The 72,089-nt window shown below is 36.3% G+C and overlaps 2 non-coding genes across 2 annotated transcripts; both read right to left on the bottom strand.

Moving 5' to 3' along the window:
• Positions 1 to 47,635: 47,635 nt before the first annotated feature.
• Positions 47,636 to 47,738, bottom strand: LOC132419065 (U6 spliceosomal RNA). Its single transcript, XR_009518081.1, has one exon. It is a non-coding gene; the product is annotated as a U6 spliceosomal RNA (small nuclear RNA).
• A 9,891-nt stretch (positions 47,739 to 57,629) lies between these two features.
• LOC132419046 (U6 spliceosomal RNA) lies at positions 57,630 to 57,736 on the bottom strand. The gene has a single exon (XR_009518070.1). It is a non-coding gene; the product is annotated as a U6 spliceosomal RNA (small nuclear RNA).
• Between the last annotated feature and the right edge of the window lie 14,353 nt (positions 57,737 to 72,089).

Here is a 72,089-nt window from a genome sequence, read left to right as displayed (position 1 = left end):
CTTGCTGCTTTTGAGATTCTCTCTTTATCTTTAAAGTTTTGACATTTTAATTATAATGTGTCTTGGTGTGGACCTCTTTGGGTTCATCTTATTTGAGATCTCTGTGCTTCCTGCACCTGGATGTCTGTTTCCTTTTCCAGGTTAAAGAACTTTTCAACTATTATTTCTTCAAATAATTTATTTGCCTTTTTCTCTCTCTCTCTCTCCTCCTTCTGGGCCTTCTATAATGAGAATGTTAGTATGCTTGATGTTGTCTCAGAGGTCCCTTAAGTTATCCTCATTTTTCTTAATTCTTTTTTTTTCTGTTCCACTTCAGTGATTTCCACTACTCTGTCTTCCAGATTACTGATCCATTTTTCTGTATCATCTAGTCTACCATTGATTCCCTCTGGTGTATTTTTCATTTCAGTTATTTTGTACTTCAGCTCTGATTTTTTTTTCCATATTTTCAGACTCTTTATTGAAGTTCTTACTGTGTTTATCTATTCTTCTCCCAACTTCTGTGAGCATCATTATGGTCATTACCTTGAACTCTTTATCAGGTAGATTGCTTATCTCCATTTAATTTAGTTATTTTTTGGAGGTTTTGTCTTGGTTTTTAATTTGGACAATATTCCTCTGTTTCCTCATTTTTTTCTAATTCTCTGTATCTATTTCTTTGTATTTTGTAGGTTCATTACATCTCCCAGTCTTGGAGAAGTGTCCTTATGTAAGTGATGTCCTATTGTGCTCAGTAGCATGCTACTCTCTGGCCACCAGAGCCAGATATTTCAGGGGTGTTCCCTTGTGGACCGCATGCACTTTTCTGTTCTGGCAGGGCTGACTATTTTGGGTGCACTGGTATGGGGGGCTGGTTCCTGGTCCAGCTTGCTCTGAGTCTTAGCCTCATGGGGTTACTGTGGGTGTGCTGTTGTGCATGGCAGGTCTCCAGTGTGGCTGGCTGTAACTCCCAGTGGCATGCCACTGCCACAAGCATGCTGTTGGGTGGGGTAGGCCTCCAGCATGGCTGGCTGTAAGACCTGGTGGTGTGCAACTACTGGGCACATGCTGGTGGGTGGGGCAGGCCCCCATTACTAATAGGTAGAGGGAGGTTTCCAAAAAGGTGCCTTCCAGTTCTGGTGTCAGCAAGGTAAAATGAGATCACAAAAATAGCTGCTGCCAGCATCTCAGTTCCCAGAGGGAGTCCCAGCTGCCTACTCCCTCTTTGGGAGGCTTTCTAAGATCAGTAAGCGGGTCTGACCCTAGTACCTCTGCACTGGGACTCAGATCAAGTGAATTTTTATGCACACCCTTTAAGAGCAGAGTCTTGGTTTCCTATAGCTCTCCAGCTCTCCTGAATGTGAACCCCACGGTTTTTCAAAACCAGACATTTTGGGAGCTCGTCTTCCTGGTGCAGGAACCCCTGCAATTTTCCTTCTTCTGTGGGTTGCTATGCCGGGCCTGTAGGTCCTGACTTGACTGCGTCTCTGCCCCTCCCCCCTGTTCTGTTGTGACTCCTTCTTTATGTCATTATTGGTGGAAAATCTTTTCTGCTATTTTTCAGGTTGCTCTCAGAGATAGTTTCTCTATAAGTAGTTGTAATTTTGGTGTGCCTGTGGGAAGAAGTGAGCTTTGGATCTTCCTACTTTGCCATCTTGATCCAGACTAAGCTTTTCCTATTTTAAAACATATTTTTAATTTGTTGATACTCTAAGCAAGATTAATGTGTATACATTTATCTGTATAAAGCTATGTAGAGCTCTATTTTGGAGATTTGTCTTGAAGAAATTGTCAGAAGCAGAATTACAGGGTAAAATTTCATGCCCATTTTTAATTGAGACAGATGTCAAAAAGAATTCCTGTAACTTCTACTAATTTACACTCTGTCAAAGGTATAGGAATGAGCCTATTTCCTTCCACTCTCACAAACCTTAGATGTTATCATTAAGATATATATTTTCTAATTTTCTATATGGTTGCTATTGTAACAATTATATAATACAAAGAGATTGAATTTATAATCATGGCTATTATAATAAGCATTTTTATAATCCTAGCTATGGTTGAATATTCTTACATATTTGTTGATAATTTTTGTTTCTTCTTTAGTAATTTGCCTGTTCATGACCTTTCCTATTTTTTTAGAAAATGGATAACTATAATTTTAATAATATATAAGAGCCTTTTATTTATTGAGTATATTTACCTTTTTGTCTATTACACACAATTCATCCTGACCTATTATTTGTGTTTTAACTCTTACTGTGTTAATTTTTAGATTTTTTAAAATTCTAATATATATGCATGTACATATAACTTATGGGTTCTTTCTTTACTTTTTTATAGGGGACTTTCCCATTATGAGATTAGATTCAAATATCAAATTATGTTTCCATTTAGTTATTTTTTGTTTAATACTTTATATACTTACATTGTCATTCCATTTGTATACTATTCCTGTCTCTACCTTCAGGAAATCTCTATGTTCAAACAATCCAAAATAGAGTAAAGCACTCCAGGAAGTATTTTATATCTTTTCTTTCCAATATCTGATGCAGATATTTCCTGATACACCTACCCTCTCTTTGTAATATAATAATAATATAATATAATATAACCTAATATTGTAATATCCAGAAACACATAACATTCACACACAACCCAATCAATTTCTGGCCAATGCAGCTACACTAAATGTAAAAAAGTATTTAAAGAACTGATAAAAACTGATTTAATAGTATCCATTTTTATAGCACTTTAAGACTCACAAAACATTTATCACGATCATCTCAGTTTATTGTGAAATAAGGCAAGCATTATCATCCTTGTGTTAGAGATGATAAATCTGGGTTCAGAGAGTTTAAGTGACTTCCCCAAGATCCCACAGGAAATTGGTGGTTGAACTAAAATTGGAGCCAATGTCCATTTCATTTTTAATCCTAGGCTGCTCCTTCTTTTTTTTTTTTTTTTTAATAAAACCACATAATTTATTAATCACTACTTTTTATTTATTTCAAAATATTTGCAATTCAATTTCATGATGATTTTAGGGCCTAGGTTTTTTGGCCTTTATGCCTGAAATTTACAGTTCATCCTTTCACCTTTGTGAGGCTGTTTAGAATCTTACTTCTACTTTACATTTAACTTTACTTCTTATAGTGAAGTGATTTCACAATTTAAGGGGAACTTAAATATCAGTTGGACTAGTCTCTTATTTTGGGGCTAAGATGACACAAGCTCATGGAGAGTAGTACTTGCCCAAGATCATATAGCTTGGTAGTATGATATGAATAAGACTTAATTTTCATTCATGTATTCTCTACTCTACCCACCGTTAAAATACTTAAATTTTAAGGCAGTTTTAAGTTTACAGAAAATTTGGAAAGCACAGACCCCACTCTCATTTCCCATATTATTTATATCTTGTATTAGTGTTCTAAATTGTTACCAATTTTATATCATTATTGATGCAACGAGTAATGATACATTATTATTAACAAAAATCCATAGTTTGCCTTCAGTTCACCCTTTTGTGTTGCACAATCTTTGTGTTTGACTAATGTATAATAACATGTGTTCCCCTTAACTGCCATATGGAATAGTTTCACTGCCCTAAAAAGCCCCGGTGCTCCACCTATTCACCCCTCCCTCCTCCTGAACCTCTGGCAAACGCTGATCTTTTTACTGTTTCCATAGCTTTGCCTTTTCCAAAATGTCATATAGTTGGAATCATATAGTATGTAGTCTTTTCAGATTGGCTTCTTTCACCTAGTGATATGCTTTGACTGTTCTTCCATGTCTTTTTGTGGTTTGATAGCTCATTTATTTTTTACCATTGAGTAATATTTCATTGTATGGATCTACCAGTGTTATTTACCCATTCACCTACTGATGGACATCTTGGTTGTTTCCAAGTTTTGGCAATTATGAATAAAGCTGCTAAAACACCCTTGTACAGGTTTTTCTCTGGATATAAATTTTCAACTCATTTGGGGAAATATCAAGGAGTGAGACTACTGGATTTTATGGTAAGAGTATGTTTAGTTTTGTAAGAAACTGCCAAATTGTCTTTTGCCTTCCAATTTTTCCTTCCCATCAGCAATAAATGTGTGTTCCTGTCCTTCTACATCCTCACCATCATTTGTCAGGGGTTTGGATTTTAGCTACTCTAGTAGGTAGTGGTACCACATTGTTTTCATTTTCAAGTCTCTAATGTTACATGATGTGGAGCATCTTTTCATGTGCTTGTTTGCCACCTGTATATCTTCTTTGATGAAGTGTTCAGAATTTTTTTTCATTCTTTATTGGTACTTTTATTTCCTTATTGTTGAATTTTAAAGTTTTCTTTATATTTTGATATAAGTTCAGTGAGGTTTTGATATGCATTTCCTTAATGACTAAATTAGGTTTTGAATTTTTGCCACTTACCCTTCCTTTTTGTGTCCCCACCCTCCATACATTCTCAAAAAGGAAAACTGGGAGTCAATTGCCAAAGCAATACAAACATCACCATCCTTGAAAATCAACATCAATAAAACAACCATTTTATTAGTCATAAGTCAGGTGCTGTAGTAAAGGTTCTTATTCTTCCTCCAGTATTTAATCTAGCCTTGACTATTTAAAGCTTTTCATATGTGAGATGTCTTTATTAATAAATTCCAATTAGAAAAGCTTGAAGTAAAGGTCATAATGTCAGATGTTTATGATGTTTTTACTGGTGAAAATCACTGAAATTGGATCATGTAGTCTTGTATTTTAAAGACTATAACTGAAACCTCAAGGATGCTACCATGAAATAATTATAACAAGATTTCGACCACAAAGTAGCATTTAGGAACTAGTTACATTATTGTGGCTTTGGAATGATGCACCTTTAAAAAAAATACTAAAAATGTTTTGAGTTAGAAAACACAAAATCACTGACATTCGGGAACCTGCTATTTCATGCTCTTTATTCTTCACAAAATAAAGATGAGTAATATGTGTTTATCCCCATAGCAGCTCTAACATTAATAACAATGGACATATCAAGGACATCACAGCGATTGCATCATCTCTGAAGACAAAAGCACCAGTTTTCTATGGTAGAGTGTTACACTGGTATTCAGAAAAAAACAAATTCAAAGCAACAAAAGAACGTTTCTCCATGAATAGCATTATTTTGAACTGGCCTCTGATGGAACCTCTTTATTTTTCTATACTCAAATGGGGCACAGAACTACTCTAGATCATACCAGTAGAACTGGCTTGCATGACCGTAGAAAAAGACTCCAAAAAGCATGAGCAACTCCAGAAGAGGATAACAGAAGACATGATTTAGAACACATATTTTTTTTTTTTTGCTGGATATCTTTTAAAGTTGTTTTGTTTGATTCTTTAAATTAGATGTTATTGAGCTAAAGTAAGCTCACATTTATATATTCAGTGTTGGCCAGAGAAAGACATTATATTAATAAACATTAAATTTCAAGAATACACACACACACACACACACACACACACACACACACACACACACACACACTGGAGTGACTTTATTTAAGATTTGAGTCTCAGGACTATTATTCACCATTTGGTTTAAACTTACTTTCCTTTACTGAAGAAATTATAGAATTATCCTTCAAGTCTATCACACATAATGAAGAAGACTGCATTAAAAAGGCAGTTCAGGACGTATTTTCATTATGCTTCTTAAAAACAAAAACTGTAAATCCATTAACTATCTTAAGATACTACTTTATTATAAGATGAGAAAAACAAAGAAAGCAGGCATTTGTGGCAAACTTTGAAGAAGTATGTATAAATAAAATAAATACACACATTTTAGGAATAATGATTTTAAAATACCTCTGTAAGTCAAACTATTTTTCTTCTTCTGTCTTCCCTTTCCTGACTTTGATGATCCTATTCTGTACATATGAATATTTTATAATATTATTTCAGTACTGGGTATCATATTACAATTTCCACTGTGCTATAATATCTTTTATTCTTGCCTGTCATAGTATTTTGAGGGAGCACATTTCAAACTCTTTTTTTCAGTAATGTGTGCCCTGCTAAGTTTAGAAAAGTTTAGAGGGTGCCAATGCTATCTTTATTTTACCATCTGATGTATTGCTAAGAAGAATTTCGCATTTCAATGCCTGGTTCATAATAAGTGATCATAGTTTTTTTTTTATCATAGCTTTTTTTGGAATGCATAAATAAATGAGTAACTGAATGCATGCATGAATAAATCACTGCAGGTAAGGTCATAAGAGAGACTGATGTGCTATTTTCAGAAATGATTCTTCAGGAAACCATTTAAATGTATGACATAGTCTTGATGTGAGGCAAAGGTAATATTTATATTTCAATATAACTATGAAGTATACCAGTACAAAGTTAACGTTTGCATGAGTAACACAGATATAAGAAAAAATTCTCCATTATGTTTGAGTGAAACAGCTACTTGACTAATGCTGTTTATTTCTCTCACATCTTCTGAATGTTTGTGTCCTTCTTTCTTTCCTTTAAGTGAACTCGACCACTGGTTAAAGTGCACAAGACTTAGAGACAAAGAAGCCTGATTTCAAATCCCAACTTTTACTAGTTGTGTGGTTTTGTTACAGAACCTTTATGAACCTCTGTTTCTCTATTTTTAAATTAAAGATAAAATTAGCAATCTCATAGGATTGTTATAAGGAATAAAATGAGATGATGAATACAAACATGATAAACAATACAATAGTAGCTAATATTATTTTTGTAGTATTTATTTATTGTCCTATAATTTCGTCCTGTTTCCTCCTTACCCACAGCACCACTCTATCCAACATTCCAGTCTGTCTCTTCGTATTTGATTATTTCTTTTGCGTTGCTACTTAGGCCTTGGACCCTTTCTCATCTGATGATCAAGTCCTAAGTCTTTAACACATTTTCCCATCTAATTCCATGGAACTTTTTGAGAAATGATCTGTTTGGGTATCTCTAATTTACAGCTTCTTGTTTTGGGTTACTTCCTGGGCTGGAGTGGAAGCAGCATAGATGCAGATATGAACATTGCTTATGTAATTATGATATTAAAATGCAATTTCAGCTGTTCTCAAATAGTGGTGCTGAGAGGGCTGCATCAAGATCAACTGAAGCTTGTTATACATTCCTGGCTCCACCCTCAGATATTTTAATTCAGTAGGTCTATAGTGGGGTGAGGGAATCCTGTTTTAAAAGAAGGAATGAAAAAGAAAAATACCACTCTAGGTGATTTTGATGCATAGCAAGGTTTGGGAACCAACTGTCTATTCTATTCATTCAGCCCAGATAAATCATCCAATAAGTATCCTACTATACAGGTACTCCCTGCACCTCATAACACTTCCAAGCAATTGGATTCGTGTTTTTGCTTCTATTACAGTTTTGTATATTGAAAGGCAGCATGGTAGAGTGAAAAACATGCATGGGTTTTGGTGTCAGACAGACCTGGATTCAAATCCCAGCATGCAATGAATATGATATTTTCTACCTTGTAGGATACTTGCATGAGTTGAATTAAACCATTTGTGTAATGTACTCAATATATGTTAGTTCAGAACTGGTAGCTATTATGTATTATCCTTTGTTTTTAAATCACCTTACGACTTGCCAGATATGAGATGCTGTGGTAGGTTGAATTGTTGGGTCCAGTTCTTCACCTGGCCCCTTCCTCTACATTTTGGCCATCATTTTATTGTGGATGCAATGTGTTTTCCTGCCCCTTGACTTTAGGTTTGGCCTCGTGACTTGCTTTGATGTTAGAATGTATGACGCAAGCAAGAGTTTGCAATGTGTTTGCATGATTCAATCAGTATATACTCATGTATTTCTTCAACACCATGAAGATAATATGCCCACCTAACCTACTGATCCAAGGAAGATGAGGGACACTTGGGTCAGAGTTGCACAATGGACCTGGTGAACTGCAGCTTAAAGAAGAGCCACCTTGATGAACCTGGCCAATCCCAACCTAGATCATCTAATTCCCCACACATATGGAGAGCTCAGCTGAGATCAGCAAAGCTGTCTTAGCCATTACAGCCTGAAGCAAAAGCCACCTAGGATGCCTTGCATCCATGGGAATAAATTTTGTTTTTAAATATTGACTTTGGGGATAGTTTTTTCAGCAGCCCAATTGTGGCAGCCTCTCTGCAGCTGATTTTGCCCCTTTTCAATGATAATTTATCAACATGCCAAACACACACAAAAACAAGTAAGCAAAAAAGAGTCCTTTTCAGCAAGGGTGTCTGCCATTTCTCTTGATTTAGCAGGAGTGTTAGTTATGTATTAGTACAGAGTTATGCTGTTGTAAAGCACTCCTAGAACATTGCATAAGCATATTTCTGTGCCTATGACTGAGTGCCTTTTTCAATTTGAAATGTAACAATCTTGCAGGACATACTAGGGTTATGTGTCAGCCTAATTTCTATTGAAGATTTTCATACAAGACATGGATAGACAGGTGAGAGGATGCTCATGAAAGCAGTATATAGGAAGAAGAGAGTCAAGGTCAAAAGGATATTACTCAGGATTGTTTGTGAGAAATGAGCAGCAAAAATTATTATTATTATTATTTTTTGCGGCACGCGGGCCTCTCACTGCTGTGGCCTCTCCCGTTGCGGAGCACAGGCTCCGGATGCGCAGGCTCAGCGGCCATGGCTCACAGGCCCAGCCGCTCCGAGGCATGTGGGATCCTCCCGGACCGGGGCACGAACCCGTGTCCCCTGCATTGGCAGGCGGACTCTCAACCACTGCGCCACCAGGGAAGCCCCAGCAAAAATTATTTTAACAATTAATTGTGATTTAATAATTTAGTTGTTGCTAACTTTGTTATTACAAACACTGCTGTGATGAACATCCTCACTGATGCCTCTCTCTAGGTACCTTTACATGAGTTTCTCTTGAAGATATATGCAGGAATGTTATGTGCAAACTTAATTTCCCTAAACGCTTACAGATTGCTCACCTCTCAAAAAATAACTATGTTAGTTTATATGCCCACCATCAGTGCATGAAGATTCCTATCTTCCACATTTTCACCAACACTTGACAGTACCTGAATTTCTTATTGTTGTTATATGATGACTATAGAGTACTCTCATTGTTTTTAGTTGCATTTCTTTGATTATTTGTGAAGTTATGCAAGTCCTCTTCTTTATTAGCCGTTTGGGTTTATCCTCTTGGGAACTGCCTGTTCATATTGTTTGTGCATTTTTATTGGAATTCTGGTCCCGTTCTTGCTGATTTGTTCCTTATATATTCTACAGATTATGTTTTTGTTTATTAAATATTTGAATAACATATTTTCCCAGTTTTTTCACCTGCCTATTAACTTTGTTTTATGGTGTTTTGCATTGAAAAAAATATTTAATTTTGATAAGGTTAAATCAACCAAATATCCCCATAAAGGTCTGTGCTCTTTTCATCTCATTTAAGAAATTATTTTCCATGCCAATGTTAAAAAATACTTACATATTTTCTACTAATAATTTCATAGTTTTGTCTTTCACAGTGTAGCCTTTTCTCCATCTGGGGTTGATTTTATATGTGATAAAAGGTATGGATCTCAATCTGTTTTTCTCTGTTGTAAGACAATTATACTAGCACTATTTATAAATTAATTTCCGCACTGATTTGAACCAATATCCCAATTTTTTATTTACTATGAAGGTATGTTATGGTACTCCCAAATCAGTACCCTTGGTCTATTTGTCAATTTCTGTGTCAGTACCACAATCTTTTAAATATTATTGTAATACCAAAGCTTGTTTCTAAACTAGAAGCAATGCTTTTCAGTATAGAGTATGCTAATAATATCCTTTGAGTGTTGGCAACTGTTATTTTATATTTTAGTTTAAAAAATCAAATAAAGCTGCTAATGAGTGAACATTCACAGTGCTTATGGCATAAAAAAGTTGCTTTATGTTTTATATCATGGATATGAAATGTGGGAAATTGTGTATATATTTTTCAGGTTGTTAATAGAGCTGTAATGAGTCACCTGAAACTTAATACTCAAACTACTTACTGCATTTATCAGGATTTAAACTACCAAGAAAGTATTCATTCAGCTCTATTTATGTAGAACATCCAGATGTTGGTTATCTAAATCATAGTCATATATTCTCTTTAGAGATTTTAGGTCTTGTATTCCACTATATCATACAGCAGGTGGTAATCAGAATGCAGATCAGACATCATCTGCTCAAAAATTTCTATTTATCAGTTCCAATTTTGATCCCTTTTGTTGTCACCAGCCTAATATTCTTGCATAGTTAAGGTAGTACCAACAGTATGATGAGTGCAAAGCCTTGAAATCTTGTTCTCTTTATGATAACTTTGAAAGTTCAAATACAAATAATTCAGTGGTTTGAAGTATAGTCAGTGACTCTGTAAGTGTCAAGGCAAACTGCATATTTCCCACCCCTCTCTCCTATGAAAGCTTATGACAAACTGCTAAATTTGGGGAAAATATATATAATACTGCTTCTAATGAATTGGATGAAGTGCTGCTGTCGTATCCCCTCTCGTGTATATGCACATGTAAATAGACAAACACATTTTTATTCCCATGAGAATGCAAACACCTTAAGAACATAAAAATTTAATAAAGATCCTTAATGACCAGCAGTCATTCACTTTATTGGATAACAAAATAAAATTTATACAATTAATTAATCAACCATTAATTAATCATTACCATATTTATGTGCCATAAAGTACATTCACTTTAAAATTTCTGCAATCTGGATGTAACCTAAAAGTTGTGTGTGTATTAACACAGTGCTTTATCTCCATTTGTGCCCACTCCAAAAAAAAAAAACAAAAGGTAATATTTAATCAATGTGGAGCATTTCAAAATCAATGACATGGTAGAATTCAGGAAATACAGTATAAGTAGTGGGTCTCCTGTACTCAAGGCACTGAGAAATGTAAGCACAAAAAAGTATTAAACGGGGGCTTCCCTGGTGGCACAGTGGTTGAGAGTCCGCCTGCCGATGCAGGGGACACGGGTTCGTGCCCCCGTCCGGGAAGATCCCACATGCCGCGGAGCGACTGGGCCCGTGAGCCATGGCCGCTGGGCCTGCGCGTCCGGAGCCTGTGCTCCGTAACGGGAGAGGCCACAGCAGTGAGAGGCCCGCATACCGCAAAAAAAAAAAAAAAAAAAAAAGTATTAAACGTGGTTTTGTCTTAAAATCTAGATAAGGAATAAGTAATCAACACAAGAAAAATTAAATGGCAGAAGTTTGTCATAAATTACTAAAAATTAATTACCATGAAAATGATAGGAAAAATATTTTGTTTATGTATTTATTTATGTATTTATGTATGTATTTATCTATAATCAATACCTTTTCTGCTACTAAAAACTAGTAAACAGCTTGCAGTATCCTAACTTATTTCTTCAAAAACTATTTTGGAGTACATACTATGTGCTAGGTACTATTGTAGGCAATCAAGTCATAGCAGTGAATATAACAGATATAATCCCTTTCTTCATTGAACTTATTTCTGGAGGAGAGCAAACAATAAGCAAATATATAGCATAATGTCAGCAACAAGTGCTATGAAGGTATATGAAGTAAGGTAGGGTGAAAGAGATGGACAGGAGTATTCTACATAGAATGGTCTGGCAAGTCCTCTCTGAGAAGGCAGTATTTGAGCAGAGACCTAAATGAGTTAAGGGAGCTAGCCAAGGGTCTCTCGGGGTAGAGTTTGCCAAACATAGAAAAGAACAAGTACAAAGACCCTGAAGGAGGATCTTGCTTGCATGTTCCAGGAACAACAAAGAAAGCAAGTACACCTGAGTGAGTGAGCAGTGGGGAAGAGTGGAGAGAAGTGAGGTCAGAGAAGTAGGTATCCAGGGACTTGTAGGGCATGACAAGGACCTGGGGTGTCACTTTATATGTGACAATAAATCTTTGGATGTTTTAAAGCAAGAAGTGACATGATATAACTGAGGTTCTAGCTTCTGTGGCTACTCTAGGTACTGTGAAGAAAACAAATCATAGGGAAAAAGAGTAGAAACAAATATTGCCTAAATATAGGCAAGAGCCGACAGTGATTGAGACCAGGGTAGTAATAGTGAAGATGGTGAGAAGTGATCAGATTCAGGATGTAGTTTAAGGGTAAAGCTAGCAGGAAGTGCTGATAAGTATGGGGTGAGAGAGAAATAAATCAAGGAAAACTTTTAAGGGTTTAGACCTGAGCAAGTGAGTGAATGGTGGTGTTATTTACTAAGATAGGAAAGATTGGAAGAGTAGCAGGTTTCGGCTGGAGGAGCAGAGGGAAGAAATTAAAAGTTTAACTTTGGAGATTATGTTTCAAAAGACTATTAGAGATCCAAGTGACAATATTGACTAAGCAGTTGGTTATACAAGTCTGGAGTTCGGTCTGGGCTGCAAATCTACATCTGCGAGTGATCAGCATACACATGGTATTTAGAGCAACAGATTTAGATGAGGTAACCTGGGAAGGAGTGCAGTTAGAGAAGAGAGGAGGCCCAGGGATGAGCCTTGAGATACTTCATTATTTTTAGTTTGGGAAGAAGAGAAACCATCAATGTTGCCTGAGTAGTAGTGGCTAGGGCAACAGTGGCTAGTGAGGTAAAATAGTGTCCTGAAAGCCAAGTGAAGAAAATGTTCCAAGAAAGAAGAAATGATGAATGGGGAAAGCTGCTGAGAGGTCCATTAGGATAGGACTGACAGCTGACAATTGCGTTTAATGGTGTAGCGTAGTGCTTTGACTTTTTACTTATTTATTCATATTTATATTTTACCATTATTTTATTCTATGACTTGACCAAGTGAGCTACTTCAAGTCCTTACTAGAATGAAAGAAAGCATAAATAAATACACTTTGATGATCAAAGTATTTGCTTTTGAAAACTGGAATTTCATTCAACAGTCATTTGATGAGTTATGTGCCATACATTGTGTAGAGATTACAAAACACTAATATACTTCACATAAAACTGATTAAAGGCATGTAGCTACATACCAGTCATACTCTGGATCTCTGTATGACCTATGGAAATAATTTCATATGATCTTGACTGAAAACCTACCATATTGCTTTCCTTTGTTTTGGGGAATTATTGTTCCTGAGCACAGGAAATAAAACATCCACTAACCCTTTGACCTGTATTCTCCACAAGAGCTTGCCTTATTCCCCTGAGGGAGTGTACTGGCCTAAAGGAAAGAAACATGTTTTCCCAAATTTCAAAGTAATTACCAGGGAGAATTCAAAAATTATATTGTACCTAAGATGGAAATGTGGCTTAAGCAGACTAGTCAGTTGTTTAAAGAAACCAACCTTCAACCAACCAACCAATCATTTTGACCTTTGTGCCCAGTAGACCAAGGGGGTAAATCCCAAATGGAGTTATATAAGCTGAAAAAAATCGTGAAATGGTGTTGGCTTGAATTTTAAAGCATGTCATAAGGCAATTATAGTTTTCCTGGGTTTAATCAGAAAAAATATATATATAAACAGCTTTACTGAGATAATTTACATATACAATTCACTCATTTAAAGTGTACAATTCAATGACTTTTCATTTATTCACTGAATTGTACTGCCATGACCACAATCAATTTTAGAAAATTTTCATCACCTCAAAAAGAAGGTGAGGACCCTTTAGCCATCATGTCTCTAACTCCTTATCCCCTCCAGGCCCTAGACCACCACTAATGTACTCTCTGTCTCTACAGATTTCCCTATTTGAGATATTTCTTATAAATGTGGCCTTTTGTGTCTGGCTTTTTCATTTACATAGTGTTTACAAGGTTCATCAATGTTGTAAGCATATATAAGTGTTTAATTCCTTTTTATTGCCTCATAATATCCCATTGTATGGATATATTTTGTTTATCCATTCATCAGTTGATGGACATTTTGGTCATTTCCAAAATTGCCTATTGTGCATGATGGTGGTATGAATATTCATGTACAAGTTTTTGTGTGGACAGACATAAATACCATTTCTCTTAGACATAAAGCAAATATAGTGTAAAAATACAACTTTAAAGGATTTGAGAAAAGTATATAACCAAAGCAGCATCTGACTCTGGAGGTGGTGGTGGATGTAGAGGTGGTGGTGGTGGTAATATGCATTGTTAGTAGGAGGGTGGTTAAAATGAAAAGTGGCAGTTAAGAAGCTAAGAAAGTGATGAGTTGGTAATTACTCTCTCTATTATGAAAACTTTAATTATATAGCATGCCTTCCTTCCAAACCCTGCTGAAAACATTGAAAAAACTTCTATGCTCAAATCTTGAGTCATGTCACTTAGGTTATGTGAGTAGACAGCCTGGATTTTTTATTCTCCATACTTTGCTCTTCCCCAGCCCCCCACCTCCCACCAAAAAAATTAAAAGACACATATACACGATGGAATATTACTCAGCCATAAAAAGGAACATTATTGAGTTATTTGTAGTGAGGTGGATGGACCTAGAATTTGTCATACAAAGTAAAGTAAGTCAGAAAGATAAAAACAAATACCACATGCTAACGCATATATATGGAATTTTAAAAAGTGGTACAAATGAGCCTAGTGACAGGGCAGGAATAAAGACGCAGATGTAGAGAACAGACTTGAGGGCACAGGGTGGCAAGGGGAAGCTGGGATGATGTGAGAGAGTAGCACTGACATATATACATTACCAAATGTAAAATGGATGGCTAGTGGGAAGCTGCTGCATAGCACAAGGAGGTCAACTTGATGCTTTGTGACAACCTAGATGGATGGGATAGGGAGGGTGGAGGGAAGCTCAAGAGGAAGGGGATATGAGGATATATGTATACATACAGCTTATTCACATTGTTGTACAGCAGAAACTAACACAACATTGTAAAGAATTTATACACCAATAAAAATGTGAAAAAAAAAGAAGACAATAAAGCCTGCTATCTCCAAAACATGTCAGCCCAGACTATAACTAAAAAGAAAGTGTTTTCTATTCTGCTAACAAAATATTAAAATTATCCCATATCAATAGCTTTTGTTTGAAACTTTCTTTAAATACCTAGGATGAGCTGTCAAATTATATCCTTATTGCTTGATATAATAGTTTTACTTAAAAGTAATTCCAAAATTCATAAGTAACAAGAGAAATCATTAACTATAGGTCTCCCTTATGACATGAAAAAGTCTTTCTTGCCAGCATATTTGTAGAAACTATATTATGAAAGTAAAGGATGCATTTTTCTTACCTCTTACCTTTTTGTGTTGCATTTACATACTGACTAGGCGTGGTAACCTGGGGTTGGGTTGGGTCATTTTACTTTAAAAGAGAAAGACCAAATTTACTTATGAGACTCAATTCATAAGCTTGGTAGTTGGAGAGTGAGCTGGGCAGGGACAGATGGTGCATAACATTAATTTCAAGGGATATACCAGCATTGGGACAGATGATTTATACTATTCTGTGTGCTTATATTCATTCATAGGTGATGTACAACTTGACTGCATATATTTTATTCTTGGTCATTTATAGTGTCCTAAAATATACTTTAAGAGTGAGGTACCTAACATATATATTTCTCATATATATTTTTAAAAATCTACTTCTTTTGTTAAAATCTTTAGCTAATGGGAAATGTAATCAACCAACAAATGTGTTACCTCACCCCAAAGGCTATTTTTAGACAACCTCAAGGGATAAAAAACCACTTAGAAAAATGAGACGGGTAGTCACTAACCCACATTGATCCCTATTCTGATTGGAAAACAGACAGTTCCCTTATTCCTGCTCAAAGATCTGTCCTCTCTATTCTCACTAACCCTGCCAAATCCAATTAACCCGTGGCAGTTCCTTGAAATTAGCACATTTCTGACTGACCCCCTTAAAGTCAGTTGCTTTTACATAATCAGCATGTCCCCTAAGGGCTTTAGTTGAATAAGAAAGAAAAGAAAGAGGAGAAAAAGAAAGAGGAGGAAGAAAAAAGATGCAAAATCACCAGTTAGAATAGTTTACTCTCCTGAGAACTTCCTCCACGCTTGGCCCCTTCCAACTCTTCCATTTTAACCTTTATAATTGGTTTTACTTTAGAATCTATTGCCAACAAAGCCAAAGGCTTGCCATCTTTCTTATTGAGCTTAATTCGTTACCATCCTCTATCCATCTTCTCAGTAGCAGCTTAAGAATTTCTGACAGAGTTTTACCCAATTGCACTACCAATTGTTGTGAATGAACAAACAGGACAATTTCTACTGAAAGGAATAGAAAGAGTGCAGAGGGTTTCAAACATTAGAGTGCATCCGAGTAACCTGGAAAGCTTGTTAAATTCAGATCCTCAGCCTTCACCCGAAGAGACTGTGTACCAATAGCAGAGACCAGGGATCTGCTTTTTGCTGCAAATTGTTCTTAGACTACATTTTGAGATACACAAATGTAGAGTACATATGGTTGAAAAGGGAGATTGGCAGCTTTTCTTTGGGAAGATTATTCTAACATCATTGTGAAATGAGAATTGGAAGGGAAGAGACGAGACACGTAGGCCTCTTGTGACATGGTTCCAGTCGTCCAGACAAGAGATAACTAAATTAGGATTTTCTGGTAACTCTGGGTTTTAATGGGAAGAGAATGCATATAGGAGCTATTGTATAGGTAGGATAGGTGAGACCTACTGATTTATTGACTGTGCAGTGCAGGTAGAGTGAGGAATCATGGATTACTCTAGGTAACATGGATAATGATGATCCTATGAACAGTAATCAGAAAGTAAGAAAGAGGATTAGGTGAGGAAGAATGGCATTCAAAAATAATAAAAAAGAGGGGCTTCCCTGGTGGCGCAGTGGTTGAGAGTCTGCCTGCCGATGTAGGGGACACGGGTTCGTGCCCCGGTCCGGGAAGATCCCACATGCCGCGGAGCAGCTGGGCCCGTGAGCCATGGCCGCTGAGCCTGCGCATCCGGCGCCTGTGCTCTGCAACGGGAGAGGGCACAACAGTGAGAGGCCCGCGTACCGCAAAAAAAAATTAATAATAATAATAATAATAATAATAAAGAAACAGAAATAAAAAAGGGAGGAAAGACTAGTGTCATGGAGGCCAAGTGAAAGACTTTAGGGAGGATATGGTTAAACTTGTCAAATGCTGTAATAAAGTCAAAGAGAATAAATACTGAGAAAGACTCAATGGGAAAATTAAGAGGTACGAAAATAAAGATTACTTAGACTAAAAAACAGCCATTTCCAAAACATCTTTCTGTAGTGTAAGCCTATGAGATATACACATTTCATCTTACAAGAAAGGTGGTATGCATTTCCTTCTTCAGATTGCTTCTCCATGTTACTGTGAAAATGTAGCCTGAGTTCTGGTCTGTGAGAGTGTTCAGAGTGACAACCTTATGTTTTCTTCTGCAACTATAGAAATAAAGATCTTACTCTTTCTTTTCATTAAATGTAAGCTAAATTCACAGTTTCTCTTCTCTTTATAGAAGACATTGCTGGTCTCCAAGCTCCAACAACCCAAGGTTGAGCCTCTGTAATCTTTGTGCATTTAGCCTTAATAATTAGTAGCATTGATTCTGTGTAGCATTTAAAAAGTGAACATTGATTTAATTCCCTAAAAGATGTCTGATCTCTTAGTTTTGTCCCAATTGGTTAAAACATTTTGATAATATTATTAGTTTATAACAACACAACACTAAGTTGTTTGATTCCAAATCTTGGCTGTCCACTATGGTAGCCATTGACCATATGTGGCAATTTAAATTAAAATTAATTAAAATTTCAATATTTTGTTCTTTAGTCACATTAGCCACATTTCAAATGTTAAGACACATGTGTCTAGGGATTACCTGATTGAACTGCACAGATATAAAACATTAACATCAAAGCAAGAATTTCTATTGGACAGTGCTGTTCCAACTATTTATTTCTGTCTTTGTTACTATGTGTTTACAAAGATGGATGATGAACTTACTGCATAGGAACCTAGCAAGTTCAGTATGTATGGGCACATCTGAAGTGCCCATAATTACTTGTAAAAGACATCCAAAGATTGCAAAGTTTTAGGCTTTTATTTCTTTTAATTAAAGGTTGAGCCCAAACTTAATCATCAGCATGTTTTCTTTGTATTGTAAATACATTTAATAGGAGACCTTAACCGGGTCTTCATAATTTACAAGAGTTTTTATTATAATCTATTATTCAGCAATTCTAACTCATTTAAAGTTAATTTTCCAATAAATTTAAGAAGTTTGTGGTAGCTAAAATAATCTTAGTTATTTGTGAGATTTTGATGATGGTAATGTCAATTTATTTATTATTTATTTCCAAGCAAATTAAAAATGTTCCACTCTACTTCTAGTTGGATAATGAGATTATTCTAAATATCCAAGTGAAATGTGAAATTTTTTAGTGAATGAGAATTGCCAGAAGCAAGCAATTTGATAAGATCTACAAATCTCAAGTGCCTTTGAACTCTTAATACTTCACAGCAGCTCCAGTCATAGCTGTATATATATGTGATCATGTGCATGTGTCAGATATATGCTGCTTAGTTTTCTGTAAAGATATTGCAACACTGTTCTTTAGGTCAGTTTTGTGGGTATTTTATCGAATGAGATTGTTCTAGAGATGTTTTGGAGAGACCAATCAAGTAATCAGTTTTAGTCCTTAGATATAATCTTTCTAATTTCAAACCTCAGAATTTATATTCCTCACTGAGGACATTCAGTTGCCACACATACATCTGAAATGGAAGTTATTTTAAACATTTACAAAAGAAATCTTAGGATTTGCTGAACAGCAAATCTACTATTTCCCAGATTTCTAGAGAAAATAGTAAATATCAATGTTTCTCAAAAGATAGTTTGTGGAGCAGCATTTTCTTTCTATATTAGTAGGTGACGTTTAGTTAGATTTAGAAGAAGAGGGTGGGTAGCAGAAGAATATTGAAACCAAATAGTGTTAAAATCTGGGTATGGTTAAAATTCATGCCCAAATGGAAAAGGATTTCAATTTTACATTTTTTTTTAAAATAAGACCCTTTATATAGGCTATCCAAAGAATCTTCATTTAGGAGATTAGAATGCTTGGACTCTTGGCAGGAAATAACCTTAAAACAGTACTCCAAATTCTGCATGATCTACTGCTCCCTCACTTTGAGGGCTCATTTACTTCTTACTCTTTGACATCTCACAAAACTAGTGTAAGCCTATATTGGACAACAAATCATTCATACACAATGATTCAGAATATTGAATTCCTTGGGAGCCCAAAGAAGGCAATTAAATGTCATTATTAGTGATTTAACATTGACAGTACATTTTCCTCCATCTGATCTGCTTAATTCTATCTTGAATTTCCCAAATCATTAACCTCTTTTTTCATGGGTTATCATAAAAAGCTGAAGTTATTCAATCCTGTGAAAATAATTCTGATCCTAATTATTGCTGAAGAATAATTAAAGACCGCCAGTTATCACTGCCAATTTGCACCCAGCTTTTTTTCAATGACATTGAAAAAGTGAAATGTTAATATGGAGTATAAAATTCTGCTTATTTAATGTGATAACTTCTACTGAACATTTGCATAAATATTTAGTGAGCAAAAGTGATTGCCTGAGTGGAAGGAAATAATACAGTATTCAGCTTGATGGTTTTAGTCTATGACAAAACTGAGGCAGCATTGATATTGCCAATTAATTTCCATTCAGAAATGCAGTGTATTTAGGTTTAATTTTCCAAGGTTAGTAAATAATGTAGGGTGATACTTTAAAAGTAGCTGTGCTCCTTCTATACATTCCAACTGATTAAAACTCATGCCAAATCTCAACATGGGAATTAGATTTGTTTGAAATACTGAAAAACAACTAGGCGTAAATGACTATAGCTGTTAGTTTCTTTCTGTGTTTCCCTTCAAAGTGAGTAGAAAAACTATTGGCAAAGAATTTTGATCCACATAGCCTCTGAGATTGTGTGGTATCTAACTGAACAAAATTTAATTTAAGGAATATATTAATAAAGCACCTTTACTTTCAGCTATTATAAGTTCCTTTGGTTATATATAGTTACATTATTTATTTTCATGTCTTTTCTTTGTAATATATTGCTACAGAAAACCTTAATCTTGAACAATTGCATCTACAATTCAAAAATATTTTTGCAAAAAGTTTTGCAGTGGTCAAAGTTTACAAAAACATGTTCATTAAAAAGTTTCCTTCCCACCCCTAATGGCTGGTCATCTAGTTCCTTCCCCTAGGAGCAAGTGCTGTCATGGTTTCTTTCAGACACAATCTATAAATAAGAATGGGTTTGTTTTTAATAGAAAAGCAGAATTATACTGTAACTATATGTTGCACATATGATACAATATGATTATTTGTTTACCTCTCTGTCTCTGCAGTTATTTCTAGCTCCTTGAAGGCAAGAACTATATTTATATTTTGAACAAATACATATTGAGTGACTTCTTTGTCCTGTGTACTATTGTAGGAACTAGGGGTACATCAGGGGACAAAACAGACCAAAATCCCTATCACCATGGAACTTGTATTTTTATTTACCATCACTACATTCCAAGTATATAGCACAGTATTTGGTATGCAGTCATGTTCAACAAAGTTTTGTTTTTTTCCAGTCAAATTATATTAAAATGCTGTATTAGTCAGGGTTTTTTCTCATTCTCTGTGTCTCTTTCTCTCTCTCTCTCTCTGTGTACATTAATACATTATATAAAATCAACAACATATATCAATTAATATATTAGTTATTATATAATGTTAATATATTAATATTACTGTTATTGTATTAATTGATATATAAATATATTATACATATATATATATATATATATATATATAGAGAGAGAGAGAGAGAGAGAGAGAGAGATTTTAAGGAACTGGTTCACATAATTTTAGGAGCTGGCAAGAGTGAAATCTGTAGGGCAACTCAAAAGTCTGGAAATTCAGATACGAGTTGATGTGATAGTCTTGAGTCCAAAGGCTGGAAACTCAGGTAGAATTTCTGTATTGCAGAATGGAGGCAGAATTCCTTCTTCTTTGGGAAACCTTTGTTTTCAAGCCCTTCAGCTGATTGGATGAGGCTCACCCACATTATGGAGGGTAATCTGCTTTACTTAAGGTCAGCTGATGTATATATGAATCACATCTAAGAATACCTTTACAACAACATTTAGACTAGTGTTTGACCAAACAACTGGTCACCATAAGCCAGCCAACTTGAAAAATAAAATTAACCATCACAGATGTCTTCCTGTTATAATAATACTCCAAAATGGCTGGATAATATTCAGTAAAGGCTCTATTTCAAAATAAGTTAATTTTAAACATTAATTGCACTGTTTAAATACACAGACCGATTTATCCATGCCTCTATTTCCACTGTCTCTATGCATCCAGTAAGTTACCTTACTTAGGTGTTGTGTCTAAATTTTCAGCAGTATAGGAAAAGGTACAAACTATTTTTTCTTGTTTATGACATATGGTGAGCAGTTTATCAATCTTCATAATATTGTTTGTTTTGCCCAGATGACCTCATTGAGATTTGATTACTGTTTTGCTTTCATTTGCTCATTCTGGTTTGATGCAGGTAATTTCTTTTTAACCAGTTTACAATTTTTTACCATTTTTTGAAATCTCACACAGTTTCATTAGATGCAATTTGGATGAAATGGTAACATATAATGTAGATTAAACTACTTGAATCAATAAAGGTATCTTTGAGAATCCTAAAGGGGGTTGCAAATATCTGTACTCATAAAATATGTATTCCTTTTAATTAGGCCCTCATATTTCCAAATGAATTTTGTACCATTGTATCAGTGCCAGATATGCTTCCTCCACTCTCCACTTAAATACTGAAGTAGATATGCAAAGACACCAAAACATGAAACATTTAATGAAAATAATGACAGGAAGAAAAAATATGAGGAAGGAGGTTAACATGGTAAATGGGGTTGAATTGAGAAAAAAAAGGCCCCTCCACCTTTGGAAGCAGAATAACACATTAAGGCAAAAAGAAGTTAAAAGACTTTGCTTCCCTCCCATTGCCAGTCTAGACCGAGAGTTGATCCACTGACCAGAAAACTAGGCATCCAGTTCTCTGTGACACAGTGACCATTTCTGAAATGGCCAGAGTTTTGCTTACCATTCCCTCCTCCCTAGCACCATTTTAGGTTTCTTTCTTTCTATATCCATTGTGACAGTTGTTCCCACACCTGCCAAATGTGGGAATAAATATTAACAAATATTTATTGAACACTTACTATAGCTAGATACTATTCTAGGTGTAGAGGATGCAGCATTGAAAAAAAAAACATGCCTTCATGGTGCTTACCTACTAGTGAGGGGATGAAGATAATAAACTAAAAGCAATAAATTAATAAACTACATGTTATGTGTCTTAGCTTGGGCTGCTATAACAAAAATACGATAGATGGGTGGCTTAAACGATAGAAGTTTATTTCTCACAGTACTGGAGGCTGGAAGTACAAGATCAGGGTGCTAGTAAGGTCGGGTTCTTGGTGAGAACCCTCCTTCTGGTTCAGAAATGGCCATCTTCTCATTGTATCTTCACATGGCAGAGAGAGAGAGAGAGTGAGAGAGCTCTTTTCTGTCTCATCTTACAAGGGCACCATCCCATTAATGAGGGCTTCATCCTCAAGACCTGATTACCTCCCAAATGTCCGACCTCCAAATACCATCACACTAGGGATTAAGTTTCAACATATGCATTTGGGGGGGACACAAACATTCAGTCCATAGCAACATGTTAGAAAGTGATAAGTTCTATGTTAAAAATGAAAAGAAGAGGAATGTGAGGATGAATTGGCTACATCTGTCACTCTACTGATCTCCAGGGTTGATTTGGCTGATCTGACTGGCTAGGCAGGTGTCCTTTTCTTTCTTCACCTCTCCATGTGTGCCCCTCCCGAAGCTGCATGCTAGGTCGAAGAGGGCAAACTTCCCAATAGAGGAAGGGTGTTCTTTGGGCGAGGGCATGAGTAGCTGCATTCCCCTGCTAGAACCTCCAGATAAGCTCTCAAGTACCATTTGTAGGAGAACATAGGACAATCAAGCTTCCAAGACTCCAGATACATCCAAATGAGTGCTACATATGGCAGTCTGTCTTTCTCAAAAATTAAAAAAGAAAAGAATAGAGGACAAAAGGGGTTGAGAGTGTGCTGGAAGAGCAATGTAGTCAGTGTAGGCCTTATTACATCATCAGAATCATATATATATGAATTGTGGACCTGTCTTCAGAATTTCAAAATTTATTTTCTCTGAGTAGGGCCTACGAATCTTTACATCTCTCCACTGACTTATTCAGTCCAGCTTTGAAATCTTGAAACAATTTTGAAACAAAATTAAACAAAAAATAAAACAATTCCTGTAAATTCCCCTACCCCTACCCTCCCTTCAAACATCTCTCTCTCTTCCTTGCTATAGTTCTAGAAATAATAGTCTATACTTAAGATCTCCATTAAGTATGATTTTTATTTATCAAACACATACATAGTACTTTTTAGGTGTCAGGGATTACTCTAAACACTAGGTACGTATTATTATTATAATCATTTTATCTCTACACTATGCTGCCTCAAGCCATTTGATCATTCAGCTCTTTCCCTTTCCTTATCTACTAGGGTGATTTAAGACAGAGACAGTTTGCCTGGCAGAAAATGAAGAAATTTTGTTGGCATTGGGCAAACCATAAACTGCAAAAATCCAGCAATGTTCTGGTTCACGTCAGCTGCAGAGAAAAAACACTTTCACTAGCCATTATACAGAGCTCTCTCTATGTAATAACTTCCAAAATTTCTTCCCAATTCCTCCCACTCACACAATACTACATCTTAACCACCTGCAGAGGAGGCAGTAAAGGGACATTTAGGAGAAGAAATAGAATAAAGGAGCTTGTTGCTGTGACCTATGCCCTTCGTCCTGGGTGGTTCAAAGTTCTATGATTTTTTTAGTCTTGACTCATTCTTGGATTTTCCAAATTGTTTATAACCAGATTCCTGGGTGCCTTGGGCCAAATCTCAAAATTCTCACATTTATATCCTGTGTATTCCTCTGTGTTTGTGTGTGTTGGGGGATGTAGATGGGGGTTGTAATGGATCCTGAGCAAATGTTTCCCCATTCTCCAGAACATAACACAAGTAACCTCCTTACTGTAAATGAAAGGAGCAAAGGACATCCCATTATACAGATGTCTGGGCATTTGGTCCCATTCTGTCTTAAATGTTAGGGAATAGGGGTTAGAATAAGTTGGCTCAAAACTATTTATAATTATTATAAAGCTTCTAAGTATTGGTGATGTCCTTACTCATCTTTACTAACACATGGCCTTTACACTAAAGCCCACCTATTTTCTTGTGTTAATTATCCTCTAACACTACTTGATGTTTCAGTGAAGACTAATGTACTAGCTACTAGCATGTTTTATAATTGAAAATAGTTCATAGAAAGGGCAGAACTCAGGGAGAGTGTAGTGACCTCACATTGCTACTTCATTGGCCAGTATTTTCTAGAACTGGGTCTAGATACATCATCATGTACTTCATCTCAACACAACATTGAGTGTCTGGAAGAAACAGCCCACTTTGTTGTAGGACAATACTAGGGAATTTCAAGTCATTGTATAGCTTAGGCTCATAGAATCACACAGAGTCCTCATAAATTTTTACTTTATTGGCTTTTGAGCTTTTGTATGAAGTCCGAAGATTCTTTTCTTGAGACCAAATTCTAAACCTAAGCTCATCAATTTGAACCCCATCATTTGAATTTATTTCCTTCTCCTATATATTTTCTTTCCTGATCCTCATTGCTCATTTTAAGACAGTTTCTGTGCTATATCTTGCTAATTACTGGGAATCCAATTTGTAGTTCCAGAGACACTCCTGTCTCCATTCCTTTATTCACTCCAAGCCATCTTTGGTTTAGTTCCAGTTTTTCTGAATAAAAGTAACACTGGAAATTTAAAAAGTTGCAGTTATTTCAGTTTCAGTGCAAATATCTAAATTTTTGTATGGATTTAAAAATATGCCAGAGAGGGCCTTCCCTGGTGGTGCAGTAGTTAAAAATCCATCTGCCAATGCAGGGGACATGGGTATGAGCCCTGGTCCGGGAGGATTCCACATGACATGGAGCAATTAAGTCCGTGTGCCACAACTACTGAGGCTGTGCTCTAGAGCCCGCAAGCCACAACTACTGAGCCCAAATGCCACAACTACTGAAGCTTAAGTGCCTAGAGCCCAAGTTCTGCAGCAAGAGAAGCCACCGCAATGGGAAGCCCAGGCACTGCAATGAAGAGTAGCCCCCACTTGCCACAACTAGAGAAAGCCCGTGTGTAGCAATGAAGACCCAAACCAGCCTAAAATAAATACAGTAAAATAAATAAATTTATTTTTAAAAATATGTCAGACTGGGCTTCCCTGGTGGCGCAGTGGTTGAGAGTCTGCCTCCTGATGCAGGGGATGCAGGTTCGTGCCCAGGTCCGGGAAGATCCCACATGCTGTGGAGCAGCTGGGCCCGTGAGCCATGGCCACTGAGCCTGCGCATCTGGAGCCTGTGCTCCACAACGGGAGAGGCCACAACAGTGAGAGGCCCACGTACCGCAAAAAGAAAAAAAAAATTGTCAAAGATTGCCATCATGCTACATTTAACGATTTTAAGCCCATTAGGTAAAAATACCAATAATTATAATAACTTCAATACAAGGTTTGCCCTGTTGTAATTAAGAATTCTAGGTTAATAAAACCCAAAAAACTCCCAGGACTGAAAAATATTAAATTTATTATACTACATATTCATCTTCACTTTTTTTATTTTTTAACTTCTTTCATCAGTATCTTATAGTTTTCTGCATACAGGTCTTTGTCTCCTTAGGTAGGTTTATTCCTAGGTATTTTCTTCTTTTTGTTGCAATGGCAAATGAGAGTGTTTCCTTAATATCTCGTTCAGATTTTCATCATTAGTGTATAGGAATGCAAGAGTTTTCTGTGCATTAATGTTGTATCCTGCTACTTTACAAAATTCATTGATTAGCTCTAGTAGTTTTCTGGTAGCATCTTTAGGATTCTCAATATATAGTATCATGTCATCTGCAAACAGTGGCAGCTTTACTTCTTCTTTTCCGATTTGGATTCCTTTTATTCTTGTTCTTCTCTGATTGCTGTGGCTAAAACATCCAAAATTATGTTGAATAATAGTCGTAAGAGTGGACAACCTTGTCTTGTTCCTGATCTTAGAGGAAATGGTTTCAGTTTTTCACCATTGAGAATGATGTTGGCTGTGGATTTGTCATATTTGGCCTTTATTATGTTGAGGTAAGTTCCCTCTATGCCTACTTTCTGCAGGGTTTTTATCACAAATGGGTGTTGAATTTTGTTGAAAACATTTTCTGCATCTATTGAGATGATCATATGGTTTTTCTCCTTCAATTTGTTAATAGGGTTTATCACATTGATTGATTTGCGTATATTGAAGAATCCTTGCATTCCTAGGATAAACCTCACTTGATCATGGTGTATGATCCTTTTAATGTGCTGTTGGATTCTGTTTGCTAGTATTTTGTTCAGGATTTTTGCATCTATGTTCATAGTGATATTAGCCTGTCATTTTCTTTCTTTGTGACATCCTTGTCTGGTTTTGGTATCAGGGTGATGGTGGCCTCATGGAATGAGTTTGGGAATGTTCCTCCCTCTGCTATTTTTTGGAACAGTTTGAGAAGGATAGGTGTTAGCTCTTCTCTAAATGTTTGATAGGATTCGCCTGTGAATCCATCTGGTCCTGCGCTTTTGTTTTTGGAAGATTTTTAATCACAGTTTCAATTTCAGTGCTTGTGATTGGTCTGTTCATATTTTCTATTTCTTCCTGATTCAGTCTCGGCAGGTTGTGCATTTCTAAGAATTTGTCCATTTCTTCCAGGTTGCCCATTTTATTGGCATGGAGCTGCTTGTAGTAATCTCTCATGATCCTTTGTATTTCTGCAGTGTCAGTTGTTACTTATTTTTCATTTCTAATTCTATTGATTTGAGTCTTCTCCCTTTTTTCTAGATGAGTCTGGCTAAAGATTTATCAATTTTGTTTATCTTCTCAAAGAACCAGCTTTTAGTTTTATTGATCTTTGCTATTGTTTCCTTCATTTCTTTTTCATTTATTTGTGATCTGATATTTATAATTTCTTTCCTTCTGCTTACTTTGAGGTTTTTTTGTTCTTCTTTCTCTAATTGTTTTAGGTGTAAATTTAGGTTGTTTATTTGAGATGTTCCTTGTTTCTTGAGGTAGGATTGTATTGCTATTAACTTTCCTCTTAGAACTGCTTTTGCTGCATCCCATATGTTTTGGGTTGTCGTGTTTTCATTGTCATTTGTTTCTAGGTATTTTTTAATTTCCTCTTTGATTTCCTCCGTGATCTCTTGGTTATTAAGTAGTGTATCATTTAGCCTCCATGTGTTTGTGTTTTTTACAGATTTTTTCCTGTCATTGATATCTAGTCTCATAGTGCTGTGGTTAGAAAGATACTTCATATGATTTCAATTTTCTTAAATTTACCAAGGCTTGATTTGTGACCCAAGATATGATCTATCCTGGAGAATGTTCCATGAGCACTTGAGAAGAAAGTGTATTCTGTTGTTTTTGGGTGGAATGTCCTATAAATATCAAATAAGTCCATCTTGTTTAATATATCATTCAAAGCTTGTGTTTCCTTATCTATTTTCACTTTGGATGATCTGTCCATTGGTGAAAGTGGGGTTTCAAAGTCCCCTACTATGATTGTGTTATTGTCAGTTTCCCCTTTTATGGCTGTTAGAATTTGCCTTATGTATTGAGGTGCTCCTATGTTGGGTGCATAAATATTTACAATTGTTATATCCTCTTTTTGGACTGAACCCTTGATCATTATGTAGTGTCCTTTGTCTTTTGTAGTACTCTTTATTTTAAAATCTATTTTGTCTGATATGAGAATTGTTATTCCAGTTGTCTTTTGATTTCCATTTGTATGCAATATCTTTTTCCATCCCCTCACTTTCAGTCTGTATGTGTCCCTAGGTCTGAAGTGGGTCTCTTGTAGAGAACATATATATGGGTCTTGTTTTTGTATCCATTCAGCCAGTGTATGTCTTTTGGTGAGAGTATTTAATCCATTTGCATTTAAGTTAATTATCAATATGTATGTTTGTATTAACATTTTCTTAATTTTTTGGGTTTGTTATTGTAGGTATTTTCCTTCTCTTGTGTTTGTTTCCTCCCTAGAGAAGTTCCTTTAGCATTTGTTGTAAAGCTGGTTTGGTGATGCTGAATTCTTTTATCTTTTGCTTGTCCGTAAAATTTTTAATTTCTTCAAGGAATCTGAATGAGATCCTTGCTAGGTGTAGTAATCTTGGTTGTAGCTCTTTTCCCTTTCATCACTTTAAATATGTCCTGCCACACCCTTCTGGCTTGCAGTTTCTGCTGAAAGATTAGCTGTTATCCTTATGAGGTTTCCCTTGTATGTTATTTGTTGCTTTTCCCTTGCTGCTTTTAATATTTTTCTTTGTATTTAATTTTTGATAGTTCGATTAATGTGTCTTGGCGTGCTTCTCCTTGGATTTTTCCTGTATGGGACTCTCTGCACTTCCTGGACTTGATTGACTATTTCCTTTCCCATATTAGGGAAGTTTACAACTATAATCTCTTCAAATATTTTCTCAGTCCCTTTCTTTTTCTCTTTTTCTTCTGGGACCCCTATAATTCGAATATTGGTGCATTAATGTTGTCCCAGAGGTCTCTGATACTGTCCTCAATTCTTTTCTTTTCTTTTACTTTATTCTGCTCTGGGGTAGTCATTTCCACTATTTTATCTTACATGTCATGTATCCGTTCTTCTGTCTCAGTTATTCTGCTATTGATTCCTTCTGGAGAATTTAAAATTTCATTTATTGTGTTCATCATTGTTTGTTTACTCTTTAGTTCTACTAGGTTCTTGTTAAACGTTTCTTGTATTTTCTCCATTTTATGTCCAAGATTTTGGATCATCTTTACTATTGTTACTCTGAATTCTTTTTTAGGAAGACTGCCTATTTCCTGTTCATTTGTTTGGTCTGGTGGGTTTTTACCTTGCTCCTTCATCTGCTGCATATTTCTCTGTCTTCTCTTTTTGTTTAACTGTGTTTGGGGTCTCCTTTTGACAGGCTGCAGGTTCATAGTTCCCATTGTTTTTGGTGTCTGCCCTCAGTGGGTAAGGTTGGTTCAGTGCGTTGTGTAGTTTTCCTTTTGGAGAGGATTGGTGCCTGTGTTCTTGTGGATAAGCCTGGATCTTGTCTTTCTGGTGGGCAGGACCGCATCCAATGGTGTGTTTTGGGGTGTCTGTGGCCTTCTTATGATTTTAGGCAGCCTCTCTGCTAATGGGTGGCATTGTGTTCCTACCTTGCTAGTCGTTTGGCATGGCTTGTCTAGCACTGGAATTTGCTGGTCATTAAGTGGAGCTGGGTCTTAGCATTGAGATGGAGATCTCTGGGAGAGTACTCGCTGATTGATATTATGTGGGCCTGGGAGGTCTCTGGTGGACCAATGTCCTGAACTCGGGTCTCCCACCTCAGAGTCTCAGGCCTGACACCCAGCCAGAGCACGAAGATCCTGTCAGCCACATGGCTGAAATAATAGAAAATGGATTTATGCTGATATTAACACTTCATTTTATTAGGATTTTCTTGTCAACAACTCCCTTGATGTTATTGCTTCAGACATTTGTTCTCTCTCACATGCTGGCCCATTCCTGCATTCAGACACTGACATCAAGGCTCTGAAACCTTTGAGATGAATAATAAATTAGGCCCCTGCTATAGAGGATCTCACCTTTAGTTTTAATGGATCTCTGCCATGCTTCATTCTTAGATAACAGAAGTAGGCTGTGACCAGATTCCTTAATGCCCCAGGGTGAAGCAAACTACAACCATCACCACAATATTATGTACCAAATAGATGAAAATTCTTATTCTTCACTTCCCCCAATTATGGTGTTCTCTGTGTATGTGTGTTTGTGTGTTTATTGTGTTGGTGAGGTTATAGGTGCTATAACTTACTCTAAGCAAATATTTTTACATCCTCTAATGCAGGCATTTTACCTTAATTGATAGGAACAAAGGAAAACCATGAAGCCATTATGAAAGTATCAGGTAATTAAAATGTCAAATAGTAGGGGTTGGGAGAAAATTTATCAAAGTTCCCAAACCCACTTAATTTACTCTTATCCCCCTATAAAGTTATTAATATTAGAACTCAACTGTCTCTTTTTCATCCATTCTCTTCCAAACTCAGCACAATGCAACTTCTGTCTTTCTCTTGCCATTACAACTACTCTTACTACAGTTACTTATGATTCCTCAATTCAAGAACTTTCCACTCCTTAATTTACTTGAACAAATGCAGCTTTTGTCCTACATGACTACTCTTTGTTCCTTGAAACTCTCTCTTCATCAGCTGATTTTCACAACTTTGTTCTCTTCTGGTTCTCCCTTTACCTCTCTGCATACTCCTTTTCATGCTCTTTTACCCTGCCCATGAATGTTGGTATATTCCATAGGCAACTACCAATTACTGAGAAATCTCTTCTCGTTCAAAGGTGAATGAACAATAACAAAGTAGTCACCTTCTACATAATGATTCCTGTTTATAGGAACAATCAAGTAAAGATATATTCAATTGAGTCAAATTAACTGGCTCATATCAGATGAAGCTAAATCAAATAACTACTACAGTATTTAAAAATTACAAGCAATTATTAATTCACAAACTGGAGAGTTATCCTTAACTCCTTTCTCTCCCTCATTGCCACATCCGTAGGGATAAAACTTTCTTTTAGATCTGCCTTCTAAATATTTCTCAAATTTGTTTTCTCTTCTCCATTCCCACTACTATTCTCTTAGATGTGACTTTCTACATCTCTTTCCTACACTATTATATAACATCTTACTTAATTTACCAGCTATTAATCTTTTTAAACTGTTTTCTCTATTGTTTATCTTTGTAAAAAACCCCAAAAAAGACTAAGCTTGTATCTGACCTATCTGATATTCTTCACTCATTCTCCACTACTTCTGGAAGAAAAAGTCCAAACTCTCGAGCAACTCATGGATTGATTGCTAGACTAACTCTTCAGCCTCACTTAACATGGCTTCTCTATACTGTACACTCCAGTTCATGTTATTTCTCCACATTCCCTTTTTCTAGAATGCCCTTACCCACTAGTTGACCAGGAAAATCCTAATTCATCCAGGTGTCTACTAGAGTTGGTTTGCACTGGCTCACCAGAGCCAACTGTGTGCATCCCCCCTCAGTGACTTCACAGTGGTAGTTAGAAATCAGTCATGGTGGCAATATTTATACAACAGAAATTAGCAAATAGTACAAGTCATATTTATTTGTTTGTTGTGTTCCCTCCCTTCCCTGCACCAAGTCAGTTGTTAAACATTTACCAGCACACCACTGTATTCATCCTTTAAATTATAACTCAAATGGCATATCTAGGAGGACTTGGATAATTATTCTAACTCCCTTTCACCATCAGAATTTAACTAGTCCCTATTTTGAACTATTTCTGTAACTTGTATCTACCATCTCTATTGTACATATTACACTACCAAAGACAATTTATTGGATAACGTGACTGCCTCCCCTACTGATTTGTAAGTTTCTTGATGCAGAATCTGTTATGTTTCTCTTTTCCAGGATATAGAACATTGTCTAGCACATGGTAGACCATACCTGTTGGTCAACATTATTTATACTTTATTTTATCAATTCATTATTGTAACATGATCATAATCTAAGAGGAAAGTTGTTGGAGGACCAAAAAGTGGTGTGAAGTGTGATGTGATTCTCTGCCAGTACCAAAACAAAACAAAAGCAACAACAACAAAATGTATGCAAAAGAAGGAAGAGGTGGCAATAGCAAGAATGTGGAATATTCTGTGTGGAATCTAAGGATATTTTGGGAGTCATTGGCATGCTATATGTAGTGAATTTATAAAAATACAACCTTAATGTAAATCAATGAAGTTAGAACACTCTCTCACAGCCTACACAAAAATAAACTCAAAATGATTTAAAGAGTTAAATATAAGACATGACACTATAAAACTCCTAGAAGAGAATATAGGCAAAACATTCTCTGATATAAATTGTAGCAATATTCTTTTAGATCATTCTCCCAAAGCAAAATAAATAAAACCAAAAATAAACAAATGAGACCTAATCAGTCTTATAAGCTTTTGCACAGCAAAAGAAACCATAAACAAAACAAAAAGATAACCTACAGACTAGGAGAAAATATTAGGAAATAATGCGACCAACAAGGGATTAATCTTCAAAATATACAAAGAGTTCATATAGTTCAATATCAAAAAAACAACCCAATCAAAAGATGGGCAGAAGACTTAAATAGACATTCCTCCAAAGAAGACATACAGATGGCTAACAGACACATGAAAAGATGTTAAACGTTGCTAATTACTAGAAAAATGCAAATCAAAACTACAATGGGGGTATCACCTCACACTGGTCAGAATGGCTATAATCAAAAAGTCTACAAATCAGAAATGCCAGAGAGGGTGTGGAGAAAAGGAAACACTCCTACACTGTTGGTGCGAATGTAAATTGGTGCATCCACTATGGAAAACAGTATGGAGGTTCCACAAAAAACTAAAGTTACCATATGATCCTGCAATCCCACTCCTGGGCACATACTTGGAAAAGTCAAAAACTCTAATTCAAAAAGGTACATGCACCCCAATGTTCATAGCAGCACTACTTACAATAGCCAAGACATGGAAGCAACCTAAGTGCCCATCAACTGATGAATGGATAAAGATGTGGCATATATATATATACACAAGTGTATATTACTCAGACATAAAAAGGAATGAAATATTGCCTTTTGCAGCAACATGGATGGGCCTAGAGTTTATCATACTGACTGAAGTAAGTCAGACAGAGAAAGACAAATATTATATGAAATCACTTATATGTAGAATCTAAAAAAAATGATACAAATGAACTTATTTACAAGACAGAAACAGACTTGTAGACATAGAAAACAAACTTATGGTTACCAAAGGGGAAAGGGGGGGTTAAATTAGAAGTTTAGGATTAACAGATACACACTACTATATATAATATAATATAGATAAACAACAAGGACTTACTGTATAGCACTTTCAGTATCTTGTAATAATCTATAATGGAAAAGAATCTGAAAAGGAAGATGTGTGTGTGTGTATGTGTGTGTGTGTGTGTGCGTGTGTATGCATAACTGAGTCACTTTGCTGTACACCTGAAATTAACACAATATTGTAAATCAACTATACTCATTTAAAATAAATAAATAAGTAAATAAATAAATAAAAATACAACATTATATCCTGGAGATTGCTCCATAAGTGTATGTTGAGATGTTCTTCACTACTTTTTACAGCTGCATAGTGCTCTGTTCTGTGGTTTAGCATAGTTTCTTTAACCCCCACTCAGTTGAGAAATATTTGAGTTATTTACAGTGTTTTGCTGTTACAAATAGTGCTATAATGAACAACTTTCATATGGAAATTCAATTTCGGGAATTTCTGTAAAAAACCCCAACTAAGTAACCAAGCAATAAACAAAAACAAAGCATTTTTGCATCTGCATTTGACCAAATGTTAGATTTGCATTTAGGCAAATATTTATCAATTGTTTAATGCTTACTGAAATAATTATATTCACTAGCTAATTAAGTCACCTAAACCTAGATTGAAAGATAAAGTTGGAGGATATTTCTGAACCTGATCTAATGTGGAATGAATATTTCTTTAAGATGTTTACAGGGAAACAGTTTTCTTAAAACGCCTAACTACAAGGTTCTTCATCTAAAGCTCCATACTTTCTTACAAAACATATTAAATGGAAGAAATTTACAGCAAGCTAAAACAGACTACTTTATACAAAACAAAGAAAATGAGCTACTTGATAGCCTAGAGATCTGAAAATATGTTCAGCTTACAGAAGTATAGTAGTTCCACAAGGGAAATGAGGTAATAGGCAGGTTTCCAGTTGTGAAAAATCAATTTTGTAAGACTAGATCATTGAAAGACTTTAGAAATGCCAATAATTGGCCTAAGTAGCTATAGAATGTCCCCATATACTGCATTTGGCTAGAGGTCTACTTCTGGCATGATGGCTTTTGCCTCAGTATTGGAAGTGTTGTTTTAACTACTGTAAGATTAGCTTAGAGGAGATTAGGCCAAGAAGGGGCACAGGTCCTGATCTGATTGCTTTACCTCCCTTCCTACCAGATTACATGTGTATCTTTCTTACAGCCTTGGCCATACAGGAGTCTTTCTGCCAGTTTCTAGTTAGCTTTCAGTGAGGACTGTTTCACATGTAGATGTATTTTTGATGTGTTTGTGAGGGGAGGTGAGTTCCACGACCTCCTACTCCACCATCTTAATTGATCTCTCCTCCAAGATACATTTTAAAAACACATTTTAACATCTCTGAACTTGGGGTACATCTTTAAAGTCTTTGGCTCCAGCAAGTATAACTGCCCATTTTATTTCTTTCTATCTTAGTGGTACATGAAATAATGAAGCATCTTGAAATGGGTGGTATCTTAGATATGAGGTAAATATAGTTTTCAAAATCATGCTGATGTAATATGCAAATTCAGACTCCTAACCACTATGCTATACTGCTGATCATATTCTTACTTGATTTCTAATTTTGTTATCAGTTACCCTTCCTTTATGGTAGGCAATAGAATTAATGATGCCTTGGTATTTCACAGATGTGTTATGAGATTTGGAAATTAATATCTGCCTGAAACCAAAGAAGCTAATATGGCAAATCAGGAGAAAAAATTATAACTCTCCTCTATTCATTCCCAACCAAGATAACTGGAGCTTTAGTTTTTTGAGTAAAATTGGCATTCTAATGCTGCTGACCTTTCCTTTAGGGAGAAAGTTAATTTAGCTACATCAAAGCCTCATTTATTTCTTGAATCTGTCAACTTTGAGCTTTTTAAGAATAATCTCTTTTTCTTAACTAAAATACACTTCACTTTTCTAAGACTCTGGTCATGTCAGTTAATGGTATGAATTTATACAATTAGCCTTTGGCTAATAAAGTGCAGAATATTTTCATTAGCTTTATTTTGCAGAAAGTGGTCAATTAAAGCTTCTGTTAGTATTTATGGTATAGTTGGATGTTGGCCTTGTCAGTGGGAATACATTGATATTTTATATGTAAGTATAAAGCATGATTAGAAGAGAATATTCTAAAAATACTGATAAATAATATTTTAAATTAGTCTTGTAAAAATAGTTTTTCATACAATTAAGTAGATGGTCAATAATATTATGGCGTCACTCATGCTCTGTATCCTAACCAGTTGGTGTGCTGGCAAATGATTGACAACTGCCTCCCTGGCAGGTGTGGAAAAATCCTGGTTGTACTGTTTGCTGATTTCCCCCATGTAAATACTCTCAACATGGACAGTTTCAGAATATCAATGTGATACATTTGGCTTGCAAAATTCCTGAAAATTTAACAGTACAAGCCAGTATCAGTTGACTCCAGCACACCACTCATCCTAATCTAGGCACAACTTGACGTTTGATTCATCTGGTTCTTTCTAATTGTTTAGTTTAATACTGGGGTTACCAAACAACAGTCTACAGTAAAGTTTGCTCTCCATTGTTGACTCTTTGATTTATAATCTGAAAACATCTGGATATAGAATGACAAATTAATTTAAAATAACTAGCTCCTCAGCTAATATTCTTTGTTGTGGGGGGCTGTCCTGTGCATTGTAGGATATTTAGCAGAATCCCTGGCCTCCACTACTCAAAGCCGGTAGCATCCTCCATGTATGATAATTAAAACATCTCTAGACATTGCCAAACGTCCCCTGGGAAGGTATTGCTCCCTGTTTTGCTGTGTTATATGTATGCATATATATATATATATATATATATATATATATATATATACATATATATATATATACATGCATAATATTTGTGAATTATAGGGAATGTCTAAACTTAAGGAAGGCCTGAAGACTGTTTATATGGTACAGAACACCTGCAAGGAAACTAAAGGATCTAGTTAATCATTTGGATGTTTCCAAATATCCAGATGTGTGTCAAATAAGCAAAACATCTGTGAGTCACATCAAATTCTTCCAGCTTTCGTCTGGAACTTATCATTCTGTAAATACAAGCTTCATGTCTCATTGGTCTAATGACTATGTCTATATGCTGAATAATACTGGTTCAGAAATCTGTTGATCTGGTGTTTTGGGCTGTCTGACTATCTGATTTGGATCATAGCCCAGCTGCTATGACTCAGTGTGCAATTTGAGAGGATGCATAAGAAAAAAAAGACTATTGATTTATTAGGCATGTTTTGATGCTACAGCTCAAGATCACTGTTCTCCTTCATTCTGTATCTTTCATCTTTCATTATTTGCCACAGATGGAGCTTTAAAATATAGGCTAGACTGCATTCATTTAACAATAGAAGTCTAAAAGTTGCTGTAAATCAGATGTTATACTACTTTTCTCCTCCTCCTCCTCCTCCTCCTCCTCCTCCTCCTCCTCCTCCTTCTTTCTTCCTCTTCTAGTATAGTAAATTTATCTTGTTCTTTGTCACTGGATGACACACTTTGCCAAATTGCAATTTGCAACCTCAAATCATACATTTTTTTCTTTTGAAGCTAAGTTACTCAACATATCTTCTTTTGTTGTTGTTTACATCTTTATTGGAGTATAATTGCTTTACAATGGTGTGTTAGTTTCTTCTTTATAACAAAGTGAATCAGTTATACATATACATATGTTCCAATGTCTCTTCCCTCTTGCATCTCCCTCCCTCCCACTCTCCCTATCCCACCCCTCCAGGCGGTCACAAAGCACCGAGCTGATCTCCCTGTGCTATGTGGCTGCTTCCCACTAGCTATCTACCTTAAGTTTGGTAGTGTATATATGTCCATGCCTCTCTCTCGTTTGTCACAGCTCACCCTTTCCCTTCCCCATATCCTCAAGTCCATTCTCTAGTAGGTTTGTGTCTTTATTCCCGCCTTACCCCAGGTTCTTCATGACATTTGTTTTTCTTGTATACCCTATATATGTGTTAGCATACGGTATTTGTCTTTCTTTTTCTGATTTACTTCACTCTGTATGACAGACTCTAGGTCCATCCAACTCACAACAAATAACTCAATTTCGTTTTTTTTCATGGCGAGTAATATTCCATTGTATATATGTGCCACATCTTCTTTATCCATTCATCCAATGATGGACACTTACGTTGTTTCCATCTCTGTGCTATTGTAAATAGAGCTGCAATGAACATTTTGGTTCATGTCTCTTATTGAGTTATGGTTTTCTCAGGGTATATGCCCAGTAGTGGTGTTGCTGGGTCATATGGTAGTTCTATTTGTAGTTTTTTAAGGAAAAAACTGTTCTCCATAGTGGCTGTACCAATTCACATTCCCACCAGCAGTGCAAGAGTGTTCCCTTTTCTCCACACTCTCTCCAGCATTTATTGTTTCTAGACTTTTTGATGATGGCCATTCTGACCAGTATGAGGTGATATCTCATTGTACTTTTGATTTGCATTTCTCTAATGATTAATGATGTTGAGCATTCTTTCATGTGTTTGTTGGCAGTCTGTATATCTTCTTTGGAGAAATGTCTAATTAGGTCTGCTGCCCAGTTTTGGACTGGGTTGTTTGTTTTTTTGTTATTGAGCTCAATGTGCTGCTTGTAAATTTTGCAGATTAATCCTTTGTCAGTTGCTTCACTTGCAAATATTTTCTCCCATTCTGAGGGTTGTCTTTTGGTCTTGTTTATGGTTTCCTTTGCTGTGCAAAAGCTTTGAAGTTTCATTAGGTCCCATTTGTTTATTTTTGTTTTTATTTCCATTTCTCTAGGAGGTGGATCCAAAAGGATCTTGCTGTGATTTATGTCATAGAGGGTTCTGCCTATGTTTTCCTCTAAGAGTTTGATAGTTTCTGGACTTACATTTAAGTCTTTAATCCTGTTTGAGCTTTTTTTTGTGTATGGTGTTAGGGAGTGATCTAATCTCATACTTTTACATGTACCAGTCCAGTTTTCCCAGCACCACTTATTGAAGATGCTGTCCTTTCTCCACTGTACATTCCTGCCTCCTTTATCAAAGAAAAGGTGACCATATGTGCGTGGGTTTATCTCTGGGTTTTCTATACTGTTCCATTGATCTATATTTCTGTTTTTGTGCCAGTACCATACTGTCTTGATTACTGTAGCTTTGTAGTATAGTCTGAAGTCAGGGGGCCTGATTCCTCCAGCTTCATTTTTCGTTCTCAAGATTGCTTTGGCTATTTGGGGTCTTTTGTGTTTCCATACTAATTGTGAAATTTTTTGTTGTAGTTCTGTGAAAAATGCCAGTGGTACTTTGATAGGGATTGTATTGAATCTGCAGCTTGCTTTGGGTAGTAGAGTAATTTTCATAATGTTGATACTTCCAATCCAAGAACATGGTATATCTCTCCATCTATTTGTATCATCTTTAATTTCTTTCATCAGTGTCTTATAATTTTCTGCATACAGGTCTTTTGTCTCCTTAGGTAGGTTTATTCCTAGATATTTTATTCTATTTGTTGCAATGGTAAATGGGAGTGTTTTCTTGATTTTACTTTCAGATTTTTCATCATTAGTGTACAGGAATGCCAGAGATTTCTGTGAATTAATTTTGTATCCTGCTACTTTACCAAATTCATTGATTAGCTCTAGTAGTTTTCTTGTACCATATTTAGGATTCTCTATGTATAGTACCATGTCATCTGCAGACAGTGACAGCTTTCCTTCTTCTTTTATGATTTTTATTCCTTTTATTTCCTTTTCTTCTCAGATTGCTGTGGCCTAAACTTCCAAAACTATGTTGAATAAGAGTGGTGAGAGTGGACAACCTTGTCTTGATCCTGATCTTAGTGGAAATGCTTTCAGTTTTTCACCATTGAGCACGAGGTTGGCTGTGGGTTTGTCATATATGGTCTTTATTATGTTAAGGAAAGTTCCCTCTATGCCTACCTCCTGTAGAGTTTTTATCATAAATGGGTGTTGAATTTTGTCGAAAACTTTTTCTGCATCTATTGAGATGACCATGTGGTTTTTTTTCTTCAATTTGCTAATATGGTGTATCAGATTGATTGATTTGCGTATATTGAAGAATCCTTGCATTCCTGGAATAAACCCCACTTGATTATGGTGTATGATCCTTTTAATGTGCTGTTGGATTCTGTTTGCAAGTATTTTGTTCAGGATTTTTGCATCTATGTTCATCAGTAATATTGGCCTGTAGCTTTCTTTCTTTGTGACATCCTTGTCTGGTTTTGATATCAGCGTGATGGTGGCCTCATAGAATGAGTTTGGGAGTGTTCCTTCCTCTGCTATATTTTGGAAGAGTTTGAGAATGATAGGTGTTAGCTCTTCTCTAAATGTTTGATAGAATTCTCCTGTGAAGCCATCTGGTCCTCGGCTTTTGTTTTTTGGAGGATTTTTAGTCACAGTTTCAATTTCAGTGCTTGTGATTGGTCTATACATATTTTCTATTTCTTCCTGATTCAGTCTTGGCAGGTGGTACATTTCTAAGAATTTCTCCATTTCTTCCAGGTTGTCCATTTTATTGACATAGAGTTACTTGTAGTAATCTCTCATGATCTTTTGCATTTCTGCAGTGTCAGTTGTTACTTCTAATTTTTCATTTCTAATTTTATTGATTTGAGTCTTCTCCCTTTTTTTTTGGGCGGTACTCGGGCCTCTCACTGTTGTGGCCCCTCCCGCTGCAGAGCACAGGCTCCGGACACGCAGGATCAGTGGCCATGGACATGGGCCCAGCTGCTGCGTGGCATGTGGGATCTTCCTGGACTGGGGCACGAACCCATGTCCCCTGCATCGGCAGGTGGACTCTCAACCACTGCACCACCAGAGAAGCCCTTTCTCCCTTTTTTCCTTGATGAGTCTGGCTAATGGTTTATAAATTTTGTTTATCTTCTCAAAGAACCAGCTTTTAGTTTTATTAATCTTTGCTATCGTGTCCTTCATTTCTTTTTCATTTATTTCTGATCTGACCTTTATGATTTATTTCCTTCTGCTAACTTCGGGTTTTTTTTGTTCTTCTTTCTCTAATTGCTTTAGGTGCAAGGTTAGATTGTGTATTCGAGATGTTTCCTGTTTCTTAAGGTGGGCTTGTATTGCTATAAACTTCCCTCTTAGAACTGCTTTTGCTGCATACCATAGGTTTTGGGTAATCATGTCTCCATTGTCATTTGTTTCTAGGTACTTTTTTATTTCCTCTTTGATTTCTTCAGTGATCACTTCGTTATTAAGTAGTGTATTGTTTAGCCTCCATGTGTTTGTATTTTTTACAGACCTGTTCCTATAATTGATATCTAGTCTCATAGTGTTGTGGTCAGAAAAGATACTTGATACAATTTCAATTTTCTTAAATTTACCAAGGCTTGATTTGTGACCCAAGACATGATCTATCCTGGAGAATGTTCCATAAGCACTTGTGAAAAATGCGTATCCTGTTGTTTTTGGATGGAATGTCCTATAAATACCAATTACATCCATCTTGTTTAATGTATCATTTAAAGCTTGTGTTTCCTTATTTATTTTCATTTTGGATGATCTGTCCATGGGTGAAAGTGGGGTGTTTAAGTCCCCTACTATGAATGTGTTACTGTCAATTTCCCCTTTTGTGGCTGTTAGTATTTGCCTTATGTATTGAGGTGCTCCTATGTTGGGTGCATAAATATTTACAATTGTTATATCTTCTTCTTGGATTGATCCCTTGATCATTATGTAGTGTCCTTCTTTGTCTCTTCTAATAGTCTTTATTTTAAGGTTTATTTTGTCTGATATGAGAATTGTTACTCCAACTTTCTTTTGGTTTCCATTTGCAAGGAATATCTTTTTCCACCCCCTTACTTTCAGTCTGTATGTGTCTCTAGGTCTGAAGTGCATCTCTTGTAGACCACATATGTATGGGTGTTGTTTTTGTATCCACTCAGCCAGTCTGTGTCTTTTGGTGGGAGCATTTAATCCATTTACCCTTAAGGTAATTATCGATATGTATGTTCCTATTCCCATTTTCTTAATTGTTTTGGGCTTGTTATTGTAGGTCTTTTCCCTCTCTTGTGTTTCTTTCCTAGAGAAGGGCCTTTAGCATTTGTTGTAAAGTTGGTTTAGTGGTGCTGAACTCTCTCAGCTTTTGCTTGTCTATAAAGCTTTTAATTTCTCCATCAAATCTGAATGAGATCATTGCTGGTAGAGTAATCTTGGTTGTAGGTTTTTCTCCTTCATCACTTTAAATATGTCCTGCCAGTCCCTTCGGGCTTGCAGAGTTTCTGCTGAAAGAGCAGCTCTTAAACTTATGGGGATTCCCGTGTGTGTGTGTGTGTGTGTGTGTGTGTGTGTGTGTGTGTGTTTTCCCATGCTGCTTTTAATATGTTTTCTTTGTATTTAATTTTTGACAGTTTGATTAATTTGTGTCTTGGTGTATTTCTCCTTGGATTTATCCTGTATGGGACTCTCTGTGCTTCCTGGACTTGACTACTTATTTCCTTTCCCATATTAGGGAAATTTTCAACTATAATCTCTTCAAATATTTTCTCAGTCCCTTTCTTTTTCTCTTCTTCTTCATGAAACCCTCTAATTCGAATGTTGGTGCATTTAATGTTGTCCCAGAGGTCTCTGAGACTGTCCACGGTTCTTTTCATTCTTTTTTCTTTATTCTGCTCTGCAGTAGTTATTTCCAATATTTTATCTTCCAGGTCATGTATCCATTCTTCTGCTTCAGTTATTCTGCTATTGATCCCTTCTACATTATTTTTAATTTTATTTATTGTGTTGTTCATCATTGCTTGTTTCATCTTTAGTTCTTCTAGGTCCTTGTTAAATGTTTCTTGCATTTTGTCTATTCTACTTCCAAGATGTTGGATCATCTTTACTATCATTATTCTGAAGTCTTTTTCAGGTAGACTGCCTATTTCCTCTTCATTTGTTAGGTCTGGTGGGTTTTTATCTTGCTCCTTCATCTGCTGTGTGTTTTTCTGTCTTCTCATTTTGCTGATCTTACTGTGTTTGGGGTTTTCTTTTTGCAGGCTGAGTTCCCGTTGTTTTTGGTATCTGTCCCCAGTGGCTAAAGTTGGTTCAGTGGGTTGTTTAGGCTTCCTGGTGGAGGGGACTAGTGCCTGTGTTCTGGTGGATGAGGCTGGATCTTGTCTTTCTGGTGGGCAGGTCCACGTCTGGTGGTCTTTTTTGGGGTGTCTGTGGACTTATTATGATTTTAGGCAGCCTCTCTGCTAATGGGTGGGGTTGTGTTCCTGTCTTGCTAGTTGTTTGGCATAGGGTGTCCAGCACTGTAGCTTGCTGGTCGTTGAGTGAAGCTGGGTGCTGGTGTTGAGATGGAGATCTCTGGGAGATTTTCACCATTTGATATCTCATGGAGCTGGGATGTCTCTTGTGGACGAGTGTTCTGAAGTTGGCTCTCCCACCTCAGAGGCACAGCACTGAGTCCTGGCTGCAGCACCAAGAGCCTTTCATCCACACGGCTCAGAATTAAAGGGAGAAAAAGTAGAAAGAAAGAAAGAAGGAGGATAAAGTAAAATAAAATAAAGTAAGATAAAATAAAGTTATTAAAATAAAACATAATTATTAAGAAAAAAATTTTTTAAACTAAAACAAACAAAAAAACGGATGGATAGAACCCTAGGACAAATAGTGAAAGCAAAGCTATACAGACAAACTCTCACACAGAAGCATACACATACACACTCATAAAAAGAGGAAAAGGGGAAAAAATAATAAATCTTGCTCTCAAAGTCCACCTCCTCAATTTGGGATGATTCGTTGTCTATTCAAGTATTCCACAGATGCAGGGTACATCAAGTTGATTGTGGAGATTTAATCCGGTGCTCCTGAGGCTGCTGGGAGAGATTTCCCTTTCTCTTCTTTGTTCACACAGCTCCCGGGTCTCAGCTTTGGATTTGGCTCCACCTCTGTGTGTAGGTCACTGGATGGCGTCTGTTCTTTGCTCAGACAGGATGGGGTTAAATGAGCCGCTGATTCGGGAACTCTGGCTCACTCAGCCCAGGAGGAGGGAGGGGTATGCAGTGCGGGGCGAGGCTGCGGGGACAGAGGCCGGCGTGACGTTGCACCAGCCTGAGCGCGCCGTGCGTTCTCGCAGGGAAGTTGTCTCTGGATCCCTGGACGCTGGCTGTGGCGGGCTGCACAGGCTCCCCAGAGGGGAGGTGTGGATAGTGATCTGTGCTCACACACAGGTTTCTTGGTGGCGGCAGCAGCAGCCTTAGTGTCTCATGCCCGTCTCTGTGGTCCGTGCTGTTAGCCGTGGCTCCCGCCCGTCTCTCGAGCTCGTTAAGCAGTGCTCTTAATCCCCTCTCCTCACATACCAGGAAACAAAGAGGGAAGAAAAAGTCTCTTGCCGCTTTGGCAGGTCCGGACATTTCCCCGGACTCCCTCCCGGCTTACCGTGGTTCACTAACCCCCTGCAGGCTGTGTTCACGCAGCCAGCCCCAGTCCTCTCCCTGCACTCTGACCAAATCCGGAGCCTCAGCTCCCAGCCTCGCCCACCCCGGTGGGTGAGCAGACCAGCCTCTCAGGCTGGTGAGTGCTGGTTGGAACCGATCCTTTGTGGGGGAATCTCTCCGCTTTGCCCTCCACGCACCTGTTCTTGTGCTCTCCTCCACGGCTCCGTAGCATCCCCCCTCCACCTCCTGCAGTAGCCGCCCATGAAGGGGCTTCCTAGTGTGTGGAAACCTTTCCTCCTTCACAGCTCCCTGCCACTGGTGCTGGTCCCGTCCCTATTCTTTTGTCTCTGTTTATTCTTTTGTCTTTTGCCCTACCGAGGTACGTGGGGAGTTTCTTGCCTTTTGGGAGGTCTGAGGTCTTCTGCCAGCGTTCAGTAGGTGTTCTGTAGGACTTGTTCCACGTGTAGATGTATTTCTGATGTATCTGTGGGGAGGACGGTGACCTCCGCATCTTACTCTTCCACCATCTTCCCCCTCTCTTCCTCAACATATCTTTTAGAATAAAGTCCAATCTTATCTTTATTTTGGGATTTTTGATGTTTTCCTATCAATTATTTCACTGAATTTGGAAGAGCTCCAAATTAATTATAATCTGTATTGTCAGCTTTTTTTCTTTTTTTAAATAAAATAATTTATTTATTTATTTTAAATTTTTGGCTGTGTTGGGTTTTCATTGCTGTGCATGGGCTTTCTCTAGTTTTGGTGAGCAGTGGCTACTCTTCATTGTGGTGCACGGGCTTCTCATTGAGGTGGCTTCTCTTGTTGTGGAGCATGGGCTCTAGGCGTACGGCCTTCAGTAGCTGTGCACGCGGGTTCAGTAGTTGTGGTGCACGGGCTTAGTTGCTCTGTGGCATGTGGGATCTTCCCAGACCAGGGCTCGAACCCATGTCCCCTGCATTGGCAGGTGGATTCTTAACCACTGCACCACCAGGGAAGTTCCTTTTTATCTATTTTTGGGGCATCCCATTTTATTCTTTTCCATGGGAGACTGAATTTTCTTCACTTCTGAAAACTATTACAGATTTTATACTTGGCTTGATACTTCACAATGACCCACTGTATATACCGTATGAAGTGCATGGCCAGAAATTTAATGAGTAAAGGACAGAAATGTCGAGCTTAATTCTAAATGTTGATGTCTGGCAGACTTTCAGCAAACTTTGTATTATTTTTATGGTTCACTGGGTTCTAGGGAAACATAAATTTATGATTTAATCTTTTTTGCATTTTAAATGCTTCTACAATAAACTCGACAGACAAGTAATTTCTACCTATTGACAATGGGTATAATGCACATTTGAGTTGCAGTTAAAGAATAATGCATACATAAAACAAAATCACCAGCTAAACACTGTATCACTGAGTCCAATATAAATATGCTTTCTAGAAGAAAATTCCTTTTGGCATGGATATTTCTAATGAATATGGTCAACCACCGGAACAAATAAGCATACTGATTTTTCAGATGATTAATTAATCTGGTAATACTAGTAAGAAGAAAATGAGTAATTCTCCCCCAAAATTATTCTATGGATCTAAAAAGGATGTAGTTAATACCGTCTCAATCTATATTTTCAGATAAATCCATTGTTATAATCTCTAAAAGCAAAAGAAAACTAATTTACTGGTCAATATTAAATTTGACCTTTTACCAATGACACATTTTCTAAGGAGGGAGAAATTTATTCAAAGCCCTAACAAACTTTTTTGCTATTTCTTTTTAAGTAGCAACTTCCATTAATTTAACATGAAAATTTAAATATAAGTTATAAATTATATTTGCAAAAGTTTTTGACAATTGTACATAATTACACCTTGAAAAGAGGGGGTTTGTTTTTAATCATCCTTTAGAGAGAATAAGCAGGATGCCATTTTACAAATATTTGATTTATCTATTCAAAAGAATGTACTTTGCAGAGACTAGCCATCAGTTACTGTGAGCAGTATGAGTAGTATGTTCATAAAAAAAGAACCCTTTCATCAGACGCTGCCTCTTCTTTCCTTTTACAAACAGAGGATTCTTCCAGTTGTCAACATATATTTTTAAATCACCTACTCTGTGCCAGACACTGTAGTAGGCACTGGAGAACTTTTTCCTCTTTCCATTCTTTACCCATGTTAAGTCCCACAAAGCATGACCATAAATGTGCTCTTTACTGTTTACCACTTCATTACAAATTAAAATGATTCATTTGCATTCATAATGTGTTACTCGAGTGAATTATAGCCAAATGTATATGAAGTGAGCATATGACATTATATTATTTCATTATGTGGGGTTAGATTTTTGTTGCTCTGTTTGAAACAGTACCTAAAGAAAGCGTGAAAGTAACTGATCAGCTTATGTTCTCAGCCTTGCACAAAGGTTTTTTAAAGCAAACAAGATTTGTAACTGTTTTGTCTTTACTTCTGACATCATCCATGGTGCTGGTTTTCTACTTAGTTGAAGAAATCTCATGAGCCTATTTCTTACAGCAGTACCTCAACCTAACTCCTTTTACTCCTCTGATTTAGCCCAAAGAAATCCCCTGATTATCCTTTGAAGAACTGTTCATTTCGGTTAAGGGAAAGTTCTTAGGCTGGATGCAGAGACACTAATGAAAATCCAGGGTTAAGAGGAGATCACAAACCGGAAGTAATATCAGGAGCAAAATAAGTTGGGTAGATTCTCTAATCAAAGTTGAGTGCTCTGAAAATCAGAATCAAAAGTTTGCTTCCAACTGGGGTTATTACAAGTAGTGCTGTTATGAACATTCTCATATGTGTCTTTTGGTGAGTATATGTAAGCATTTCGATGGTATATACCGGAGGAGTGGAATTACTGCATCATACAGTATGTGTATATTCAGTTTTAGTAAACACTTTTTCAAGTGTTATGCCAATAACACTCCTGCAGCAACGTATGAAAGTTCCAGTTGCTCTAACCCTTGGGAACAGCTACTTTTGTTTTTTCATTTTAATCATTCTCATGGGTGGATAGTGTTATTATATTGTGATTTTGATTTAAATAACCTGAAGGGCTAATGAGATAGGGCAAGTTTTCATATTTTTTCCCCACTTGAATTTTCTGTTTGTAAGTATATATTCAAAAATTTTGTTCATTTTTCTTTTGGATTGTCTGCTTTTTATGGATTTTTAGTTTTTTTAAATAATAGATATAAATTATCTATGTTATATATTTTTAAATGAAATTTTCATTTTAGAATACTTTTAAATTAATAGAAAAATTGGGAAGATAGCACTGAGTGTTTATCCCATTCAGGATGCCCTCTTATTAAAATCTTATAATACAATGGTACATTTGTTATAATTCTTATTAAAATCTTATAATACAATGGTACATTTGTTATAATTCATGAACCTATATTGATTCATTATTATAGCCTAAACACTGTACTTTATTCATATTTCCTTAGTTTTCCCCTGATGTACTTTCTCTGTTCCAGTATCTCATCCAGGATACTACATTACATTTGCTTATCATGTCTCCTTAGATTCCTTTTGGCTATGACCGTCTCTCAGACTTTTTTTGTTTTTGATGAACTTGACAGTTCTGAAGAGTATTGGTCAGGTATTTGCAGAATGTCGTCCCTCAAGTGGGGTTTTGGACTGACTTTTTATTATTATGTGCTGCACATATATTTCTCCAGTAATATTTCTTACCATAGTCTTTTTTTCATCATCATATTATAGCTATACCAGTTTTCTTTTGATTACTACTTAAATGGTATGTCTTTCATCATCTTTTTTACTTTTACACATCTGTGTCCTTTTATTTAATATAAGTACCCCTTGATTTCCATTTAAAAAACATGTAATTTTTAATCCACTTTGACAATTTTAGTCTTTTAATTAGGACATCAGTGCATTTAAAATGATTATTGATATATCTGGCTTTTATCTACCATCTTATTATTAGTTTTATATTTAACCCAACTGTTTAATCTTCCTTTTTCTTTTATTCTTTTATATTATATATATATATATTTATTATTTTATATTGTATATTATTTTATATATTTATTTATATTATCAAGACATTCTTTTATTCATTTTCTTCCCCCAAATATGAAACATTTCATAAATTTTCATATCATCCTTGAGTACAGACCTTAATAATCTTCTTTGTATCATATTAACTTTAGTATGTGTACTGCTGAAGTGAAAATGGAATTTTTTTTTAAACAAGAAGTTTTACTTCTGTGGAACTTTGTGATTTTAAAAAGTGCACATTACTTTGGAGAGTAAACTACATGCAGAAAAAAATCTAGAACAGTTCACTTTCATGTAAGATATTTGTTCCCGTAAGTAGCCAAACCATAATAGATTATACTGTAGAGACTCAAAGAAAAGTGATGATGTTTTTATGTTCACCATATTTGTAAACAACCTGGTATGTACCCATATGATTTAAATGTATAATTATTTAAAGAATGCAAATTATTTTTTAAAAATTAAGAACTGTGAAAGTTCTGGGATTTTTTTTACCATACTTGCAAGCTAACCAGTTAGCTTGCTACATTTCATGGATACTGGCAGAAAAAAAAAGACTACTGGGTCAGATTCAAAGGACTTCATTTTTCACAGCACAGTAGGCAGTATGATCTTCATGCTCACGTCAGTTCCTCTTGCCCTCAAGTTCCATGGGGGCAATATGGAGTGGTCCTAGGTGAATTCTGTACATGTAGTGCATTTATGTCACAGTTGAAGAACACTGAGTTCAGGGAACCAGAATCTTTTACAGTGGGCTGCAAACAAACCTGACTGAAGGAGATAATATCTCCAATATCTCCTAGAAGGAGATAATATCTTTATTACACTAGAGAGTAAACAAACCTGCTCTTTGCTCTGGAAGGAGTCAGTATCTTTATCTTCCAAAGCCATTTGCTATATAAATGTACTTGAAAAGATGGTCCAGAATGAAAACTTATAGTGCTCAGAAGACTTGTAGAAACATGAGAGACCCATGGAGAATTGTCTCCCACATAAATGTGTACAGAAAAATGAATCTAAAAATGGAATACTCAGTTTTAAAAATCACTGTTCTTATTCTTTTCTATTATGTTGTTTCACAATATCGATCCTGAGTCGTAAATGACGTAAAAAGTGGAAGATAGATTACTTAAATAGAAAGGTTGATCTTGTTGAAAGATACATGGATACTGAGAGATTATTAATTCTTGTTTTAGGCTGAACCACTCAGTTGAGTTGGTCATCTGTTTCTGTTTCAGAAAGCTCTCTAGACAGGATTTCTGATCTTCCCTTGGTAGCCTACAGTTTTAGATTGTTTGTAAAAATGGCTGAAATCACCCCCCTCCCCGTATCCATGCCTCTTTGCAATGTGATTTTGTAACTCCTTCCATTAAAGGGAGGATCTTATTTACCCACCCCTTGAATCTGGGCTATTCTTGTACTTTCTTCGATTAATAAAATGTGGCTGAAATGATGTTGTGGCTGTTCCTAGCCTAGGTCTTAAGAGACCTTGCACACTTCTGCTCTCTCTCGGAACCCTGTCCAGGTCCCAGGTGAACAGTTCGGAGTAACCTTCTCAATGATGACAGGCATGCGGCTTAGTTGCCAATGTTTTCTTTGCTGACAGCGAGCTAAGTCTAAGAAGGAAAACTCCTTAGCTGACTTGCAGCTGACTAAAATACATTAGTTAGACCAGCCAAGACCAGAAGAACTGTCTAGTTTGCGTTCAGACAAAATTATTGATCCATAAAATCATGAGCTAAATAGTTGTTTTAACTCACTAAATTTGGGGATGATTAATTATTCAGTAGGAGCTAATTGCTATCTACATATAAAATATTAGTTTGTTATTACCACTAAATTCATTCATTCATCCAATCACTCGTTCACTAGCATGAATAAAGTTTTATGTGCCAGCAGGAAACAAAACAAAAACAATATCTCTATCTCTCTGAGACTAGTGGAGAAAGACAGAAAATAACATAAAAATAAAACATATAATATTCTAGGTGGTAATAAGTACAAAGAGAAAAAGGAAATTTAAAAACTTTATATCAGGTAGCCAGAGAAGGCCTCACTGAGAAGTTGGTTTCTAAATTTTTTTTCAGTTGAATTATAGTTGATTTACAATATTGTGTTAGTTTCAGGTATACAGCAAAGTGATTCGGTTTTATATAGACATATATATATATATTTTCTTTCAGATTATTTTCTGTTATCGATTATTATAAGATATTATGGTTCCCTGTGATATACAGTAAACTCTTGTTGCTTACCTACTTTATGTATAGTTGTTTGTGTCTGTTAATCCCATACTCCTAATTTATCCCTCCACTCCCTCCCTTTCTCCTTTGGTAAGCATAAGTTTGTTTTCTATGTCTGTGAGTTTGTTTCTGTTTTGTATATAGATTCATTTGTATTATTTTTTAGATTCTACATATAAGTGATATATAATATTTGTCTTTCTCTGTCTGACTTCACTTAGTATGATAATCTCTAGGTCCACCCATGTTGCTGCAAATGACAGTATTTCATTCTTTTTGATAGATGAGTAATATTCCATTGTGAGAAGTTAACTGTTGAATAAAGACACAGATGTAGTATGGAGGTGAATCATGTAGATATTTGGATGAAGAGTTTCCCAGGTAGAGAAAATAATAAGTGCAAAGCCATTAAGCAGATCCATATCTGGCGCACATTTTTGGGAACAGTTGGAGTAGAGTGAGCAGTGGGAAGAGTAGTAAGAGATGATATTAGGTAATGGGAGGCTAGACCCTGTATCAATTTACCTTGGCTTTTACTTGGAGTAATATTAGAAGCCTTTCGAAACGTTTAAAAACTTTTCCCCTTTTCACTGGAAGACTCTGAAGCAGGGCCATGACATGAGCTGGCTTCAGTTTTGACAGGGTTATTCTCACTGCTGTGCTGAGAAGAGACTGAAAGAAAACAAAGGTGGAAGCAGGAAGATCAGTTAGGATGCTATATCAATAATGAAGGACCAGAGTACTGGCAGTGTGGAGGTGATGAAAGATGGTAAGATTCTGGATATACTATATTTTGAAGGTAGAGCTGAAAGGATTTGCTTGCTGATGGATTTGGATTTAGTGTGTAAAAGAAACAGAGTAAAAATCACTCTAAGGATTTGGTCTAAGAAACTAGAAGAATGGCATTGCAATTAACAGTATTAGCCTGAATTTCACAGATGTCTGGGCTGGAGGTAACTCATTTGGGAGTTATTCAATATGGAACATTTTTAAAGACATGAGTTTAGAAAGGAGAAGAAGACCACATACTGAACCCTTTAGCATGTCAGTGTTTTAAGATATGGGTGATAAGGAAAAGTAAGAAAGGAGACTGAGAAGGAGTGGGCAATGAGGTAGGAAGAAAACTAAAAGTGTAAGACATCCTGGAAACAAATCAAAAAACAGTATTTAGAGGCAGAAGGACCACCAACTGTGTCAAATGCTGCAGAAAGCTCAATTAAGATGACCAAACACTGAATATTGATCACTCACTGAATTTAGCAATATGGAGCTTATTAGTAACTGTGACACAGTCAATTTAATAAACAGATCTTAGCAAAGCCTGCTTGAAATGGGCTCAAGATAAAATGAGAAGAAACTGGAAACAGCTGGTATAGCTCACACTTTTGAGGAGTTTTGCTGTAAAATGAAAGAGAAAAATTAGGCATAGTTGGAGTAGGAAGTGGGGTCAAGATCCGTTCGTTCATTAGTTCCTTCCTTCCTTCTTTTGAAATAACACATGTTTAATTATTGGCAGGAAAGATCCAGTAGAGAGAAAAAAATTGATGATGGAGGAAACATGACACTCATTTTTCTGCTCTGTAATAAGAATGCAAAAACAGCCTCCTATTTTCCGCTACAAATTTTCCTTCCTTCATTCAGGATTGAATAGCCAAGGGGTGTAATGGGAATGAACTAATTATTATAGCATAATATTAGGAGAAGTGCATTTCTGGCTTGGTCAAAATGGCCAGCAGCAAACCTTCTTTGTGTTTCAACTGTCCTCATGTATAAAGAGAGAGAGAAGTTTTTTTGAAAAAGTGGGAAGGAGATGAACTAACATTTCAGAGCTCTCTGTTTCTCTTGCCTTCACACACTCACTTTTCAGGCTACAGGGCACTTGCAGAGTACGTGCTCTGGCTATGTGCTGCCATCAGAATTTGTGTACTCAAAGGAGCTATAATAACATGGCAAATGATTATATGAATATGCATCTGCATGACTTCATTCCCACCCTCTCTTTTGTTAGTTTTCAGGATTACTAATGTGTAATTTTTGTTAGCAAATACATTGAGGCAGAAGGAACCCACCAGAGCTGCAACAAAGCAGAATAATATCACCCCTCCAAGCTGCCCCAGCAGTGCCAGGGGACATGAGATGAAGCCAGAAGCCTGGGCATTAAGACCGCCAGCCTGCGAATTAGGAAACCAGGGCTTTGCTTCTGACTCAGCTGCTGACTCGCTGACTCACTCTGCCGTCAGCAAGTCATTTTGTCTCCCTTGGCATTATCATCATTACAAAGACGATGGTGATTCCTGCCTCCCTGGATATATTGATGATTCATACATATTCAAAAGCTCAGAAAAAAGTGGGAGGAAAATGCCTTAAAATTCAAGGTATCACAAAGACAGTGTTTCTCTTGAAATAATGGCAGTTTCTTTTCATGTTGTGGATAAAATCTTATTTTTCTCCCGAATAGCATCAAGCCATCAAAATAGAAAACTCTCATGTACTAATTTCAAAGATTTCTTTGTGAGTGGGTGGGTACTAAAGTTTAATGAGTAGCAAGTCGGCCAAGAAAGCTTTCTGTCTTCTGGGTTTGTCAAGGAGATGTCAGCCGGCTACATGGAAACTTATTTGCAACCCAGGAAAGAATGTCAGGGTATTACATTTCTGATGAGAGGAGTTCATCATTAATCAGCTCTAAATAGCACTACAAACCATAAGCTTCATTTTAATCAAATTGATTTCTCCCCAGTTCTACAGAACACAGTCGTATCAGCTCAGAGAAAAACCTAGTGTCTTTCATAGGCCCAGGTCATTAAATCCACTTCTGAGCCCTGCTTCAGCTTTATGGAGTCTGTCATCAATTCATGGGTACTTTCTCTGTCCCTTTCCAGACAAAAAGGAAATATGCTATTCATTCAGGCTATTTCAGTTTATTCCTTCGTTCATTAATTAAACAATATTTTTGAGCAGCTACTATGTTTCAAGCACAACGCTAAGGATACATTAGTAAGGTAGACATAGCCTTGTCCTCATGGAGTTTACCAAGCTAGCAAAGAGAAACACGACCAGATTTATGAGTCTATTTTGCATGTAGAAGAAAGAAAAATAAACATTTCTGACTCAGAAAGCAGTATCATTATCCTAATTACTAATAGTACTAATACTAATTATTATCCTAATAGTATCATTATTCCTAATTACTCCCTGGCCCTTTCCTTGTAAGAGGAGTTTGTATCCTTACTCCTTTCCATGTGACTTGCAATACCTTTCTGTGCAGGAAGTATATGTCCTTGCCCTGTTGACTTCAGGTTTGGCCATATGATTTGTTTTGGCTAAACAAATATGATCACCACAGACAGTATGCCAGTCCTAAGGAAAAGCTCCAAGAGCCATCAGGTGGTTTTATAAGCTCTCTTGCCTTCCCCCTGCCAGAGAGTAGTAGGTCCAGATTGGGAGCTGCTCCTCAGCCTGGATCCTGGAAGAAGTCACATGAGGCAGCACAGCATTGCCGCCAACCTGCAACTAACATGTAACACAAGCAAGAAATAAACCTTTGTCATTACAAACCACTGAGATTCTTGAGTCATTTGTTACCACAGCAAAACTAAGTAATACACAGATTTTCATTCTTTAAGCTGACCAGCTCTGAATCGTTTGGACATTTAGATCTACGTAGGACAGTCTTCTCCCCATTTCTGTTTCTAGTTGGATCAGGTTACTTTCACTAAGTGAAATGAGCACTGCCTCAACCCAACTGTGATTTCTCCCCAAGTACTAGATAAATGGGAAATTCTTTATCCCTATGAGACAATATAAAACATCATTCAATTGTTTTCTAATTAAAAGAGTTGTACTTTTCTGAAGTAAAATAACCTTTATATTAAAGAGGAAAATGTGTTAAACTATGAGTGGTAAAGTTTGATAATGCAATCTCTTTATAGGAAGCAAATTGTCATGAAACAAAATACATGCTGGTTTGCAAAAATGAGACATTTTTTGGGGGGGCTGTGATCTACAATAAGAAGGCAAATATTAAGGGAGTAAAATTAAGAATAGATCTTACATGTTTTAGAATGAAAATTTTCTTTTCACAGTATTACTTATGAAGTTAAACATTTTAGGCCTAGAACTGAAAACTACCGTATAACTTTTTTCTGGATTGGTCCTTATTATAGAATATTATAGAACATTATTCAATGTTAGAACTAGAAGAACCTTCAGATTACTTAATTCAATCCTTTCATTTTATGATGAAAAAAATTTGGTGGGAGGAAATAAAGTTGCTTAACTTAAAGTTCTACAGTGGTCCATGGCAAAGCTGGGATTCCAGAACTAGTCTTGCAGACTCTGAGCCCTTTATATAATCTCATACTTGGGAGCATACAAAAATAAGAGTACTATATGTCAGTATCATACTAAACGTTTACATACATTACAATATTAACTGCGAATTTGATCCCATTGATTTCTCAAAATAGCCCATTTTACCAATGAGTGAACAGATTAATGAGGTTAACTAACAACCTTATGAACTCATAGTGAATGACTGAGTCAGGATTTGAATCTGAGCATTCTGGCTCTAGAATCAGTTTTCTAAGCCACTGTATTCTCTTTCTTACACTACAGAGAAAAGAAAAGACTATAATTTTGAGAAAAGGGAACGACTGGATACAGAATCAGCAATCACAAAAAGTTATTTTAAAAAATCAGCACTTTTACAAAAGGATCTGAGGTCTAAAGTTTACCTGTAAAATATTACACGGAATTTAGTAAGCTCCTTAGGGGCCCTAGGGCCCAGTTTAAAAGGCTCTGACCTGGTTTACTCCCACTGGGCATTGAGCAGACCATGACAAATTATATGGAACTGGGAAAGGCAAATTCCCCCAGAGCCCACCATCAGCCTATCCCAGGAGGAACTGGGCTATAAGCATATTCTGAGTGCCACCATCCTCTAAATGTTTTCACTAAGCAAAATAAAACATTTAGTAGGCATTTGTAAGAGAGCAGAATTACTAGGTCACAGGAATTCTGTGGAAAATTTGTGAATTCTTTCAGTACACTCTCTGCCCCTTAGGCTGCATTAGAAGTTGAAGCCCACCTGAAGAGGAGATACTGAAGACTTAGTCACAATTCACATTTTGACAAAGGTTTCTACTTCCTGGGGCTCTTTTACCCAAAGGACTCTGCCTAAACAATCCTACCATGCCTTGGCATGAAACGTTAATGGATATTTACTCATGAAATGACTCTGTAACTCAGGCAGTTGGAAATGTTTTATTTGACTTGGCCTAAGTATCATTAACACAATTGTGCAGAGTAAGTGAAGAAGAAAATGTAGGTTGATGGTAAAACCCTTCAAGTATGGCTTTTTGCCATTATCCAGGTAAGGCTATATCAGAAACTGTCAACGTGAATGGCACCATTTTATCACCCATGTGTTTTTCCCATTTGCTTGCTTTATTCTCTGGAGAGCTATATTCCAGTTCCATGACAACTGCTGATCCTGCTTTGCAGCTACCCTTGTGCCTGAGCAATATACACAGAGGTGGGCATAGCCTGCATTAAACCATAAATTGCAGGAAGTTGTTGGGTGGTTAAGACTATGAACTTTAGGGTCTGAGGTTTCTGGTTTAATTCCTTGCCCTGTTCCTGATTAATTTTCTGAGCAAATCAGTTAACCTGTCTGAGCCTTTTTTCCTCTTCTGTACAATGGAGGAAGAAATAATCCCTACATCCCAAGAAATTGTTTATTAATTTGACAAATATTTGAGAGTCTACTTTTTACCACAAAGACAGACAATAAACAAAAAGACAGACATAAAGAAATGATATAGGGTTAAAAGAGGAAAATGATACAGAAAAATAAATTATAGAACAGAGTAAGAGGAGGAGTAGTTGGGGTAGGAATTGAGAGGACAGAATTTTTCTTTTAAAGAGTATGATCAGAGTAGGCCTCAGATGAATAGAGGCTTGGATAATGGCCTCTACTGGGAATGAAAAAGGGAGACATTATCTGGTACTGAGAAGAGGAGTGATATGACCAACCTTACATTTAAAGGGATAAGTCTGGTTGCTATGTTGGACATAGATTGTAAAGGGGCAAGAGGAGAAACAAGGAAATCAGTGACAAGGTTGAGTGTGAGATGATGATGGCCCAGAGCATCAGAATAGGGTGGTGGTAGTGGATATGATGAGATGTTGTCAGATTCTAGATAATTTTAGAGGTGGAGAATGAGATGTGTCATATGAGAGGAAGAGAGAGGTTAAAGGAAGACTCTGAGTGTTTCAGCTTGAGCAACTGGAAGGATGAAATTGCTGTCCAATGAGATATAGAAAGCTGTGGATGGAGCAGTTACATTGTGGGAAGAAATATCCAGTTCACTTTTGGGGGAATTGAGTCTGAGATGTCTATTAGACAGCCAAATGGAGAAGCTGAGTAGGCAGTTTGGCTATGTGAGTCTGGAGTTCAGGAAAGAAGACTGGGCTGAAGTTATAAATTTGGGATTTTGTGAGGATTAAATGAGATGATGTATATAAAGCACTGAAAACAGCATGTAACACATAATAAGAGCTCAATATATATTAGATTAAAAGTGTCTAATCATAATATCAACAAATATAGTTCTCACTACCTGCCTAGCACAGTGCCTGGCTCTTAGTAGACTCCATATATGTGTATGAAGTAGCCAAACAAGAACACTCCAGGCTATTGTATATGTGGGTGATTTTTTGAGAGTGCAACACAGGGAGTAACCATAATGTAATTTTTTCATTTTAAATGAATTTTCTAAGTTGATTTTTTTATTTTTTTGTGGTGCACGGGCCTCTCACTGTTGTGGCCTCTCCCGTTGCGGAGCACAGACTCCGGACGCGCAGGCTCAGTGGCCATGGCTCACGGGCCCAGCCACTCTGCGGCATGTGGGATCTTCCCAGACCGGGGCACGAACCCATGTCCCCAGCATCAGCAGGCAGACTCTCAACCGCCGTGCCACCAGGGAAGCCCGATTATTTTTTAATTTCACAAATATTTGTTAAATTTGTTTGGGCTGCTCAAAGCCCAAACACAAATCCCTGCTCTAGGTTTATTGTTGTCTGTTTCCTACCCAGAAGATTCAAACAAGATTTCATTGATTTTGTTTTTATTTTATTTTTATAAAAAGGCAATACACTCATTCAAAAGTTCAAAAACCAAAGACATATAAAAGAGTGTGTACATTGAGAAGCCTTACTTCCATCCCTGTTCCTATCCATTCCTACTACCCTATAGTCAGGAGTTGGCAAACTTTTTCTGTAAAGGCCCAAGTAATAAATATTTTAGGCTTGCAAGCCATGTGGACTCTGTTGCAATTACTCAGTTCTGCCATTGCAGTGCAAAAGCAGCCATAGACAATACAGAAACAAATGGTATGGCTGTGTTCCAACAAGATTTTATTTCTAAAAATAGGCAGCAGTCCTGCTGGCTATAATTTTCTATCCATATATAGGTAATTATTTTTATTAGTTTATTCTGTTTCTTTATGCAAATACAAGCAAATGTAAATATATATTCTCATGCCCCTTATACAAAAGTTAATCTGTTTCATATCTCGAAACAGTATTTTTTATTACATATTTTGAATATTTCTCTATATCAATGTATAGAGAACATCTTAATTTTTTCTGTCTGCAATGTAAATACATCATTTCATATATGTGAAGGATAGAGTTCTAAACTCAGGATTGCTGGATCAAGGGGTAAATACATTTGCAATTTGGGAAGATATAGCTGGATTCACTGTTATAGGGGTTTTATCATTTTCACTTTCAGCACAATATATGAAAGTGCCTGTTTTAAAATTATGAAATGCTTCATGAGTTGTTATGTCATCCTTGTGCAGAGGCCATGTTAATATTCTCTGAATCATTCCAATTACAGTGTATATGCTGCTGAAGTAAGCACCATGAAGTCATTTCTAATTTAGTAATGGTTGAATGTTTTTGGGTGGCATACAGCCAAAGACAGGGCAAACTATTAAACTCCTCTTTCCATTTAGCCTGGAGATGAGACAGAGAAAAGGTTTTTCTGGATAGCAACTGGCTTTTTTTTTTTTTCAGAGTGCTGATTGGAAGGGAGCCACATCCCCACCTTAAGTTCCAGCAATATGAATCTGTGCAATAGCTAATGAGGACATAAGTGGCCAGAGTGGTAGAAACATTTAATAAAGACCCTATCCTTTGAGCAACTGTGCATAGAGTTCTCTGCTGATTGTAACCAACATGGACTGTAGTAGGATTCAGCCAAAAAACAACAAGGAATGATGCGGAGCTGGTTAACAAGAGAGGATCTGGTTGGGATCAAGTATAATAAAACGTAATTTTAAAATAATAAAAGAACCAATATTTTTTAAGCAGAGTTATATAGGCTAAGCACTCTATCAAGTTACATATTAATGGTCACAATAACCCTATGAAGTAGGTATGCTATTATATTTACTTTACAGATTTTTTAAACTAAGGCAATTTGCCCAATGTCTTATGCCTTGTAAGTGCCGAATTGGGATCTGATCTCTGCGGCATAGGATCTTTTCTACTGGGCTTTATTGACTTGCTGTCTGCATGGGGGAATAATTTCAGAATTAGTTGAGAAAAGAAAAGTAGAATCTTGACAGGATCTAGACTTAGGCAAATATAATTTTTCTGTCTTTATGAAGAAGTCAATCCAATATTAAGAAAGAGCCTTCTAAAATGATAATTGCAGTTAACATTCTGGTGCCCAAAGTGCTCAGAGTAGGCCTTTGGCACATCTTGAAGGATGGGTCCTTGTCAGTTGCAGGTGCCATTGGCTATGCCGCCCCTTAAAACTTTGGAACAAATACTTGAGAGTCTTTTCAAGTAAAAACTTCCAAGAGTTCAGAGAGTTTGCTGACCTGGCTTAGAGATTGACATCTTGGAATCTTAGAAAACTTCAAGTTTTGTCCTTTGTTTGCTATGCTGGTTCACCCTCATTTGGCTACTGAGCTGCTTTAGACAGCTGCTGGGCATCTGCTTCACCTTAGCTGAGGATGACCCAAGGCTGAATCTCTGACACCCTGACATTCAGCAGCTGTTTTACCTGCTGGCCAGGAAAAGTTACTTGAGCTGTGGTAAGCCCAAGTGAAGTGGCTTCAATTATAAGTATATCCACTCGATATTTTCAAGGCCTAATGGGGAGGGTACACTTTTAAAAATCTTACAAGGTCAATTTATAAACTGTGATATATATTTCACTCAGAATAACGCTAAATGTTTCTCCTTTGCACAGAGAAAATAATGTTCCATGGATTCAATTGGGGGTGGGGAAACTCTCTTCTGCTCTGTCATTCAGTCTTTACTTCAATTGGCTGCGTAATTCACTTTCACTAGGATTGAAAGGCAAGTAGAAGCATTGGCCAAATGTGGAATCACTGGGCCCCTTCATGGAGAATTTAGAGTAAAGAATTTTCTATGTTTTTTTTCCCACCTCAAAATGCAAAATGCTGCCCATTTTGCAATTCTGTTGTCTAGGTTCTATCTTATAATTAGGGAATTAGGCTAAAGAATAAAAAATGTTTTTTTAAGAGGCTAGAAAACTACTTTTAGTTGAGCATTTATTATGTGTCTGCCTGTATTAAGTACATTTTATATGTATTATCTCATTTAATTATCCTAATAATCCTATGAGGCAGGTCCTATTCTTACCCTTACTTTACACGTGAGGACACTAACTCAGAAATTTGTTCATGGATTTGAACTTGTCAGACTCCAAGGTTTGTAGCAATAGTGGCTAGCTATACTGAAGTCTCTATAAATATTACAGTTTGTACAATAAATTTGATGAATACCTTCTTCATTTTCTAGATTGTTGCAGAGGTCATGCAAATATCTTTTAAGTTCACACAATTAAAGTTTGCTAGTATTCCCCTCAAAAATGGCTGAAAGAGATAGAGCTTTCTTGAATAATATTCAACTGAATACCTTTTCCTCCCATCTTCTTCTCTTGTAGGATGGCTAAACAGATAAGTGATATGATGGAAATAAAGTATAAAATTATAGCATGTTATTCTAAATGTCAGAATTTAGGAGAAAATATATAGTTGAGACGTTAGTGTTGTAAGTGGAGTCCATTACTGACGTCAGCTCATGGCTCATTTGTAGCAACTGCAGTGTGGGCAGCAGAGGAGCAAGACATTTGTCTTGGTGAGTCCAAAAAAAAGTATTTCAGGATTTTGACATGGAGGATTTTTATTTTAATAAGAAGTTGATCATATGAAATTGTCATTTCGGTTGGTCCAAAATGGATAAATATCAGTAATTTCATATGTTTCAATATACTAGAAGGAGATGCCCTGCAAGTAAACAGAGATCAACATAAAGGGAGAGAAAAGGTGAAGAATCTGAGCAGGTGGTCGATGTTGAAGTCCAGAGACAGCTGTATGAGAGCAGAATTCACATGGTCTGACTATTCCAGCAGAGTTTGGTGGTGATATCTCTGTTGATTATAGGATAGAGACTCTGAATTCACCACCCTTTTGGAAAGACACATTTTAACTGGCATGTGTGCTCTGCTCTCTAGACTGTAAGAGAGATCATAAGGAGCTTGATTGATTATAGCACATATTAAACATGTCTTGAAACAAATTTGAATATTCCATGTAGTTGAATCCTTGACACGTGTCTACTTGGGGGAAGTTAAGCCCTGCATATAAATAAATATGGATTTAAGTCCTTCTGCTAACTTCTCCCAGCCTCTTGTTTATTTCCATCAAGTTCTTATTGCAGGTTACAGTTCTTTTGTCTATTTTCTGTTTACTTTCTGCATAGATAGTAACTATAGGAAGATAAATATATAGACTTTTTAAAAACTGTATCCCCAGAAACTAGTAATATGCCTGCCATTCAATAAATATTTGATGAATGGATGATTGAATGAATGATTTTTAATGGCTATGTAGTATTGCATTGCAAAGATGTGCCATAATTTATGTAACTAATACCAATGGATAGATATTAAGTTGTTTTAAGTTATATGCTATTATAAATAATGCTAGAATGAGCATTTTGTACATATAGTTTTGTATATTTGTCAAATTATTTCCCTATGATAGTGTCTTCAAAAGTGATTTTTTTTGGATTAAAAATATGCATTTTAAGGCTTCTGATTTATATTGTCAAAATGCTTTTACATGTTTTGCTATTTTTATACTCATACCATGTTTGTATGAGAGGGCCCATTTTCCCCGTACAATCATCAACACTAGGTATTATTAATTATTTTTAAACTTTGTTAATCTGCTTCAGGAAAAATAGTATTTTGTATTATTTTGCATAATTTTGTCACTACTAAAGGTATGACATTTTACTCATGAGTTTTTAGCCATTTGTACTTATTTTCTGAAGTGCTTATTAATGTCTTTTGTCCATTGTTCTGTTATGGAGTTTAGATATTTCCTATTAATTTTTGAGGTTTTTTAATATATTTAGGTCATTAATCATTTACCATCTATGTTGCAAATATTTTCCCCATTTATCCATTTTTTAAAAAAATTTTTGTTGGATGTTTTAAGTTATCGATATGTGTTTTTAATGCAATCATATTTATTCATTCTTTCATTTCTGGTTTCTAGCATTTGTGTCATGTTTAGAATGTCCATATTTACTTCAAGATTACACATGTATTCATTTATGTTATCATCCACAGTTTATATTTAAATTGTTTATTGATCAATAATTTATTCTAGTGTAAAGGGTTAGGTATTGATCTAATTTTATTTTGTCCATGGTCATCCAGCTGTTCCAGCATGTTTTCCTGTAGTAATTTATATTACCACATTGTTCATATGAATGTACCCAATGTTAAAATATGGGCTTTGTAGTCTGAACTGAATTTAAATCTCAGCTCCACCAATTACCTGGTGTGCTACTTTGAGTGAATCACATAAGTGCTCCAACCTTTAATTCTAGGGTGACCAATCATCCCAATTTGCTGGTGACTGAGGGGTATCCAGGGATTCTGGATTTTAAGGCTAAAATTGGAACAGTTGTGAGCAAACTAAGATGGCTGGTCATGCTAGGTTTTTCTTTTGCCAAAAATGAAATAATAGCATTATATAACCAAAATAATTGTGAGGAATAAAAGAGATAAAACAACACGAAAAGACAACCTACTGAATGGGAGAAAATATTTTCAAATTATATGACTGATAAGTAATTAATATCCAACATATATACACAGCTCATACAACTTAACGTCAAAAAAAACAAACAATCTGATTAAAAAATGGGCAGAAGACTTATATAGACAGACATTTCTCCAAAGAAGACATACCGATGGTCAACAGGCACATGAAAAAAATGCTGAACATAGCTAATCATGGAAGAAGGGCAAATAAAACTGCAGTGAGACATCACCTCACACCTGTGAAAATGGCTTTCATCAAGAAGTCTGCAAATAACAAATGTTGGCGAGGACATGGAAAAAGGGAACCCTAGTACATTGTTGTTGGGATTGTAAATTGGTGCAGCCACTATGGAACACAACATGGAGGTTCCTCCAAAAACTAAAAATAGAACAACCATATGATCCAGCATTTCCACTACTGGGTATATATCTGAAGAAAATGAATATGCTAATTTGAAAAGATACATCCACCCCAATGTTCATAGCATCATTATTTACAATAGCCAAGATATGGTAGCAACATAGGTGACCATCAAAAACAGATGAATTAGTAAAGAAGATGTTGTGTGTATATATATATATATATATATATATATATATATATATATATATATATATACAATGGAATATTACACAGTAATAAAATGAATTATATTCTGCCATTTGCAACAATGTGGATGGGCCTAGAGAGTATTATGCTTAGTGAAATAAATCAGAGAAAGACAAATACTGTATGTTATCACTTATATGTGGAAACTAAAAAATAAAAAAAAATGAATATATATAACAAAACAGAAGGAGACTCACAGATATTGATAATATACTAGTGGTTACCAGTGCAGAGGGGGAAGGGGTGAGGGGAGAGATCAGAGTATGGGATTAAGAGAAACAGCTACTATATATAAAATAAATAAGCAACAAGGCTATATTGTACAGTACAGAAAAATATAGACATTATTTTTAATCACTTTAAATGGAATATAATCTATAAAAATATCGAATCACTATGTTGTACACCTGAAACTAATATTGTAAATCAACTATACTTCAATATAAAAAAATGAAAATAATCTTCCTTATTGTTTTGTCCCCTAATTTGTACTTCTAGAAAATTATTGTGAATAAATAATCAGAGCTGGGCACAAAGATGTAGATGAATATTTCTCTAAGTCTTGCTTATGTTAGATGAAAATCGGAAAGGACTTACATGCCTAACATAGGGAATGGCTAAATAGCTTATAATACACGCATATTATAAAATCTTATGCAATCATTTAAAAAAAATGTTTTAAGAAAACATTTAACAATGGGAGATATTTACAATATACAAATAATTTAAAAAGAAAATTGTAAAAACTATATATGGTGTGATTCAGATTTTGTATAATACATATATATGTACATGAACACATATAAACTTTATATAATACATATGTATATGTATCTATACCCATTGAATGATAGGAAGTATATATACACAGAATGTAAACATTGATTATCTCTGGATCATGGTATTATAGTTGATGTTTTGTCATTGTGTCTTTATTTTAAAAATAATTTTGAAATCAGAATATAGTATTCAAAATTCATTAATGTTGTTCTTTTTACTTTGCCTTAGAAAGAGATGATAAGAATTTTCAGTGTGTGAAACTTCACAATTGTTTTTGCATATCACATTTACAATTGTTTCTTTTCTTGACTTGTCACCCTACTGCATTTTGAACTTGGTTTATTCATCTCTGTAGATGCACAGACTATCACAGGAAGCATATGGTAGTTGCTTAATAAGTGTCTGATGAATGAATTGATAGATTAGTGAGTGAAAGGATGCAAGTATGATTATTAAGGCCAGTTTTACCACTGAGCCCTATTTTTATCTTAGATTACAATGAAACTTCAAAGTACAATATTTTTATATAATTCAGTGTTGGTATAGGAAACTGTACCTTATTTTAGTGATGTTTACTTAATCTTTTCTTGATTGTTTCAGAGTTTTACCTGACATCCTAGCTATGAATAAATATGTGGTTTCTAAAATATTATATTTTATGTTAAAACTGGTGGTTGACTTTAACAACTGCTGCAACAGAATTTAGATGATCCCACTAAGTTTCAATTCCTTACCTTTCTATCTTGTCATTTTTTTCTCTTTCTGCTCACATAGATAATGTAAAGCAAATGTGTACAGTATGAAGATACACACTAGTTTAGTGCACTTTTTTTGTCTAGGTGTTTTTGCTTAGATGGACTCTTTGCTTTAAGAGTAATTTGGTGAAAAATATGTTTGTGTGTGTGTCTGTGTGTGTGTGTGTGTGTGCAATTGTGTGTTCAGGAAGAGGGGGAAATTGTGTAGGTAATTATTCAGACCTCGTGGTACACAATAAAATTGACAATGGAATGAGGTTCTTCTTCAAATTTTTAATAATCATTATGAGATGACCTCTTCATTTTCCTCCTTATACTATATCTGATATTTCTTTATGTGGAATGTGTGTGTGTGTATTTATGTGTGTGTACATTTTACTAAAAATGAAGTCATTTCCTCTGGGACAACATTAAATGCACCAACATTTGAATTATAGGGGTCCCATAAGCAGAAGAGAAAAAGAAAGGTACTGAGAAAATATTTGAAAAGATTATAGTTGAAAACTTCCCTAATATGGGAAAGGAAAGAGTTAATCAAGTCCAGGAAGCACAGAGAGCACTATACAGGATAAATCCAAGGAGAAACACACCAAGACACATATTAATCAAACTATCAAAAATTAAATACAAAGAAAAATATTAAAAGCAGCAAGGGAATAACAACAAATAACATACAAGGGAATCCCCATAATGTTAACAGCTGATCGTTCAGCAGAAACTCTGCAAGCCAGAAAGGCGTGGCAGGACATATTTAAAGTGATGAAGGGGAAAAACTTACAACCAAGATTAATCTGCCCAGCAAGGATCTCATTCAGATTTCGCGGAGATATTAAAACCTTTACAGATAAGCAAAACCCAGGGGAATTCAGCACCACCAAACCAAACCAGCCTTACAACAAAGGCTAAAGGAACTTCTCTAGGCAGGAAACACAAGAGAAGGAAAAGACCTACAATAATGAACCCAAAACAATTAAGAAAATGGTAATAGGAACATACATATTGATATTTACCTTAAATGTAAATGGATTAAATGCTCCAAACAAAATAAATAGACTGCCTGAATGGATACAAAAACAAGACCTGTATATATGCTGTCTACAAGAGACCCACCTCATACCTAGGGACACATAGAGACTGAAAGTGAAGGATGGAAGAAGATACTCCATGCAAATGGAAATCAAAAGAAAGCTGGAACATGAAAGAAAGTGCAACATCATTAATCATTAGAGAAATGCAAATCAAAACTACAATGAGATATCATCTCACACTGGTCAGAATGGCCACCATCAAAAAATATAGAAACAGTAAATGCTGGAGAGGGTGTGGAGAAAAGGGAACACTCTTGCACTGTTGGTGGGAATGTAAATTGATACATCCAATATGGAGAACAGTATGGAGGTTCCTTAAAAAAATAAAATTAGAATTACCATATAACCCAGCAATCCCACTACCAGGCAGATACCCTGAGAAAACCATAATTCAAAAAGATTTATGGGGCTTCACTGGTGGCGCAGTGGTTGAGAGTCCACCTACTGATGCAGGGGACACGGGTTTGTGCCCTGCCGGGAAGATCCCACATGCTGCGGAGTGGCTGGGCCTGTGAGCCATGGCTGCTGAGCCTGCGTGTCCAGAGCCTGTGCTCTGCAAAGGGAGAGGCCACAACAGTGAGAGGCCCGTATACCACAAAAAAAGCAAAACAAAACAAACAAAAAGAGAGTTATGTACCAAAATGTTCATTGCAGCTGTATTTACAATAGCCAGGACATGGAAGCAACCTAAGTGTCCATCAACAGATGAATGGATAAAGAAGATGTGGCACATATATACAGTGGAATATTACTCAGCCATGAAAAGAAACAAAATTGAGTTATTTGTAGTGAGGTGGATGTACCTAGAATCTGTCATACAGTGTGAAGTAAGTCAGGAAACAAAAGACAAATACCATATGCTAAAACATATATATGGAACCTAAGAAAAAAAAAAAGATCATGAAGAACCTAGGGGTAAAACGGGAATAAAGACACAGACCTACTAGAGAATGGACTTGAGGATATAGGGAGGGGGAAGGGTAAGCTGTGAAAAGTGGGAGGGTGACATGGACTTATATACACTACCAAACGTAAAATAGATAGCTAGTGGGAAGCAGCCGCACAGCACAAGGAGGTCAGCTCTGTGGTTTGTGACCACCTAGAGGGGTGAGATAGGGAGGGTGGGAGGGAGGGAGATGCAAGAGAGAAGAGATATGGGAATATATGTATATGTATAACTGATTAACCCTGTTATAAAGCAGAAACTAACACTCCATTGTAAAGCAATTATACTCCAATAAAGATGCTAAAAAAAAAAAGAAAGCTGGAGTAGCAATTCTCATATCAGATAAAATAGACTTTAAAAAAGGACTATTACAAGAGACATGAAGGATACTACATAATGATCAAGGGATCAATCCAAGAAGATTTAACAATTGTAAATATTTATGCACCCAACATAGGAGCACCTCAATACATAAGGCAAACACAAACAGCCATAAAAGGGGAAATCAACAGTAACACAATCATAGTAGGGGACTTTAACATCCCACTTTCACCAATGGACAGATCATCCAAAATGAAAATAAATAAGGAAACACAACTTTTAAATGATACATTAAAAAAGATGGACTTAATAGATATTTATAGGATATTCCACCCCTCCAAAAAAAAGAATACTCATTCTTCTCAAGTGCTCATGGAACATTCTCCAGGACAGGTTATACTGTGGGTCACAAATCAAGCTTTGGAAAATTTAAGAAAACTGAAATCGTATCAAGTATCTTTTCCGACCACAATGCTATGAGAGTAGATATCAATTACAGGAAAAAATCTGTAAAAAATACAAACACATGGAGGCTAAACAATACACTACTTAATACCCAAGAGATCACTGAAGAAATCAAAGGGGAAATCAAAAAATACCTAGAAACAAATGACAATGAAAACACACGACCCAAAACCTATGGGATGCAGCAAAAGCAGTACTAAGAGGGAAGTTTATACCAATACAATCTTACCTTAAGAAACAAGGACATCTCAAATAAACAACCTAAGCTTACACCTAAAACAATTAGAGAAAGAAGAACAAAAAAAATCACAAAGTTAGCAGAAGGAAAGAAATCATAAAGGCCAGATCAGAAATAAATGAAAATGAAATGAAGGAAACAATAGCAACGATCAATAAACCTAAAAGCTGGTTCTTTGAGGAGATACACAAAATTGATAAACCATTAGTCAGACTCATCAAGAAAAAAAGGAAGAAGACTCAAATGAATAGAATTAGAAATGAAAAAGGAGAAGTAACAACTGACACTACAGAAATACAAAGGATCATGAGAGATTACTACAAGCAAATATATGCCAATAAAACGGACAACCTGGAAGAAATGGACAAATTCTTAGAAAGGCACAACGTTCTGAGACTGAACCAGGAAGAAATAGAAAATATGAACAGACCAATCATAAACACTGAAATTGAAACCTTGATTAAAAATCTTCCCACAAACAAAAGCCCAGGACTAGATGGGTTCACAGGCGAATTCTATCAAATATTTAGAGAAGAGCTAACACCCATCTTCTCAAACTCTTCCAAAAATATAGCAGAGAGAGGAACACTCCCAAACTCATTCTACGAGGCCACTATCACCCTGATACCAGAACCAGACAAGGATGTCACAAAGAAAGAATATTACAGGCCAATATCACCGATGAACATAGACGGAAAAATCTTCAACCAAATACTAGCAAACAGAATCCAACAGCACATTAAAAGAATCATACACCATGAACAAGTGGAGTTTATTCCAGGAATGCAAGGATTCTGCAATATATGCAAATGAATCAATGTGATACACCATATTAACAAATTGAAGGAGAAAAACCATATGATAATCTCAATAGAGGCAGAGAAACCTTTTGACAAACTTCAACACCCATTTATGATAAAAACCCACCAGAAAGTAGGTATAGAGGGAACTTTCCTCAACATAATAAAGGCCATATATGACAAACCCACAGCCAACATCGTCCTCAATGGTGAAAAACAGAAACCACTTCCACTAAGATCAGGAAAAATACAAGGTTGCCCACACTCACCACTATTATTCAACACAGTTTTGGAAGTTTTCGCCACAGCAATCAGAGAAGAAAAAGAAATAAAAGGAATCCCAATCAGAAAAGAAGACGTAAAGCTGCCAGTGTTTGCAGATGACATGATACTATACATAAGGAATCCTAAAGATGCTACCAGAAAACAACTAAAGCTAATCAATGAATTTGGTAAAGTAGCAGGATACAAAATTAATGCACAGAAATCTCTTTCTTATCTATACATTAATGATGAAAAATCTGAAAGTGAAATTAAGAAAACCCTTCCATTTACCATTGCAACAAAAAGAATAAAATATCTAGGAATAAACCTACCGAAGAAGACAAAAGACCTGTATGAAGAAAAGTATAAGACACTGATGAAAGAAATTAAAGATGATACAAACAGATGGAGAGCTATAACATGTTCTTGGATTGGAAGAATCAACATTGTGAAAATGACTCTACTACCCAAAGCAATCTACAGATTCAATACCATCCTTATCAAACTACCACTGGCATTTTTCACAGAACTAGAACAAAAAAATTCACAATTTGTATGGAAACACAAAAGACCCTGAATAGCCAAAGCAATCTTGAGAACGAAAAGTGAAGCTGGAGGAATCATGCGCCCTGACTTCAGACTATACTACAAAGCTATAGTAATCAAGACAGTATGGTAGTGGTACAAAAACAGAAATATAGATCAGTGGAACAGGAAAGAATGCCCTGAGATAAAGCCATGCACATATGGTCACCTTATCTTTGATAAAGGATGCAAGAATATACAGTGGAGAACAGACAGCCTCTTCAAAAGTGGTGCTGGGAAAACTGGACAGCTACATGTAAACTAATGAAATCAGAACACTCCCTAACAACATTCACAAAAGTAAACTCAAAATGGATTAAAGACTTAAATGTAAGGCCAGACACTATCAAACCCTTATAGGAAAACATAGGCAGCATACTCTATGACATAAATCACAGCAAGATCCTTTTGGACCCACCTCTTAGAGAAATGAAAAAAAAACAAACAAACAAACAAAAAAAACAATGGGACCTGATGAAACTTAAAAGCTTTTGCACAGCAATGGAAACCATAAAAAAGACAAAAAGACAACCCTCAGAAGGGGAGAAAATATTTGCAATTGAAGCAACTGACAAAGGATTAATCTCTAAAATTTACAAGCAGCTCATGTAGCTCAATATCAAACAAAACAAAACAAAACAAAACAAAAAAAAAACAATCCAATCCAAAACTGGGCAGAAGACCTAAATAGACATTTGTCCAAAGAATATATACAGATTGTCAACAAACACATTAAAGAATGCTCAACATCATTAATAATTAGAGAAATGCAAATGAAAACTACAATGAGATATCATCTCACACTGGTCAGAATGGCCATCAGCAAAAAATCTACAAACAATAAATGCTAGAGAGGGTGTGCAGAAAAGGGAACCATCTTGCACGGTTGGTGGGAATGTAAATTGATACAGCCACTATGAAGAACAGTATGGAGTTTCCTTAGAAAACTAAAAATAGAACTTCTGTACGACCTAGCAATCCCACTAATGGACATATACCATGAGAAAACCATAATTCAAAAAGAGTCATGGGGGCTTCCCTGGTGACGCAGTGGTTGAGAGTCCGCCTGCCAATGCAGGGGTCATGGCTTCGTGCCCCAGTCTGGGAAGATCCCACATGCCGTGGAGGGGCTAGGCCCGTGAGCCATGGCCACTGAGCCTGCGTGTCTGGAGCCTGTGCTCCACAACGGGAAAGGCCACAACAGTGAGAGGCCCGCGTACCACACACACACACACAAAAAAAAGTGTCATGTAGCACAATGTTCATTCCAGCTCAATTTACAATAGCCAGGACATGGAAGCAACCTAAGTGTCCATCAACAGATGAATGGATAAAGAAGATGTGGCACATATGTACAATGGAATATTACTCAGCCATAAAAAGAAACGAAATTGAGTTATTTGTAATTAGGTGGATGGAGCTAGAGACTGTCATACAGAGTGAAGTAAGTCAGAAAGAGAAAAACAAATACTGTATGCTAACACATGTATATGGAATCTGAAAAAAAAAAAAAAGGTTCTGAAGAACCTAGGGGTAGCATAGGAATAAAGACGCAGATGTAGCAGATGTAGAGAATCGACTTGAGGACACTGGGAGGGGGAAGGGTAAGCTGGGATGAAGTGAGAGAGTGGTATGGACTAATATATACTACCAAATGTAAAATAGATAGCTAGTGGGAAGCAGCCACATAGCACAGGGAGATCAGCTCAATGCTTTGTGACCACCTAGACGGGTGGGATAGGGCGGCTGGGAGGGAGGGAGGTGCAAGAGGGAAGAGATATGGGGATATATGTATAGGTATAACTGATTCACTTTGTTATAAAGCAGAAGCTAACATACCATTATAAAGCAATTATACTCCAATAAAGATGTTTAAATAAATAAATAAATAAATAAATAAATAAATAAAGTCATTTTATTTTTATACCTGGAATGCAGCTTTTAAATTTTTATTCCTTGGGTGGAAATACTATTTTTTTTTCAAATGAATTGTGAATTATAAGAGAGGTATCTTAATGACATGCATGAAAAATCTGGTATTTTCTGGTCAGAAACATGCTTAGAGTTTAAAAAAAAAACAAGAGAGAGAAATTCTATTTTTGCCAACTGATTTACTTCTTTCTTTGTACTCCAAGTTTCACATTATCTCTTTTGAATTCATTGTGAGAATGAATTGAGGAAGCCTAAGAAAGTGTCCTAAGAAAGAGTGGAATTTTAATTTTTGTTTAATTTTTGTTTTGATAGGAATATGGGTATTAAAGGTAAGACTTAAAATAGCAATGTGATTAGAAACAGCAACATCCCAAAGAAAGAGAACTTTTGTTCCAAGGAATATAGTCAGGTAAATCGTATTTTGTATTGATCCATAGAATGGTTTTCATCTTTTCAAGGCATGATAATAATCCTGATTTTAATACTTCACCTCTAATTTGATCCTTTATTGCCTGTGTTTGCAATTCTTATAAATAAATTTGACAGTATTGTACCTATACAATCTGGATTTGCCAACTGGAACTAAACCAACACCTAACAAAAAAACATAATATAATAAGTGAACAATTAAAATGCTTCCTTCAATTCTTTTGTGATTAGAGTGGCCAAGATGGCATAGTAAGAAGACCCTGAGTTCATATCCTCCCATAAGCACACCAAAATTACAACAGGCAAATATCAATGAGAATGAACAGAAGAATAGCAGAAAAGATCTTCTGCGACTAAGGATATAAAGAAGGAACCAGAAGGAGTTGGGTAGGAGGGACAGAGACACATTATAGTCAAGACCTGTACTACTGTGTAGGCAACCCACAAACGGGAGGATAATTACAATTGCAGAAGTTCTCCCAAAGGAGCCAAGGGTCCAAGTTGCACATTAGTATCCCCAGCCCAGGAGTCTTGCACCAGGAGGATGAGCCCTCAGAACGTTTGGCTTTAAAGGCCAGTGGGACTTAGTTTCAGGAGACCCAAAGGGCTGTGGGAAATAGAGACTCCACTCTTGAAAGGAGCACACACAAAATCTCATGGGCTCTGGGACCCAGGGCAGAAGCAGTAATTTGAAAGGAGCTGGATCAGACTCACCTGTTGATCTTGGAGAGTCTCCCAGAAAGTCAGGTGGCAACTGGGACTCATCCTGTGGACATAGATGCTGGCAGCAGCCATTTTTGAGAGCTCATCTCACCTCGAAGACACTGGTGCTGGCAAGCGCCATTTTGGAATCCTCTCTTTAGCTTATTAGTGGATCTGCCCCGCCCACCAGTTGGTCAGCACC

Source organism: Delphinus delphis, chromosome X (genome assembly GCF_949987515.2).
Source record: "Delphinus delphis chromosome X, mDelDel1.2, whole genome shotgun sequence".
NCBI classification, from domain to species: domain Eukaryota; kingdom Metazoa; phylum Chordata; class Mammalia; order Artiodactyla; family Delphinidae; genus Delphinus; species Delphinus delphis.
This window is presented reverse-complemented; position numbering and strand designations above follow the sequence as displayed.